Here is a 66,362-nt window from a genome sequence, read left to right on the forward strand (position 1 = left end):
GACCTCAAGAACATTTTTGTTTTTTCACTCTCCAGATCTAGAATACATATCGCAAAATAAGGTATTTAAGGTCTTATCACGTGTCTCCTTGGTTTCATAAATACATGTAAGAGTCCTCGTCTATAGGGATTTGTCGTTACGAGGGAACGAGGGACCCTCATACCAGCGGCAACCTGCCTCTGTCCGCAAAATAACATTATATACAGGCACAGCGTATATTATTTTTTTCATTATTTTTTTTTTTATCATTTTATGTTTTTTCCTTAATAAGTGTTACACTTATACACAATATGTAAGTCAATATCGTCATTCAATATATTAAGTATTCGATTGAGGACTTGATTCGGAGCACTAGGGCTGTTCTTTCCCCATATTTCCTTTTTGAAAAATCTACTTTCTTTTTCTTTAAAAGTTGATTTTTTGGGAAAAGAAGGTATGCCTGGCTCTGTTCACTGTGTCATAGTTTTCCTTTCCTCTTTCGACAAACCCGGACGTGACATTTTATGAGCAACTCGGTGGGTGAAAATTAGAAGACGCTTAACCTACCAGTGCACCTAGTCCATTGCTCCTTGTTTTTTTCCTTCTACGTGTTATTTTGGTAATTGTCTTTGTTGTGTGTGTCTGTTTTCAGTGGCAGATCCATGGACAGTGTGCAGCGGGTTGGCAACTCCTTTTTTTTATTGGAAAATGTGTCATTTTCACGTATAAAATAGCAAATTATGTCTTAACATCCTCTTTTTTCTGAGTAACCCCGGCTAGCACCGCCTCTTTTCAAAAGTGTCTGGATCCGCACCTGTTTTCCATGTCTAGTCGTTATCATTGGAAAATATTCTTTTGATTTCCGCTGGAATCATGGTTACCTTGATAACTCTTAAATCTCTTTGCTTAGCGATTATTTAAACCTGAAGTCGCTTACATCAACCCCAGAATAGACAAATTGGGAAATCCGGAATGGTTTCGGAATTATACAGCCCTACTGGACAAAAACTGGTGAAAAAATAAGCATACTCTTATAACAAAACGTCTAAAACGTTGGTGGTCTTCCAAAAAGATCATTATCGACGCTTATTTATTATTTGTAGAAAGTAAGAGCGTTGTTTGGCTTTTGAAATAGATTTTCCAGTTAAAACTATTCAACAACGATTTCCCGCGTGAATTTCCCCCCTCGCTCCTCATTGAGTGACTTGCCATTTCACACCAAATAATCTTTTAAGAAAGTATAAATTAATGAATTATTTCAAAATTTAGAAGACCGTCTATTATTAATCAATTAAAGAATTCTTCTTATAAAACTGACAGGAAGTAATTCATTGATGCCAAAAACCCTCTAATTTTACTTTTATCATGTTTATTTTTTTTCGGGAAAAAATTACACATCACATAATCTGTCTTAGTTTTTTAATTCGGTTGTTGAACTTTCGAAATGAAAATATATAGATTGTACATGCATTGAAACTTCGTAAGAGTTATCATTTTTTGTTCGATTTGGAGATGAATGCATGTTATTTTTAAGCAGAATTGTAGATATGTATATATAGTTATGATATATGCAAATTAAAAAGACATCGTTGATTCATAACAAAAATCATGGAAACTCCATTGTCGCATTGTTACACACAAAATGTTGGTCATGTGTTTGTAATGTTGGAAAATATGTAATCGGATTGGAGAGGTCGAGGGCATCGCATGACTTCTCGGAATATCGACGGCCTCCCCATTCGACACGTTTTATATAAAAGTCTCTTAGATATTTTTTGTTGCTTTGGAAAAAACGCACACATGGTGGAGCCTTGGCGGAGTGATTGCGCTTTCTTATTATGTCTGGCATTGTTTTTGCTTTGTGTCCATGGCCGTGGGGTGCTTACTACGTTCTTTCGAGGCTGGCCTATTTAGTCTCTTGTCACAGATTACATATTATTCACTATTACAAATATTTCTTTCTTTCGACTTAATTTACAAATAATTCAAGACTTTATCATTTACTAGAGCTAAAATACAATTTCATTTATTTATTTGTTTTTCTTAATTATATATAGAATTTTGCCGCATCACATATTTATCACTTTTTTACAATGGTCGTTATATTAGAATCGATGGGCAATTGTCTAAATATTATATTGGTATTTAAAGCAGAAGGAGAATAATGCTGTGGCCTGAATTGTCCATTCCTTATGTAAACCTTGAATAAAACTCTACATTTACAGGAACAATAATGCTTATCAATGCTGTAACATGGGGAGCAGGTGCTCATTTGATTTTGGACACCACAGGAAAGCCCAACTTCGTTCTGAAATATAAGATACAACAGGATAAAAATGTACCGGTAAGAAATCAGCCTTCGGGTTCATTCAAAATAATCACATAGTCAGTAAACAGTCTACAGGATAAGTTTGCAATTCCGGTGAGTGCAGAAACGGTCTACTCCATTTTAAGCCTCCGCGGAAAACTTTTTTAGAGATGATGCACCAACATACTAGTATAACATTGACCTGAGTTACATTTTTATAATGCTCACTATCTTAGCACAGTAAGCTATAAAAATGGATTTCCTATGTGTCTTAGACAAAAGTAAGTAAACTATTATTCTAGGGCGCTCCATTGAAATGTGCTAACGGACAACGCTTTTACTTGCCCATAATCCAAAGATTCAATCATAATAATTCATTTTCACATGTTAATTTCCCTTATTTTATTTTCTATAATATTTTAGATATACAACGAAAATAGGTTATGCACAGTGATCAATCAATTGTGGGGTGGCCTATATAAATAGTTCGAAGACTCGTGAAGCATCACGTGTAAATCCGATCATCCAATGAGATCAGCGTACTTTAATGATATGCACCGTAAATGCAATTATTTTTCTTCTGATTTTGTGTAAGGTAACTATTGATAATTCTTATCTTAAATATCATGTATCTTGTTCTTCCACACCCTACATGTTTTAAAGTTCACTTGAAAAAAATGTTTCTTTACTGAAAAAATTAGTAACTCTGGTTTGTATTTAAATTTCAGGTTGAAGAAATGTATGAAGAATGTCCTTTTCAATGGTTTTGTAGTATCTTTCTTCGTCAATTTGGTTGGAGATTACGTAATGAGATGACGGGGATGTCCCATCAGCGGCGAGATGCCGACTTTCCAGACGGTTATACTAGAGCTGAACATATTCTGTGTAGTGTTGGAAATAGCATTTTATTATTCTCACATGTAATCATCTTACCACAAAATGACACTTTCTATATTGTTCCATGTGTTATCCCTCGACATTTATGGAGGTTGAAAATACAGATTTCATGCATATTTCTCTTTTTATATTTATATAACCATTTTCTGAAAAATAACTTCTGTTTATCTAATAGAAATTGATTAAGCTTGCACAGTTTGAATCTATTCCTTTTTAGAAAAAAATGTTTTTAGGACAGTCTATCAACGGTGATGGTTGTGGTATTACAAAATAGGGTCTTTAATCACAGCTAATATTTTAACACGACATGAAGTTATTGTTTTAAAATTTATTCCATTTGAAGACCTACAAGTTTGATTTTATCATCGCTTAAGAATTCTGCAGCCCAAAGTTTTGTTGCTTTGTATGCATGATTTTAATTACTTTATGTTCTTTGTCGTGTATGTCTTTTTTTTTTCCATATCTGGTTTTTGTCCCTGGATTACATTTTTTTTATTACCGCTATAACCTTGGTTCCCTTGATTATTCTTTCAGATTGCTGCACCATAACTATTTCTACAAACGATTCCACAAAATACATCATGAATGGACCGCCCCGATCGGGATAATGAGTTTTTATTGCCACCCTGTGGAGCATTGTATGAGTAATTTGCTGCCACCTTTGATGGGACCAGTAAAAATGCGATCTCACCTTGCAACAACATGGTTTTGGTATTCCATAGCCATAGTATCAACAACCATCTCACGCTGCGGTTATCACTTCCCATTTATATCATCACCTAAGGCACATGACTACCATCATCAAAAGTAAGGTCTTTTTTCAGTCTTTGTATAACTCCATACAGTGTTATCTCCATCAATTTGAGGTAAAACAGTTCTTTTTGTTTTACGGGTTGTGATTTCTTTGGTGGGCCCTAAGATGAGAGTTTGAAAAACAAGGATGGATATTCAGGCTTTCAATGTTATTGGTCATTTTTTACCCCAAACAAAATGCACATTATTTTAAGTTTTTCGCAAAACGCTATGAATTTAAGACAGCACTTGGTTACTTGTTTTTCGGTTTATGGTTGGATCAAGAGTGTTGGGGACATTAGTCTATTATTGATTATTTTTGCCAACAAAATACACAATATAAATGTTTTCCACCAAACGGAGGGTTCCAACTCTCTAAGATCCGCCACTGAATTAAGAATTTCAAATTCATATCATATTTGGTTGTATTTTTCTCATGTACATTTGTATTTTATTGTAGATTCAAAAAGATATTAACAGTAACGTTTTATTGATGATATAATTGTTTACTGGTGAAAAAAGAGATTAGGATAACTTGGTAACTAAGGGGGTTATGTTTATTTTTGTAATAATTGTGGTAAAATTTTTAAGTCTTGTTACGACCTTAACAACAACGATGCGGGTGGTATAATGTCTGCAAAGTGTCCTTCCTTCCTTCTGTCAATTTTTGTGTCATCTCTCAAACTGTTAAATAAGTAAAATGTGCATATTACGAAATTTAGATCTTCATTTTGTATTGGAGTTATTATGCCTATTTTAACTTAGTTTCATGAAATTTGCTACTGAAGTATTTAAAAACTACCAATTAGAGTTTTAACTTATGTATGTAGTTACGCCCTTTTTAACTTAGTTTTATGGGTTGTTTTACTAACATCTACTGACGTGACCCCACCCCCACCCCACCGCATTATTCAGTCAAATGTGGCAAGTGTAGGTTTTTTGGATACTCATCATATGACAATCTCTGGATTAAAGCCAGCTCCTTCTCTAACGTAATAGGAACGGGGTATGTGAGCGTTCTCACTAAATTCTTCCATTTACCAAGATTGTAATTTGAAAATGTGTGTAAGTCATGTTCATTTTTTTATCATATCTATTATTACAAGTTATCATAGTGGTAAAAATTATATTGAATCGTATTGCTTCCAAATTTTAAACTATTCTTTTTACCAACTTTACTTTCTTTTGAAGGTTCAATAATTGTTTTGGTATATTTGGAGTCCTGGACCGCCTCCATGGAACTAATGATAATTTTCGAGCCAGTAAAGCTTACCAGCGTCACTTCACGTCTTTCAGTCTCACTCCACTGTCTGAACAATACCCTGATGTCACACGAGAAAATAAAGGAATCTAAAAATTGTGACTAGATTTGCATTCTCTGAGTTTACAACTTTGATCAGTTTTGTCATAATTTGTTGATAAAAGAAAGAAATATTGATGTTAGTTGTTCCAGTGGACAAATCAATTTTTTTAGAATGTATCTTACTACTTTTTTTTCAAATTCTTTCCCATCATTGCAAAAACTGTTGTGATATGGTTATATTGATACAAATTCATTTAGTTGGAAATAAAAATATTTTGGGGAGGGACAACTTATTCTTGGAATATTTCAATGACAATGCACCACATTACCTCCGATACCGCTTATAAACAGACAAATATGAAGGATCTGATGAAAAAAAGATTGCTAAAATAGAACCTCGTTTCGATATATTTATACATGCAAGGAAGATATTTGGTTTACACATGTTCTAATTACATTGAAACTGATTAACAAATACTATCTTTAAAAGATCTTTTAGCCGATGCAGTTTCTCGCTTTGTTAATACCAAAAATAATTAAGATTTTATTTAGTAAACTGTGTGATCACTAAGCTATGTTTCGTATTTTAATTATTTTATCGGTTCAACAATTTAAATATTTTCAATAATACAATATATAAAAGATTGTTCAATGTATAAAAGTGATCGGAAATATTCATATTCCGGACACCAATGCCCTCAATGGAACCTTTAATTTCACGGTTGTTACCACAGTTGTCCAATGTCCAATGAAATGCTAGATTGTAAGCTACATCGGTTAGGTTGCCATGGTTAAGCATCATGGATGACACATGATGTCAAAGCGAACCCAATACCGACTGCGTCGCAAAATGGCATAAACACTCTTCAGTTTTGACAAGTTTCTGGCTAATATTAAGGATTCGGTTTACACATACATATGTTCCTCGATCTGTACGAGGATTTTAAAGACACCGTCTGTTGCTTCTTCAAAACTTTAAATATATCCATCACATGAATGTACAGCGGTTGTAATAATTAAATACCTAAGTACTTCTCTGTCTAAGAATCGGGCAAAATGTGCACTAAATGTGGCATAAGAAGAAAAAAAAACTTAGAGATTCAATTGCATTGTTCATTCATATATAACTCGTAACATTTTTAGATATAACCACCAAAGTGTTTGTAAAGTTTGCCTTTATAAGAATTTGGTTGAAATGCATTATGGAAAAATGGCGGGGAAATTTTCCAGTACTTTTGCCCTATATAAGCAATAAAACAAAATCTACCTTACTGATTCAGGATAAATTTAAGTGGCTTCTTTATTGTTTTTCTAGATGTATTGAATATACTTGAGGCATACAATTCTAAATAGAAAAAAAATGTGTCACCCATTTCCTGATTCTTACACAGAATGGTACTTAAAATAATCTTACCCTGCAGGTCTTAAGGTTTCAAGTGGACAGCAGGCGTATCCTTCCGTGAGTCTGCTATCAGTTTTAATTTTCGCCAGGGTTTATGCCAGCCGAAAGAACTTCTTGGCATTTTTATTTCTTTAATGGTGCGTCATACGATCATCGTTAGTTGCTTCAAAGATAGTCCAGAAAACACGTTCTTTGTCAATTGATCTCTCAGTTTACAATGTAAAAAGCACCCACATCATTTTTGGGGGACAATAAGACAGTTGACGGAAAGGGGTTTCTTCCTCATTAGTTTTTTTCCGAGCCAAGGGAATGAATTATTGTCAGTATGAATAGTTTCATTGTCATATTATACTGAAATGAGATTTTATTGTTTTTCTAAATTATGCGAAATAGATATTTTTTAAAGAAATATGTTTTTCCTTTATCATTTACTACCTAAATGCTACCATATAATGCGACTTTTCTTTTAACAGCTAGCTTAATACAATTCCATGCAAGAATCAGTACATGTAAATCGTTTGTACAAAAAAATATACTTTTTTGTAACGTTTTTGCAAAAGAATCAATATAGATAAATAACCGTTATGATAGGAATAAGTTGTATTTACTAATAATCATTCTAGAATATAATACATAAATTTTAAGTGTCAATCTCTGTAAGAATCGGGCAGTGGGTGAAACATGGTATGAATAAATCAACCATTTTAAAGGTTCAAGTTTACTATTTGCAGCATCAGAAGCAAGAGGAAAAGACAAGATTTTCTATATCGTTTTGGTAAATTGAGTTATTGTTTCATTGAATTAACCTAGACAATACACATCTGTGTGTATTTCATTTTATAGATCGTTCGTCATACGATTTAAGAATTGTTTTAACGTGAATGCATTTCAAGTAAAACGTGGGCATTTACTATGCTTAATAGTTTACTGGCGATTGGCCAAACAATGCCATGTTATATATTACTATTTTCGAGTTGCAGCTTTTGATTGAAAGAACGTTATATAATTTATTCAATATGACGTGTATATCATATGAAACTAAATGCTTCGCTTCTAAAAGCGAAGCAATAAAGCATTGAATATTGATCCATATAAAATTCAGGCATTGCCAATATCGCGGTGCAGAAAGAACCATTACTGATGATTTATGGGATTATATACACCTTATTTTTACGAACATATGCTCATTTTTGCATAAAAGATCTGTACTTTGGAGATCTTCCACATAAACTAACCATATCAAGAACTCTTGCAAAGTGACATTCATGTATTATTTTAGTTACTTTATGTTCTTTGTTGTGTTTGCTTTCCATGTCTGGTGTTTGGTCTTTGTCCCTGGATTACAGTCTTTTGGTTTCCTCTAGAATCTTGGTTCCCTTGATTACTCTTCCATGTCTGGTCTTTGTCCCTGGATTACAGTCTTTTGGTTCCCGCTAGAATGTTGGTTCCCTTGATTACTCTTTTATACACAGTCTACACACACACACACACACATATATATATATTTACTTATCTCAGAAGGAAAACAACAGAATGACAAACTAAGACTGGTTATGTGGTCTGTAACTGTTTCTGAGTTAGAAATACAAGTGAATTTGGCGGATTTTTTACATGCCACGGATTTTAATAAAGAATGCTACTTAAGTACTTAGAAAGACCACGGCAAAAATTATTTGTTGCATTTTAAAAAAAATATATAAATGATCAAAATGGTATACGCCGTCACTGACACTATGGCACAGATGAAGTAGATACATAGAATTAATATTTATCATTAAATATGTTTTTAATGTTTCATTTTCTGATGTTACATTGTTGTTCAATAGCGTAGACGGGTCAAACATTTTAGAGTTGAAGCGCTAACGCTATCTCATTCATTTTGTAAGGTTGATATATTACGTAAAGCATGTACAAGCTATTCTATTTTAAAGTGAACATCTTCAGTAAACAATATCAGACTTGTGTTAAACACTTTATATTGTTAATAAAAATACTTAAAAATTATCTTTATAGAAACATCAATATCTATTGAATAACTTCTAAAACTTGAAAATGAGTTAAATTGGCGTAAATAATAATTTATGTATGCTCATGCTTACATAATTTTCCCCTTTTGACGTTGTTATTTCATCATATATTATGTTTTAAGATGAGCATGCAACGTTGAAAATTGTCATTACCAAGCTCTGACAAATTGGACAGAAAAGACACTACATGTAAGTATAAACTTTGTTTTGTTTCAAGTGTTGTTATCCTGTTATGCACGTCCAGGATGGTCGAGTATTTTGCAGGTGAATATATTGCTACACAAAGGCTTTCCTCTGTCATATTTTTCCTTTTTGGAATTCTCGTTTCCGGGCTGAAATTGTAGTTTTGATAATTTCAATGAGATTTTGGATACGTTCGATCCCTCAAAGTCTGGGATTCAAGAAAAATATAGGTAATGTGTGTGTGTGTGTGTGTGTGTGTGTGTGTGTTAAAAATATAATACTAATACAACAAGACTTTGACTGTGGAATAAATAGCGTTTTAGCGTAACAAATAATCTGAATTGTGAGGAAAATTGCAACATATGTTTTTCATGTTTCTGAAATGATTTTAGAATCACCATACAAATCACATATTTCCAATTCAAATATCAGTATATGATACACTTTGATTAAAATGTATATGCAGTTCACGAGTTTTAATGGACAAAATAGATATATTTCCATATCGGTCGTAAACATGTTGTTTCCATAAGAAAACGTGCTGCAATTTTTCCGATGTTACTATTGTGATAATATATTTTTGCATATTTCATATTTGGAATATTTCATGTTAAACATTTTGTCAATTTTATTAAATCAATTGTAAAAAATATTTTCATTCATAAATTTACATACGATTTGTAAAACTACTTATGACACAACGATGTACTAAGCAATAAGGAGTAAATTGTTTTCCTGAAAAAAAAAAAGAATTTATTGAATAAAATCTAAAGGACAAGGTACAATAAGGGCCGTTTTTGGCCCCCTCTTCAAATAACTTCATATATTCCATTTTAAAAGGCAAGGTATAGTAGCCCTCCAAAATGACAATTTTTTTCTTGTTTATGAAAATCGTTGGTTGCCTAGCAACGGATTTTAATGTATACCATGACACTTGGGGAAAACCCTTCTTAATATCAGATATTGGTCAATATCAATGGATTACGTCCTGCTATGAGAATATATGGCAACTACCTTAATGTGGAGTAATTAATTGGATTTTGTAAACGACATTTAAAACAGAGAATCAACTTTTCCCCCCGAAAACCCATTTGTTTTCCATAGCAACCATTCATTTTCATGGCAACCAACTATCATTTCTTTCATGTTGCCTATATATTTTTATTGCGTGTTAAACAATGTATTTTTATTACACCAGTTATACTAAAATAATATAAACTCCTATTTATACTGTAAAAAACTATTCCTAGAAACAAGGTGTTCCATGGTTACCCAAAAGATTACATAGCAACCATTAATTATCATAGCAACAAACCATTATTGTGATATATTTTCGCATGTTCTAAAATGAATAAAGCTTTATGATGTATTTTTATAAGATCACTATCTAAAGTTTTAATTCTGTTATTTTCAAAACTAAACCAGGCAACAGTGGTTTCCATGGTGCCCAGAAAAAAATCTCCATAGCAACCATAAGTATATGTGAAATCATAAAAATGTCATTTAATAATTTGAAGTTATTACTATGAATAAAATAAAGGAATTAAAAATCGATTTGAATTAAAGTCCATCATATACCTGTAAGTGAGAGAGAAGAGAATCCGATATATATTTTATTGCAAACCAGAAGTAATTAAACTGGCTGCAAAGTTTTTTACATACCGAATTATCTCCATCTCTACATCCCGTTTATAATCTACTAATTGATAATATTATTTATTAATCGATGTCTTCATAAAATCTAAATATGAAGTATCATCCTGTTTCCTTCTTGTTAATTTGTAAACATCCTTAAGTTTGACTCTTTTTTAAAATCTAATCCTTTAGAAAATATAATCTTTAAGCGAAATTTGATTTATTTAATTGACTTAATGAAATTCACCAAATGTTTAAAATAAAATATTCCCAAATACGAAATATGCAAAAATATATCATCACATTATTTACGCAGAATCCTATTACATCACTGATAAAATAGTTTTAAATTGGACTGTCCTGAAATGTCCTTTTTTAGTCGAATTACTGTGGGTGTTTATACTTCTTTTTTTTTTTTTTTTTTTTTTTTTGGGGGGGGGGGGTTAATAAGGCACGAGGAGGAATGCCTTAATAATAATTGTACGTCCTTTAGTACCAACCCACGGTGCCTCTTGCAGATAGAAAAATGAATAGTGTCAACAGGATATATTTCAATATTGATCATTTTATAGGCTCCTCCTATGTTGGAAAACATATTGCAGTTTCTGTGTTTCCCTGGTATCACTGTCTGACAAAGTATACGTACACACACACTCATGAAAATCGAATTACTTACTGTACAATAGAAGATTCAAATAGGTCAGGAGTTGTGGATGTCAGATATCTTTATTTACAAAAATATGTGAGTTGCTACCTTTTGAAATAAATCTACAATAAAACTACAGCTTTTCTAGTCAAGATCAATCTTATTCGAAATACGAAATTACCTGTTAAAAATATACAATTCCCTGATATAATTCGGTCATTGGATATTTTAAAAATATCAGTGTTACTTTTTGATGATCTCTGTAAGTTTTACTATTTTCATAAAAGTTATACGATCTTGCATTTGTTGCGTTTCACCATATCCTGTACCTTTTGTATAAAATATAGCCGGAAGTAACACCACATATTGTCTTGACAGATAACCAGTAAAATAGCTACAATTTTGTAAGTACTTTAGTCCTGCTCATGCAAGATCACTGCAGATTAAAAGGTCATGCTACTGATTTCTATCTAATATTTTTTTCCGTGTATTAATGTAGAACTGAAACTGACTCTTCATTTATAAAGGATATTTTAAATGCACTTTCCTAGGCAGGATCAGGCGCGCTGATTAGCTGAAAGAATGCAGGAAAAGATTCTTAGTCTTTCAAATGTTGGACTGACGAGAAGGTAAGAAAGACAAAAAATACCTGATGATGAGACATCGAAAAAAGAAATAAAATTTCTTCTTAAGACAGATTGATTGATTGTTGGGGTTTAACGTTCGAACAGCAATATTTCAGCTATATTCAGACGATGAACATGAAATGGCTGATAAAATGAACATGAAATGATGATGAAATGAAAAATGGAATTGGACACAAGGATAATAGGGTCGACAAATTTTGATTGCCACAAGAAAAAGGGAGGGATGGGTAAGGTCGGGCAATTTAACCTCCTGTGGCGGAGCGCAGAGGTTCCTACTCCTATCGAATACCACAGCAGGGTTCTTTAGCGTGAGAGGAACGTGGCATCTTTCCCAACACGGTGCACCACTATGGTTTGCGGTTAGGTTTTCCGTATTATAGCCTGTCAACCCCAGCATGTAACATGCAAGGGGTACCCCATTCCACACATCCCAGTTGTTCGGTGGTCAGAGTGCCTAGCCCTCTGCTAGGTTCCTGAGCACTATTTAGTCGCCTTCTACGACAAGCTTAGCGCTGCTGCAGGCCTATTCTTTTGACACCCGGACCTGTACGGGGCTCTTAGGGCAGATAAGTACGGAGAGAAAGACTTAGGGGTATGCAATATTGATTTGGCTAAATATTGGCAAAATTACCGAAATAGTGGGATAGTTCAAATACGTCAAAATACCAAAACATGACCTGAATGTGAACACTGTAAACAAAAAAAAAGTTGGACATACACAATAGTGCGAAGTGAATAAAACACGTTACACATACAAACTGAAGGTAAGGAAAAAAGGCGTCACACAAAAGCTAAAGCACTGGCAACACACACGCAAATTTCTATGGTAAAATTAAGCATTCGCAGATATAAAGGAAGGGATCCCAATTGGTGTGTCACGTGTATAGAAAATACTACAGGTTACACAAAGAAGATACATAATCACAGCTGCACATGTTTGACGTTTATAAAAGGTATTCACAAGTACATTTATAGAATATTACAATGTCGGTTTGGTTTTATTTACGAATCAATCATTTTTTTACGGGGATTGTTTGGGAGTTAGCTAGGATTTGATGTCAGATAAAAAAAGAATTTCGCGCAAACGAAAAGATTTTGATTATATTTCAGAAGCAACCGAACGGATTTTTTTTTTTTTTTTTTTGAAAACCTGTCTTAAGTAATTGGGAAAATATGTAATAATTATTTGTATTTTGTCAATGCCTGGATGAGTTTTTTTTATTAATTTCTTCAAAATTTTGGACGTTTTTGTTTCAAATATCCCAGCTCTCCTTTTGCTAATGAAATGGTTATCCATATATATTGCCATTTAGTTGTTTTTGTTTTCTGACGCTGCCTTTATACCTTTTTGCCTGACGGAGGCATTTTGACCTTACTTTCTTGATATATTTTATGCGTTTTATTTATATTTTCTTCCCTTTTACATTTTAAATGTTGCTATTGTTATATTCTAATTTTGCGCTTAACTGAACCACTTCACAAAATATGTTATGTTTTTAATTGACGTGTACAGGTTTCTCTAATCTTTAACAACCTGGGTCGAATTGACAAAAATCCGATCACTCCCTGGGACGATTTAAACAGTATCTTCACTTCCGTTAAATCACAGGTTGTTTGTAAACACTTACTTTCTACACCTCGAAGGGTAAACAAATTATTGAAGTACAGGCGTTTGGAAAGCAGGTATCGTTTGATAAAAATGTAGATGCAGGTTTTAAAGCAGTACTGGTCGACGCACAAATTACCGAAACTTGTCATTCTAAATATTGCCATTGGGGGGAAAATTATCGAACATGAACTTTGGACCCTTCATTGTGAAGGCTTTATATTGTTCATCTTCAGTTCACAAACTAAAGGTAAAGTGACATACCTTGAAAATTTACTGTGTGTGCATTTAAAGTAATGCCATCATTATCAATGTATCCAAACAAGTAGAGTGTAATTTCAAATTCAAATTCTTTATTGGCACTAACACAATTATAATAATTTGCAAAGGCCCAAGTCTCATAATGATAAACAAGTATAACATAATAATGCATAATATTATGAATGATTATTATGACAAGACAGAACTTCTGATGGAAATACAATCGCTAATATAATTACTTATTATTCTTAATACCACAAAAGTGTTACTATTTAAGCACTTAATGAGAAAATCATCAGTTTTTAGATTGATATTGATATTAAGTACATTACACAATTTTATTTTAAACTGGGATCTAACAGATTTGGATAAAAATGTTGTTGGTCTTCAATTTCCCCAGTGTTACAGGTCAGCAAAGACTTTCATCTATTGGTATTGAAAAATGTCTACCCTTTTTGATTTCAAGGCTTTGAGATTTTACTTAATGCAGATCTCGCTGATTTTTATGTAAAATGTCCAAGTAATTACTACGTTTATTGTTAGAGTAAATACTTTTGAAAAATGTAAGTTTACTGGAATTTGATATCAGTGATACCATGTATAGTGGGTTAACCCATTTCCTGTGGTCAAAATATTAAGCCTCCTTTAAAATTGATGAACATGATTTGTTTTGAATTCTATATATGTAGCCTGGATTTTCTTTTATTAAAGACAAAATAAATTTATCATGATCCTAATTACTGACCTACTATTAACTAAATATGGAATGAGTGAAATACAGATTGTAAATGCTGACCTACTTAAGGAATGAGTGAAATATGGGGTCATCAAACACTTGTGCAGGACGGCCTGCCTGCGTTGTAGTAGGTAGTGGGATTTAAATAGTTAATTGACTTGGCTAAAGGAATTGTTGAATCAGTTTGTCGATGGCTTGTCACCAAGCGGTCTAGGGTTCAATCCTCGGTGGCAGAGTATAATTTTGACGCAAATGGCCATAAAATGTTTAGGGCAGGCTAAAAAATAAATAGGGTAGGGAAGCAGGTAACAGAGATGTATTTTTTTTTTGCCTTTAGTGTTAAGATCACACCTGCATTGTGTAATGTACATGTATATTGCCACAAAAATACTTGTAAAATATATTTATATGTACCTACATGTACATGTATCATACTTTGATAGGTTGGATAGGAGTTGTTTTAATACATATAAAAGAGTCAATAATTAAGTTACTATAAATATTGACAAAAAAGTGTTCAATACAATGTTTGTTTATGGGGGCTTCCAGGTTAAAACCAGGCAGTGGGTGGCACATGACCAATAATGTTTTATAAAAATGTTTACCCATTTCATTTCTAAAATGTATTCTTTATTAAAGTTGAATTAGCTTTGAATTAACTGCTACGATTAAAAGAAAAATAAATTACATAGAAGCATTGAAATTCATTGAAAAAAGGGAGATAACTCTTTAATTTGAGCAAAATTTGGTTGCTTTGTTTGGGGAATTTTAAAATCATTTTCTGAGCCATCCATTGTCAATTAAAAACAAACTTTATACTTTTCGATATACATACATGTATGTTACATATATTACATTGGAACAATAAATTCAGTGTCATAAAATTTACCCTGCACTACTCACACAGACTGTATCTATGATTTGCCTTATTTTTACATGGACAGCCACTTAACACTTTCTATTGTTAGAAATTGAATATATGCAGTGTCATATGATTTTTTGAAAATTCTAGGTATCCTAGACTCTAATTGTAGATTAACTTTCCCACAGTTAGTGTCTACTTTCCAAACTTTACAAATCATTTCAAAAATTCAAAATTTCAACAAACCAAATGGAAAGAGGAGCATAAAAAACAACTTTCCTTCACCAAAATTGCACTTGCTTAAAGTGGTATCCTGGAACACTGACATGTGACCTTTATACTGGTGAAACCTTCTCTGATTTTAGACTACAGCCAAGATGGCAAGTACCTTAAACTCCTTGTCTGACAGTGGACTAAATGCTAATCAGAGTAAGAAGGTTCAACTGCTAGACACCATTAAGAAAGCTCTGTTTGTGATAGGTTCACCACTGCTTATCTTCATTGCTTTCAGGAACTCTGTAGTTTGGTAAGTTGAATTTTAATATTATATACATTATATAAGGGAAAACTTTATTTCTTGGTGGGATTTCGGTGAGTTTTCGGATTTCTTTGCTCACAACTTGGTGAGACTCTGTATGACTATCACTTTACACTCACATAATGATTTTCTCCAGAAACAACTGAGTTGATTTTGGTCACATTTAAGCCCATTGCATCCCCATAACCTTTTTAAAAAAAGGTGTCAATTATGAAGGATTTACTTTTATCTAAACAACTATCAAAGATTAACCAAAACTGCCTAAGGCAACTTCTTAAACGAGTTATTCCTCTTAAAAAGCCAAAAATAATAATCTGTTTTGATTGCCATCTTATGAACTTTAAAGCTGGTAAATAAAAAAAACTTACAAACAACTCATTGAGTTACCAGGGAATTCAGTATAAGTTTTCTAAAAGTTATGACCTAAAATCAATTAATTATTATATTTATATGGTTTATTATTGTAATAAACCTGATGACAATCCCTTCTTGTAGAATAAAGTTGTATGAATTTACATTTTTTTACACTTTGACTAATATTTTTATGTCGTGTTGGGTGTATTTGCAGGTAGAAATGTGTTTTTTAAAAATATTTTTTAATAAATTAATTTGAGATAAATACTGTAATCTGATTGGTTAATATAATTTTGTTATATCTCAGTGGATAAAAAAAATATTGGTAAGCCTATATTCAGTTAAATTCAGAGCTACTTGTCTCATGTTTAAAGATAAAAATATGTTTTAAAATTAATTTATAAGAATTGGCTATGATAAAAATTTTGTTTATTGAAAAATAACATAAATTTTCCAGGTGCATATTTTGTTTATTGCACTTCACGCAATAAACAATATGCACATGGAAAATTTATGTTATTTTTCAATAGACAAAATTTTTATTATTGCCAATTCTTAATTATTTCTATTTACTGGATTCTTAATAAGGTATTGTTCCATACCTGTAGCCAGTGGGGTTAGAGGGGTTTGGATGAACTCCCCTCTTGGAAATCAACAAGTCTTATTAAACTCAGCATTTAGATTGAAGTCTGACGATTAAAGTCGAGATTCGCAAGTCGATGTAACCCCCCCCCCCCTAAAAAAATTCTTGCATTCCTGCCTACGGGGATGTGTTTATGTCAGAATGTTGTTTTCACTATTAAAATTCTCTTTATCTTTAAATTTAAATTATTTTTATCCACCCTATGCTCTTTGTTAGGTAATTGACACAGCCTCTTTATTTCACATGTACATCAAATATTCAGAGTCTTCCTCTGTTTATTAAGCTTCTAAGATATACCTTTGGCTTTGAATTTAACACATGAATTATTCCTGCAAAAACTGTACAGTCTACCTTTTTTTTTCTTTTCTTCTTCTTGAGAATGTTAGATGGAACCTGTCAGTATATTATACAAACATGAAATCATGTTAACTTGTAAAATATTCTTTCATTATTGGCATATTAATATATATGTACTTATTCATTTGACGAATTTCAAGTTGGTACATGTTGGCCCTAAGGAAGATATACATGTAGGTCACATGATATCGATTACAGGCTAGACCAAATTATTTTTTAGGTTTTTAAATGCTCTGTTAAATTGTATGTGTCTGGGTTGTTAGGATGCATTTTTAAAAATGAATCATAAGTGCTGGGTTTTATTGCATTTTTTTGCATTGAACAATATAAAAAAAATATCAGTTTTAATTGCATGTAGTGGTTAGTGGCATCAGAAGAGAAACTAATTGCTTATGACCCCAATACAACCAATACTGGAGCAGCTCTTATCTTATTCATGAAAACTTAATTATACTATGTTTAGTTATTCCTATAAAACCTGTAAAATTCCAGTTTTTTTCAATTATCATGAATAAAGACTATTTTCTTTGCACAACATGTACCATCTTGTATTTTAGATATATTTTTATCTTTTTTCATAATTTGTTTTCTTCTTTAAATAAGATTTATATGAAAGATTTAAAAAATTTGACCTCCAACCAATAAAGAATGATGCAAAATCATGCAATTATTTCTCTCATTCAAAAAGACAAAAAAAAATATTGGTTTTCCTTAGTACTTCATGTTAATATTATGTACTACAGTAACTTCCAGTGTCAAAGGGAATGTCTGAAAATGTCTTATGAAACTTACCATGGCATAAATATTTCAACATGGAGATTTAAACTCATTGCCTTTGTACTACATGATATTTACATAAAACCGTGGTTTTGGAGATATCAGCTGATAGTATTTCATTTAGTGGTCAAGTCTCGTAATGATTTTACTATTTACAGGCATTTACAGCAGTTCTGGGGAGCTTCCGGAAATTTCTGGAAGAATTCTTGGGATAGTGTGTATGACTTGTTTGGGAGAAATGATTTCGCTGTTGGAGTCTTAGGTAAGATATCAGTGCATAATTTAATATGAATTGTGACAAGCTTCCTGTTTGGTTGGTTCTCTTTGGGCAAACCTAACTTGAATAATTCAAGCCCACACTGTCATTGATTCTAGCTCTTCCTTAATTAGTTACCTTCTGTTAATGTAGCGATCAATAGTGAGTGGAATATAACAACTGTATTATTCGGGTAAGGGCAAACAGGTTATTTTTATAATATGGCTTTGTACTATGAGGTTGATTAGTCCGCATTGCAAGATTCATATAATTCTAAACATACAAAATGTAACAATGTTTTGATTACACATGTACTAATATTTGGACTGTCATTTATTAGAAATTAAATAAGAAGGAATGTTTCTGATTTTTTAAGAGGTTATACTCAATAAACTGGTTTGGACCAGTTTACAATAAGTGTAGACTTCTGCGAACCAAATTATTTCTTATATCCTGTTAAAAAATTAGAAACATTTTTTTTAAATATACCAGTATCTGATATCTGTGTCATATATGAATATAAATAGGACTTGTAGATATTTTTAGGGTCCAAAATTTGTTTAAGGCTTATTTTATTGTTTTATATGTTCATTCATGTTCCTACATGTGTCTGTTGTAAGTGTTACATATCTACTACATGTATATTGGGTTACAGTCCCTGAACTGATCCATGCAACGATTTGACGGATCAGTGACCGCTGACTGATTGATCACTGACAGATCGAAAACCAATGACTGGTGGCCAATCTGATCACAGTTTTTTTTATGTAAAATGACACATGATCTGCTAAAAATAAAACAAATTTAAAATAAAAGTATTAATTGATGTTTAAATCTACTGCATTATGTTTATATGTGTAAAAATAACAAATAAAACAACAGAATCTGTAAAATGTATTGACTGCTCTATGATCACGTAATGTGATCACCGGTTTAATGGATCGGTTTGATGGATCAATGACTGATCGGAAACTGGTCAATGATCGATGATCGATCACAATATTTCTTGCATGGACTATTTCAGGTACTGTATCAATCGAAGCAGTGAGGTAATTCATTCCCCCTCTCCATTGGCTGCCTTTGGATGTTTTGTTTTAACAAGCCTGGGACCCTGGGTCCTTGCTTATCATCAGTAGAGCCAGGTGTACAAAACACTGTATTGCAAATTGAAGAACCCTCAGATTGGTCAGTGAAAATGTGATATTGTGGGAAATCATAAATATACACAGACATGGCACTTTCCATTATTGATAAATTTGATTGTATTATATTATTGTATGTTTAGAGGAAATTTTAAATATCATTTATAAATCTTGCAAGAGGTTTTCAGTTCAGAGGAAGCCATATTTAATTATCTTCCACATCACTATCTCATCACACCTGCATTGATTCACTGTGACTCTAAGTAACAAAAGTTAATGAGCAACTTGGACTCCACTAAAACTGGAAGTATGGACCAGGTGCACCGGTTGTGTAAGCATCTTCTGCTTTTCTGAATTGAATAATGCCTGGCCCTTGCCACATGGTACCATGAGCTTGGACAGGTTGCCATGCTATTTTTACATTATTTAGTGGGATTGTTGTCTTTTGATAACATCTTATTTCCCTTCTCTTTTTTATTAAGTAATCTTTGAACTTCTCTATAATCACAGGAACAATACTTTTCACCAATGCTGTGATATGGGGAGCCAATGCAGTTCTGCTGATCTTGGATACCACAGGAAAGCCCAGTTTCCTCCTGAAATATAAAATACAAGAGGATAAAAATGTACCGGTAAGATATAAAAGATGTATTATTGGTATGTTATGTGATAGGGGTGTTTGTCCTTCCTTCTTTCCTTCTTCTCGTTATACAGGGGGGACACATCTTTTATCCATTACTCCTACACAACTGAATGGAATTGAATGAAACTTTCACAGAATCTTTATTACATGTTTCCATGCGGAAGGTATAGTAATGGACTTATAGTCATTGCCCTTTCATCTTTATCTTTGCAGTCTAGAATGATTGCCCATTCATATTTTTTTTTTGGCAGTCTAGAGTTATTACTTGTCCATATTTATTTTTGCAGCCTAATAGGAAATTACATGTATAAGTTTTACTTTTAATCAAAACATTGTTACTGTTTGTTTCTGGAGTATAAATATAGTAATAAACTTTTGTTTCAATTCAAATCTCAGGTAAAATGAATAAAAATGTCAGTTTATCTTTTGAATTTCAGGTTGACAGAGAAAAGTTGAAGAAATGTGTAAAGATTGTCCTATTTAATGGTTTTGTGGTATCTTTCTTTGTCACATTGGTTGGATATTACCTTATGAAATGGAGGGGATGTCCAATCAGCGGTGAGATGCCAACATTCCAGTGGGTTATACTAGAGCTGACTGTATTCAGTCTGGTGGAAGAAATAGGGTTTTATTATTCACATAGGTAATAATCTGATCAAATAAAATCTGTCTTGTATTCTTTTATTGTCCCTGATGTTCATTGAATCTAAAAGTGTAGTGTTTAGCTTAGCATACTTGTACAGTCCCTGAACCAACCGATTCATGCAACGATTTGATGGATCGATGATCGCTGACTGATTGATCGTGACAGATCTATAACTGATGACCAGTGACTGATCTGATCGCAGTTTTGTAATGTTAAATGATGGATGATCTGTTACAAATAAAACAAATGTAAAATAAAAGTATTAATTAATGTTTAAATCTACTGCATTATGTTAATATATGTAATATTGACAAATAAAACAAAGGAACCTGTAAACTATATTAACCACTCTGTGGTCACATGATGCGATCACCGGTTTAATGGATTGGTTTGCAGATCAATTACTGATTGGAAAGTGATCAGTGAATGATGACTGGTTGCAATTTTTGTTGCAAGGACCGGTTCCGGTACTGTAATCTTAATTTTCTTGGTTAGGTTATTTCAGTTAACTGGATGGAATTTAATGAAACTTGCCCAATTTGAATCTATTCTGACAAGAATATGATCTGTCATTATGACAGCAGAACAGTATGTCAAAGGTCATGATCATAGATACCTAGTGCAAGAAATTGAAAATTTTGAAGGGTAGGTAAATAAAAAAAAACATTTGTTTGTTTTTATTTTTCAGATTGATGCATGGTAATAAACTGTACAAACGCTTCCACAAAATGCATCACGAGTGGACTGCGCCAATTGGAATAGTGTGTATATATGCCCATCCTGTGGAGCATTGTATAAGTAACTTGCTGCCAATTATGATGGGACCAATTATAATGGGATCTCACCTCGCAACAGCATGGATGTGGTTCTTCCTAGCCTTGGTATCAACAACCATCTCACACTGCGGTTATCACTTCCCATTTCTACCATCACCTGAGGCGCATGACTATCACCATCAAAAGTAAATTTTTTTAGTCTTTCTGAAACTCCATGCAGCAGCCCTCAAAGTCCCTTTTGAAACTAGGTGGTCTTTAGGCCACCAACCTTGAAATTTTAGTGGCCAACACAAATTTTAGGTCGCCAGCCAAAAAAAGTAGGTCGCCAGAAAAAATGTTATCACAAGTTCAAGTAATACCATGTATTTTCATTTTGTCTGAGTCATTCACTTTTTTAATTTTTAATTTGTTTTTGGTTTTAGTTTTTCATGTTGTCTGGTGTCCTTGTTCGTTAAAAAACTTGTCAAAAGTGTTTGTTTTACTTTCTCCGCCATTACGTGGAATTAGAAACAATTGATGACACGCTTGAAATCGTTTTCAAAATCTCGTTTTTTCAAACATACTGGTGACAATTGAGTAACATATGACAAATACCGGCTCGGACATGATTTTTTTCCAGATTTTTTGGTCGCCAGTCAATATTATTTCAAGTCACCAATTGGCAACTTTAATATTGTTTTCACTCGCAAAAACGTTATTTAAGTCACCAATGCGACCATTTCCCTAGACTAAATTGAGGGCTGTGCAGTGTTCTTTCTATAGATTTGAGGTGAATAGTGCTGTTGACTTTGGTGGACCCAGAGACTAGAGTTTTAAGTACAAGTCCATATAAAATTCAAACACTGCCCATAGTAAAGTAATTCATGGTGTAGAAAAACCCACCAAACAAACCATGCTTTTTCAGACCAATCCAGTTCTCCTTTGTTACCACGGTAATATTGGTCATTCTTATTTGTCCTCAATAATCAAGGCTCCATTTGGCCTGTATTTTTTTTTAAAGTCTTAATCACTTTGTCTTTGTGATTATATTAACATTTTATATACACATTTACCAATGTAGTTATTATTAGTCATGGTAATATTTCAAATACTTCTGCTTCCAAATGTAATTAATGTAATAATTTCTGTATACCAAAAATACTTTCTCTGACAGGTTCAACAACTGTTTTGGTGTACTTGGAGTCCTTGATCGCCTCCATGGAACTGATGACAACTTCCGAGCCAGTAAAGCTTACCAGCGTCACATCATGTCTCTAAGTCTCACTCCCCTGTCTCAGCAATACCCTGATGTTCCACCAGAAACTAAAGGAAAGTAAAAGAATAGTTAGAAATCGGTGATTCCCGGTTGAAGAAGCATTCGTCAGTGTCGTCATAATTGTTTAACTTAAGTCAGATGTTGCTCCAGTGAACAAGTCAATGTTGTTTTAAACATAAATCTTTGTTTCTTTTTTTGTCTCCCGCCATAACGTTGAAGAGGATATAGAAATACCAGTGTCCCTCCATCACACTCCTGTTGATGCAACTCCTTAGAAACTGCTCTACGGATTTAGTTCAAATTTTGTAGGATTGTGAGTCGTTATTTGTAGTTGATCACATTTGATCACCATTTGGATTCAGCAAGTTTTACAGGAGCTATTAGACTTTTTCACTTAAGCTTTTTTTGCTGGAGCGGGGGACATATGCCTACATGTATGTGTAGCAATCTTGTTTTCAAATGCTTTTCGGTGATTGTCAAAAGTGCTTAACTGTGATATGTCGATATTGATAGATATTTATTTTGTTAAGAATCAAACTATTTTTAGAGACCCTTTAATTCAAAGTGCTATGAATTATAATTGCTATGTATTGTCTCTGATTCTGCTGCTTTGCAAAAATAAACCAAGTCACTTATGAAGAACAAGACAGAAACTTGAAATAGAAATCTACTTAAATTGAACCCTTTTTGTATGGTTGAACTTGTTCATTTTGGACATAATGTGTTTATACACATTTTGAATTGATTAAGTACTATTCTGTGTAAGATTCAGGCAATGGGTGGCACATCATATTTCTCAATTTGATCTTTTTTGCCACTAATATATTCAATACATTTAGAAAACAACTGAAAAGCTGTTTATATTTAACCTGAAGCATCTGTGATGTAGAAATTTTTTGACTGCTTATATAAGGAAGAAGTGCAGGAAAATTTTCCAGCTATTTTCCATAGTGCGTTTCAACAAAATTTGCCCTATCAATATCATAAAAAGGCAAATTTTACAAACACTTTGATGGTTATTTCTGGAGGGTATCAGATATAAATACTTGGTTAATGCAATAAAATTTCTGTTTTTTCCTTCATGTGCCACACCTTTTACACATTTTGCCCGATTCTTAGACAGAGAAGTACTTAAAAGACCAGAAAGAATTAATTTTGACAAGTTTTGGCATATTCAGTGTTTAGTTTAGGCAGGTTCCTCTTTACAAGGATTTTCTTTTCTTTTTCTATAATACCTTCTCTCCCTTCAAAACTGAATATTTTATATGCATATAAGTTGCAATGACTAAGTTTAAAAAAAAAAAAAAATTAATTTCCTGAAGGCTTTTAGGCCTGGTCAATTCCCAATTTATTTGCTATATGGGTACCAGTAAATTAAAAGCAGAAATGCATCTCCATTATCATTTTGTCTGGCTGTTAATATAAAAAGCACCCTCATCACTTTCTTTAATAGGCACCAACCATTCTTATACTGAGGGGACCAAATTTTAGGAAAAAAAATTAAAATAAAACCCCAGGCCCCCTGGAGAAGAAAATGGTCTGTGCCTTACAATAAAAAGAAGTACCTCTTCTTCTATGATTTTATGACAAGATGGCCTGAGAATTGAGATGTGAAATTTGAAATGACCTTGTAATTATATATCCTGAAATGAGATTATTATTTTTTTTCTAGAGTTGTGAGAAAGAGAAAAAGAAATGTTTATTTGAGATTTGAATATTATTTTATGAATTATTTTTGTCGTTTTATTATTTGTAACATCAATGCAATCTTTGTGTTTTTTTAATGATAGTATTAATGGGACTTTTCTAGTGAGCAGTTATATATACTGTAATTAAAACTCCACTTAAGAATCATGCAGAAACTAATTATTGGAAATGATTGCATATCTTATGCACGAAACATTTTTATGACAAGAAGCTCTAAAGCAGATTTAGAATAACTACAAATATATTTACATCAGTAAATGAAGTTAAGATTATGTGATCAGATTTAAAATAACTATTTACACCAGAAAAGTTGTAATTAAATTAAGGTTACATTTACAGTTAATATTTACATATAAAATTTAACTAATTTAATACTATGAAAAAGTTTTGGGAAAATATTCAGCAAACATTTTTTTACATATCCAGTAAAACAATAAAAGTCATATTACACATGTATACAGCATTTATGGAGTTGCTATGATAAGACTGGTATGGTTTTTAGGGTCTAAACTATTTACACTGTAAGAAGTGGTATATCATCTTCTGCATGATTTTTAGATGGAACTATACCTAGTAAATACATCTTTTCTGTCACCCATTTTCTTTCATGAAAACATGACAATAATTTCTAAAAATTTGGTATTTATTTTTAGGAGTGAGTTTTCTATTAGGATATTACATATAGATCTGATCTAGTCTGATTTCAGCAATCCTGTAGATTTTTATTAGATTAATATTTTTCATAAAGATTGCTTCAAATGTTTTGTAGATCTGAGTCTTATCAAATAGTCATATATAATTGTTTATTTTTTTAGATGAGGTCACACATAACAATTCAGGTAAATTTTTCCATTTTTTTACTCATTTTTTTCAATAGAACACTGTTCATGATTTTCTACAATTTAAAAAAATATATATTACTATAACTTTTTAAAATATCTAATACAGTACGTGAAATTGAAGCATATAAATACTATGGTTTCAAATCAATCCTACTGCAGTATATTATAGTTTTGTAGTGAGAAGAAAATAAAAATAAAACTATTCCTTATACACTACTAGTTTCCATTGCACAGGAAAAATTGCATCCTATGTTTTAAGTCTTGTTTTGGTTATCAGCTGTCTTCTACAAAATCTACATTGAGGGTTATTTCACATTCAACTTGAGTTAAGGTGGTCAAAAAGAGTAAGTAAACAGCTATTTGTCTATACCTCTTTAAACTGATATTGATTTCATGTTGACTCAATGTAGATTCATCATTGATTCAGTTGATACAATGTTGATTACTCATTGATTCAATGTTAATTACTCATTGATTCAGTTGATACAATGTTGATTACTCATTGATTCAGTTGATACAATGTTAAATTAGCGTTGATCTCAATTTCCATAATCTAATATAAATTTAACGTTGAAATTCAACATTAATTCAACATTGAATCATTTCTTGCTGGGACCAGTTTCTCTTACACAGAAAAATAGCAACATGAGTTTAGAAGCAGTAAGAGAATTTGTGTTTTGTTATATAAAAATGCATGAAGACATATGTTTTTAAAAACTGAATGAATCCGATGGAAAATATAGAATTACCAAATAAATTTTATTAATGTGTTTTTATACCCTACCACAGCAAGTGATACCTTCCCTAAAGTTATTTGGTCCTTCTGTCTGTCTGTCTGTTCTCCGACGGTTTCCAGATGATAACTTTGGAACAGATCAATGATTTCCTTTTTCAAACTTTGTACAGTGCAGTTACTGTTGTTTAGTACTATATTAAATCAGGTTAAGTACAATTTTCAGCATTTTTTTTAACATTTTGCCATTCCCCCTTTTTTCGCTATTACGTGGAGTGGTGTCACTTAATTTTCCATTAAATTAATGCCTTATTTTCATGAATTAGTTTGTAAATCTTTAACATATGTTTTTCATGGTGGTCCTTAACATATGAAAACACAAGTTTTTTTGTGTTTTCAAAATATGTGAAAACGTGTGTTGCAATTTTTCCTGTTAACAAGTGTATGCAGAATCAAATGACAAAATATTAATTCTGAATGTAACAGAGAAATGTCCGGCAAGTGTCAGTTAGAGGACTTCATTTTTTTCAGCCAGCAGTGATTACAACAGTGCCTGTTTTTTTCGTTTTTGTATGCTACATTTTTTTTGGTTTCCTTAGTTTTAAATTGTGCTGAATGTTTTTTGTTATTTTTAAATTGTACCTCATTGAATAAAAAGCAGATGAAAAAAAATGATGTGTTTTTTTTGTCCAAGTTAAACCAGGAAATCTGTCAGTCTGTAATAGTCTGTTTTATAGGCATGACTTGATCCAGAATATATGAAAGGGGATATCAATTCATATACGGAGGGTGTGGATCCCGGCTGGCTTTGATTTAGCTCAAAGTTAACTCAAATTTCTCACAAAATCAACAGTTAACAAGTTTTCAATGAATTTCACATCCCAGAAACTCTCCACTGGATCCGCCATTGTTTCCTGACTTAACTGATATATTGATGTAAACCCATTTCCGACAAAATTTTGTACCATAACATGAAAAGATATTAATAATCTTTTTGTTAAGTGTTAGTCTGATTCGTTTCAAAGCTATAGGAACTTAAAATGTCGGTCAAGGCACCGAAAAATACGGGCTAAGACTTGCAGTTTGTAAAAGAACATGAAAAATGGGCTGAAGACATAAATGGTCGGACTGCTGCAAACAGGAAGTATACACACCTTGCATCGCGTCCCACGATATGGACCCCATACCAAATATATTGTGGCTGTGATTTATAGTTGCCGAGAAAAATGTTACGAAAATATGTTTCCCGCCTGCCCGACCGATATTCACTATTTCATAAGCCGATTTGCACGCGTGCAACCCGACAAAAAATGTCGGCGCTCATCGATAAAATTTGAAGTGCAGGTAAAGTCGGTGAAATTTGTTTTCGTAATATATCTTTTATAAGGTGAATTTATGGACTATAGCTTAAAATACATGTTAGATGTCCCGTGCTCCCTTCTTGCACACGGTTAATAGGATTGTTCGGCGAAATCCACTGCGCTTATAGTATTAATTTGGCATTGAATAAAATTGCACTTGATCAATATCCATTTTTCAAATCCAACTGTATTCAGTGACATGAACTTTCTGAACCGAATATAAAAAAAGAATAGGCAGACACTAAACAAGCGAACAAAAGTGGAAGTCGATATTGTTCATACTTTGCCAAGCCTTAGACCCGTTATTAAATTTATTTGCAGGTCTATGACCAAACGTATGTTGTGTGATTCGCACTGTTTTAATTGACGTGTATATTATACGTCCGTCTGTCTGTGTGTTCTTGGCTGTATACTGGTTTTAAGAATTTGCATAATTAGATAGTCGATATACAGATGTTTTTTTTCACAAGCTTCACATAAGTATTGTCATCCGCCTTTTTATGAATTTAAATGAATACACAAAAAAAATCGTATAGTCCTATTATTCCAATCAGTAAATTGAAATATACACCGAGTTAGATTTCAGGACAATCATGTTTTAAGGCCGTGTGAAATTTCCCGGACCCCCTTTTTATTTTTTCTGATTTTTCATGTATATAATTTATTGTCACACACTCTAAAACCATGATCCCTTACGGTAAAGATCTCATTAAAAACCGCAAAATAAGAGTTTCAGTTTTTGCAATGAAGCCTTCTACACTGAACCTTGAGTAATCATATCTTTACCTGACACTTTATGAAATCCCTTTAAAAGGTTAACCGAATACTTGTCTAAACCGGGCCAAAAGGGTTTTGAACTACCATTCTGTGTAAGAAGCAGGCAATGGGTGGCACATCATTTTTCTCGATTTGAATTTTTTTTGCCTCAAATATATTCGATACATCTAGATTGTCTCAAATATAAGGCTAAAAACCACTAATTCCACTTTCCATAGGCTTCTATGCTAATTTCACAATATTCAATGGCTTCTCTGGACTTTACCTTAACTTTAATCTGCAGAGGACTATATATCAGCATGATTCTACATATGTCAGCTCACAATCCTCAGAATGGCATGTGGGGTTAGCAGACTTGCAGTGCAGTACTGGTCACCGGAAGTGAAGGGTCTATAAATAGCATGGGAAATCCCAGTGTTTTCACAAGATAGGGGTATATTTAAAAATCATTATGGAGATTAGGCTTCACATCACAAGAAGCAAAATGCACCTATAAAATGTACAGAAATGTTTTTCCTTTCAGAAACTGTTTAAATTTTCTAGATAAGATGAGAACTTTTTTCACAGCACTATGAGGAACAGGGGTAATTTCTGTGTAGGACTATTTTTGTGTACGTTCCAAATGCTCATTGGTTGAATTGGTGGTCTGTAACCTAAAGAGTCACTTTTTGTCTTAGAAAAAATAAATAACTATACAGGTATCTTCCTACACACATACTGAATGCATTTGCAAAGTTTCAGTGAAACGTGACAAGCACTTTTTTAAATATTTGATTTTTAAATATAGGGTAACCAAGTTGTGCGAGCAAAAAAGTGACAATATTCTACCATACTTAAATGCATTAAATATTTGCAAAGAACTTTTTCTGACTTTTCAAATAAAAAATATCAATCACAATTTGTTTTTTAACAATATCAATGAAGAAATAGTTTTAAAAGTAATCATTTTCTGAGAAATTGGTCTATTTTTAAAAATTTATTTCTGACATGCCTCCCCCTTTTTCTTGATCACATGTCAAAAATCCTAAATCTTTAAATTTTCACAAAAGGTGATATATTTGGCTTTAAATTTGTAAATACAGTGTTTTAACATTAAAACATGACCAGTAAAGGGCACCTAAAGCAAAAAAAGTACTCAATAATGGATTTTCCATGTTGCCATAGGGGAATGCTGATATGGCCTTAACCGCAGTAATGAAAGTGAGTTTTTCCTCATTTCTAACCTAATTTTTGCTCAAATCTACACAAAACTTGATTTCAGGTGCTTATTACCACCATATTTAGGTAAATATAGCCCTCAAAGTTTAATATTTGATATTTTTACTAAATTTTCTACACTTTTTACAAGATAGGACATAAAAATCAGCCAAAAAGACCAATTTTCCATAATTTGGACCTATAACTTAAAAAATTGCATATTTTGAAGGATTTTTGTAGTGTATTCCTCTCATGGCAAAGTTAACAAGATCTTCAAGTAGTTTAAAGCTATTTCAAGAAACTTTTCATTTTGCCATGGCTTCAGCTTAAGGCTAAAAACCACTAATTCCACTTTCCATAGGCTTCTATGCTAATTTCACAATATTCAATGGCTTCTCTGGACTTTACCTTAACTTTAATCTGCAGAGGACTATATATCAGCATGATTCTACATATGTCAGCTCACAATCCTCAGAATGGCATGTGGGGTTAGCAGACTTGCAGTGCAGTACTGGTCACCGGAAGTGAAGGGTCTATAAATAGCATGGGAAATCCCAGTGTTTTCACAAGATAGGGGTATATTTAAAAATCATTATGGAGATTAGGCTTCACATCACAAGAAGCAAAATGCACCTATAAAATGTACAGAAATGTTTTTCCTTTCAGAAACTGTTTAAATTTTCTAGATAAGATGAGAACTTTTTTCACAGCACTATGAGGAACAGGGGTAATTTCTGTGTAGGACTATTTTTGCGTACGTTCCAAATGCTCATTGGTTGAATTGGTGGTCTGTAACCTATATTCAATATATGTAGAAAACAAACGAACAGCTATTTGAATTTGTCCAGAATTTGTCCAGAAAATTCTGTGACGTAGATATTTTTTGACTGCTCGTATAGGGAAAAAGTGCGGGAATTTTTTCCGCCATTTTTACATAGTGCATTTCAACTTAATTTGACCTATCAATATTTTAAATGGCAAACTTAACAAACACTTTGATGGTTGTTTCTGGAGGTCATGAGATATACATACACGCACTTGGATAATGCCGTTGAATCTCTATTTTTTTCCTTCATTTTCCACACTTTATACACATTTTGCCTGATTCTTAAACTGAGAAGTACTTTTTTTGACATACTGACAGCTTAGAAGTATGTTGTAATGTTTGGGTTCTACCGAGTGACCGCTCAGACTTTTAAAACAGTCGTGATCATTTTCTCATAGTCTAATCCCGATCATGAATGTTTTCTTTAAGCTCTCCCTTTAAACAATTACAGCTTAAAGCTCCAAAACAATTAAACATGAGTTTTACGCAAATTTTAAGATTAAAAGATCAAATAATAATTAAGCATTAGCATTTATAAGGTGACGAAAAATTAGAGTCCTATTTTGACTTGTGAAGAATGGGATATTTTGTTGATTTGGGATAAAATTGGTGCATTCTGGAGATTTCAGTAACGATGGGGAGCAACAGGGCATCGCCGGGCATCAGTCTGGGCACGAATAACCATGGGCGGTTATTTCAGGTAATAGAAATATAGTGAAAACGGGTGGATAGGCTAGCCATGGGAGGATTTTTCAGGTAAGGGAGTTAGTAAAAACGGGTGGATAGGCTAGCCATGGGAGGATTTTTCAGATAAGAGAGTTAGTAAAAACGGGTGGATAGGTTAGCCATGGGAGGATTTTTCAGATAAGAGAGTTAGTAAAAACGGGTGGATAGGTTAGCCATGGGAGGATTTTTCAGATAAGAGAGTTAGTAAAAACGGGTGGATAGGTTAGCCATGGGAGGATTTTTCAGATAAGAGAGTTAGTAAAAACGGGTGGATAGGCTAGCCATGGGAGGATTTTTCAGATAAGAGAGTTAGTAAAAACGGGTGGATAGGCTAGCCATGGGAGGATTTTTCAGATAAGAGAGTTAGTAAAAACGGGTGGATAGGCTAGCCATGGGAGGATATTTCAGATAAGAGAGTTAGTAAAAACGGGTGGATAGGCTAGCCATGGGAGGATTTTTCAGATAAGAGAGTTAGTAAAAACGGGTGGATAGGCTAGCCATGGGAGGATTTTTCAGATAAGAGAGTTAGTAAAAACGGGTGGATAGGCTAGCCATGGGAGGATTTTTCAGATAAGAGAGTTAGTAAAAACGGGTGGATAGGCTAGCCATGGGAGGATTTTTCAGATAAGAGAGTTAGTAAAAACGGGTGGATAGGCTAGCCATGGGAGGATTTTTCAGATAAGGGAGTTAGTAAAAACGGGTGGATAGGCTAGCCATGGGAGGATTTTTCAGATAAGAGAGTTAGTAAAAACGGGTGGATAGGCTAGCCATGGGAGGATTTTTCAGATAAGAGAGTTAGTAAAAACGGGTGGATAGGTTAGCCATGGGAGGATTTTTCAGATAAGAGAGTTAGTAAAAACGGGTGGATAGGCTAGCCATGGGAGGATTTTTCAGATAAGAGAGTTAGTAAAAACGGGTGGATAGGCTAGCCATGGGAGGATTTTTCAGATAAGAGAGTTAGTAAAAACGGGTGGATAGGCTAGCCATGGGAGGATTTTTCAGATAAGAGAGTTAGTAAAAACGGGTGGATAGGCTAGCCATGGGAGGATTTTTCAGATAAGAGAGTTAGTAAAAACGGGTGGATAGGCTAGCCATGGGAGGATATTTCAGGTAAGGGAGTTAGTAAAAACGAGTGGCTAGGTTAGCCATGGACGGTTGTTTCAAGTAAGGGAAGTAGTGAAAACGGGTGGATAGGCTAGCCACGGGAGGATATTTGAGATAAGGGATATTACTTAGTGAAAGGTAACCGTGGGAATCTATTTCTAGTAATTTAGTACAGAAAGTTCATTGAAATAATGCCTGTTTCTAGTTCGCTCTATTTGTTATTCCGGTAGATATAGGTTCACTTAAAATAACACCGACAAAGCGGCTACTCACAGAAATTGGGAAAAACAAAATTTAGCAATATTGACGAAGAACTATAGTTGCATGTTTGTTTTTGTTTTTGTTTTATTGTTCTTCCAGTTAGGAGGTTGATGGAATTGTTAAGAATTTGCCCGTTGTTGTTAAATTTGTTTAACAGAACAAACAAAACTTCTGTTGACACGTGAACTCTTTTCTTCGTTCTTTCTTACTTGACTTACTAGCCGTAGAAGTAACTTACATATCATTCAAATACGATTGTACATGTGTATGTAGTATGTATACGTGTCAATAACCATTTAAGTAGCAGTCTTTATGAAAATCAGACAGAAGATGATTCTTGCATGTCAAAAACCTACCCAATGCACTTTAATTGGTTAATTCAGAGACAGTTACAAGCTACGTAACCAGTCTTCGCTTGTAATTCGGTTGTTGCACGTTCGAGATAAAAATTATATAGATTGTGTATGCAAGAGTTATCGATCTTGATTTTGTTTGATTTGGTTGATTTTAGACAGCTTTCTCAAAAATACAAATTTTAAAACAGAAGCGACAATTGTTACGTAAAAGTATAGCATATGTAGACTATAAAGACGTCATTTGTTCAGTGGTTTTTTATACACCTTGAATCACCTCTACCATAGGCTCTGTCTGAATTTTATATGGACCGATACTTAATGCGATTAAAACATCAAGAAAGATGTTTCCAGTAAAGCAGGAGACTTTACCTGACTATTATATTTTAAAGATGTTCAATTTGTCTTAGACGCGCATCATAATTCTATGTAATCATTATACAAGTATGTGCTCTAATTTTTTCTCCTAATATGGCAATATATACTGTATATTACATATACAAGTCTGTATCGCATGCTGTATCAACCCTCGACCTATATCACCCCGCGGGCCGGGGCCCTTGGGTGATATAGGAGTCTCGCGGTTGATACAGCATGCGATACAGATTTAACATTACAATGTATATCATATATTTGAACCATACTTCAAATGTGGTCTGTAGAGGGATGTGATATAGGGTATGCGATATAGGGTAGACGATATATATATATATATATATATATATATATATATATATATATATATATATATATATATATATATATATATATATATATATATGAGATATAAGATTATTTTATATCTTATAATTCATTATATAAGTACAAAATAAAAATTTAATTAGACATGAAAGATAAGTTTTGCCTCTTACCACCACCAGAAGAGATATCACAACACGTTTTTGTTAGGGCGGCTAAAGAGATTTTGGAAAGGTTTTTTTTTTGTTTAAACCTTGCACGAGCTAAATACAATCCTTCAAAAAAACAAGAATAATATTCCAACCCCTGGATCCGCTAATATCTTAATTGTGTATATTTCAATAGAAGAATGTCAGAGAACGGACGAAAAAGACAGCCAAGGCCTCTACCCTAGCAGCACAGTATAGACTCAACGTCCAGGCGACGAGAACGTCACCGTCACCAAAGGTCTTGAGACCAAGCAAACATGATATGGTACAGTTAGTTAGAGATGAAATGGAGGCACAGGGGCTTGTAGATCCAGCCGAAAAAGAGGGAAAGCTAACTCACGAACACAAGGAGGTGAAACTCTTAGACCTGGACTATTCTGATTTTTCTGATGACGAAGAAGAAGAAGGTATGCAGTATTGTAACAAAGCGAATTGGAAATGTTTTATCCTGCCGATTATTCTATAATGAATTTATTAAGGGGACAGCTATTTTAGTGGTCATTTAGCACATCTACAAGGTAATTATAACTTCTACTTCCGATCGTGGTATTCGGTGTCCGTGTATATCAAAGAAATTCTTGTAAACAGACTTAAACCAAACTGGATACATGCCATTACTTTCAATCAAGAAAAACTCCCAAAATTTAGATGGATTGAATAAGTAACAGACTTGAGAAACACATGTCACTCTAATCGAAAGTAAGTAAGATTGATTTGGCTTTAAACCAGTCTATGCAGGTGTTACTCCAGCAATGCTAGACGTTGCCTGGCAAGCTTTATCTAAAACAACCAACTGGAATGATTTGGCTTTTAACCTGTCTTCGACGATGTTACTCCGGATATGCTAGAAGTTGTTTAACGAGCTATTTTCTGCCTTGGGGCCTTGTTTGAGTATAGAGGAACGGAATTTCAACCTTTGAACATATTGTGTCAAAATGATACTTCTGAATCATTATATTTAGCATTCAATTTATTGTAGACGATCTTGACGCATACTTTGGAAACTGTAGAAAAGAAAAGGCTTGCCAACGTTTATATAGGGAAGCCTGTGCAAAAATGAAAATAATGCAGCTTTCAAATTTCCACAAAGCGGTTGGAACGGAGGAAGCGACGGTAATCGGTGTCACCATGAGGTCAAAAGATACTAAAGCATGTGCAATAGCCCTTAGTGTATGTATTTTATTTATTATGTTTACCAATAAGGGACTATTATTTTATTAAAAAATAACGGGCCTCTTTTTATTTAATGTCGGTTTGCTTCGTTTTCTTACGTTATTTCTATCATTAAAAAGTTTTACTTTTCATTTAAAGTCTTTTTGTTGAACTGTTCATTGTGTTTATAACTGATTTTTTTACTTTAATTTCTGGTTCTGCCATTTTATAAAAACTTATTCTAATACCCATAAATATCGGGAAAAAATCCCCTCAGTAATGAATGATTCAAATAAGTAAAAAATCTCAAAACTTGGCCTAAAGTAATCAAGGAAACCAAGATTCTTGCGGAAATCAAAAGAATGTAATCCAGGGACAAAGACCAGACATGGAAAATAGGCAAACACTACAAAGAACATAAAGTCAGGCGCGGATCCAAGGACTGGCGTACCGGGTGTACGCTCCCCGCCTAAATCGGTAGAAAATTTTTTTTTTACCACAAGTTTCGTGCCATAATATTTTTTGCCTTGATTTGCACTGCATTTAATTCAATTAACGCCCCCCCCCCCGCAAACTCAAATCCTGGATCCGCCCATGAAAGTAACTACAATAATACATACAAAGTAACAAAAGTAAATGAGCAACGTAAAAAGAGACGATCTACATACACAAAGTAGAGAAACGAATAAAAAATGAAGTTAAGGAAAACAAGGTGTCATACATGTATGCAATTCCTAATTCCGACCGCAAGAATCTGACGATTGATAATAGTGCTATATAAAAATTTGAATTAGAAATTCAAATGTTATCATAACTAGATAGTTATGATAACATTTAAATATTTAAATTCAAATTTTTATATAACAATAGCTTTAAAAGTTTTTTTTTCAAATTCGAGTTCAATGTAGAAGTATTAACATCAATATCTATCTTTCTGTAGCGTGATTGTGAGGTTGAGAAGATACGATTCCACGGAAATAACCTTTGTGGTATTGGTGCTGTATACCTTGCTGACGTCATTGCGCAGAACGAATACCTTGTCGACGTGGTAGGCATAGTAGACTTTATTAATTTTTTTTGGTTAACTGCAATCAAGTACAAAATGACTGATTCAATGGCATACGTGGAATTATACATGTAAGCGATAAAGACGCATTAGGTGAAATCAGTGGCGGGTCAGGGGACCACCTTTCCCACCTCGCAGATGTGGTTTTTCGGCAAGGGGTCTGAAAGTACGCTGAGTTTTTATTTTACAAAATGATGGGGACCCCTGGATCAGCCTACCGTAAGAGGAGAAGAATATTACGTATACTTGACGTTGTGCTAAAATATGTACGTCTGCGATGAAAATTGGTCTTTCTTTCATGCTATAACGTAATGATCGACATGTACCACATTTAGTCCATGGGCTGGGAGGGCCTACCGTGCACCCCCCACTCATCAACTTAATGGTGATTTTTAGGTACCTTTATACCCCCCATTACCGAATCAATTTGTCGCCAAAGAATATTCTCAGATTCTTTTTCAGTATAAGCCTATATTTGTACCCCACTGGGTCAGAAAGCCAAAATTTTTGTGACTCAATTGTTTGAGCGTCTTAGCCTTTCTGGGATAGCATGTGTGAACAAACTAAACAAATTTAGGTATCATTGTATAGCCCATATATCATTATATAGTCCAATGTATAAGCTTTACAATGGTACCAAGAAAGTTGCGGTAACACTTGGGTTTTGGGGTAAAATGGAAAAAAATGTACCTCTACCCCGCCGAAAAATCGCTTAAATTGACATATTTTTCAATGTCAAAACCCTTAGAATATTTATGCTTCGGTGAAAAATGGTTTATTTGGTATTTTCTGTTTAGTATTATCACAACTGATACTTCTGGGGTTCTTTTGATGATTTTTGACAATTTTGGTAGTCAGAATGTATCAAAAAAGCGAAAAATAGGATTTTCGATTTTTCGGTCAAAAGTCACATAAATTCAACTTTACAAGTTATTGCTCCACTAAAACGTCTCAAATTTGGCATCATTCGATAGATAATTTAATTTTCGACATAAATAAACTACGACAAACTAATTTTCGGAGAAGGATTTCCAACAAATGTTAAGAATATTACCCCTACCCGTAGAAAACTGGTCTGAGTATAAAACAGAATTCTCATTGACAGCATACTGACATGGTAGAACTCATATTTTAGGCTTAAGATAATGATCTACCTTACATATCTGATCAAGTCAGGCGCTTAGACTTTTCTTTTTTGGGTGACATTACTATAAGATCGGAAAAAGGTGAATTTTCAGAATTTTAGAATTTTCTACTATATCATCCGATATTGTCTTTTTTCAGAATACCGCAGTTTAAACAAGCTTTTGTGTAATATAGTTTATAAACTTTAAAATACCGTACTTCAAACAAGTTTTTGTATATTCCAAAAAACAATTATATAGTGCCTTAGCTTTGTAACGAGCCCAAGTAGTAAATACATGTATTTGAACTTTTCCAAGCCCAAACTGTCACCCCTACCCTTGATAAAAAATGCCTCAACATGAACCAAAATGTTAATTTTGGCATATAATCGGTGTACAATAGACATGTTGCGTTCTTGTACTTTCATTATCGATGTATTCAATATACCTACTCATTTCAGGCTCGTACTTTTCAGTTTTGATGTGACAATAATGAATTTTTCATAAAAAGTGTAATTTTCGGATTTCATATTTTCTTCCATTTCAACGGTAATTGGCATTTTTTTTTCAAGTACCCTACTTCAAATAAACTTTTGCATATACAAACATATCTTTGAAGCATCTAAGCTTTCTAATGAGCCGAGGTATCACATACATTAACGTATTCCGAAAGGCGAAAGAATGGTACTCCATACCTACTAAAATTTCCGTGGTGATAAACCCAGAATTCGTATGTGGTAGATTAGCATTTTTTAAATGATTATGGATATATGTATGCCTATCATTCATCGAAGTTGCTTCTTTGAAACCTTATATGTATAAAAATAATGATAGCAAACAAAATCAAATCATGTAAAAACTGTGATTTTTTAAACAAATATATAATTATACAATTTATGTGCTAAAATGCGTGATAATCTGTTTTATTCTTAAATTTCTCTTTTTTGTAATATTTTGTCGTCTTCGGGACAATAAAAACATAATTTTGCTTGATTTTGTGATTCATACAAGAAGATCTCCATATTAAATGCCAGACAGACAATGCATACAGTTCGTGTATGCTATAAACGATCATTTTCTTTCACATTGGGGCAGATTTTAGTGGTTAGGGGGTACCATTCTTTCGCCCGAAAGGCCTGGAATACGTCTAATTGTGCATTGTCTTGGCTCATTAGAAAGGTAAGATCCTACATAAATGTGTTTGAATATACAAAAGCTTGTTCGAATTAGGGTACTTGAAAAACATTACAGGCGAAATGGAAGAAAATATTAAAATCCGAAAATTCCCAATTTTATGAAAAACTCATTATTGTCAGCTTAAAACTGAAAATAACTCGGCGCCTGAAATGAAAAGATATGTTGAATTCATCGATAATCAAAACAAAAGTAAACAACATGTTTTTTTACATCGATTATGTGCTAAAATTAACAATTTGGTTCATATATAGGTATTATTTTCATGGGTGGGGTGGCAATTTTTCACCTAATTGGACTTGGAAAAGTTCAAATATTTATTACTAGGGCTAATTACAAAGCTAAGACATTATATAGTTGTATTTAAATAAACAAAAGCTTGTTTGAAGTACGGTTTTTGAAAGAAATGGCCAACTATAGGTGAAATTGAAGAAAATATGAAATGCTTAAAAATCCCCTTTTTTATGAAAAACTCATCATTGCCACATTAAAACCGAAAATACGCACATGAAATGAGAAAATATGTTGAATACATTGACATTTAATACAAGAGTACCCTTAATTCATCAGATATATTGGGAACATCATTATCTTAATTACGAATACCTAAAATATGAGTTTTACGGTGTCGGTATGCTCTGAATGCGAATTCTGTTTGATACTGAGACCAGTTTTCTAGGGTTAGGGGTAATATTTTTAACATTTGTTGGAAATCCTTTTCCGAAAATTAGTTTGTCGTAGTTTATTTATGTAGAAAATTAAATTATCTAAACCTAAGTGTTACCGCAAATATTTTGGTACTACTGTAAAGCTGAGACATTTGGCTACATGATGATACATACATATGTCAGTTTACTTCGTTCTGTAGAAAGTAGAAGTTCGTAGAAGCAAATAACTTTAAAAAATAGATTTTTGCCTCAACAAGGTATAAAAAGTAGCCAAAAAATACAAAAATGCTTCAGTATATTTTTTGGCGACAAAAAGATTCGTAAATGGGAGGTATAAGGGTACATAAAAATCATATTTTTTTTATTTTTTTATTTATTTTTTTTTGGGGGGAGGGGGCTGCTACTTTTTTTTTTTAAATTTTTACATATTTGCCGCCACTGTTGTCTTTTCGTTAAAAACAAACCACACACTCACAGACAAACGCACTTCGATGGCTAGAAAAAGAATAAAAGCATGCGCTTAGTTGGTCAACACAGGATACGCTATCTTTTTTCAGAGCATAACAGAAAATAACATCGGTGCACAAGGAGCCGAGGCCATCTGTAGAGCTCTGAAAAACAATAACTACATTCGCAAACTTGATTTATCAGGTAATAAAACGTTTTGTATCATGGTAATTTATATCGCACACAACTGATAAATACAAGAATATCAATCACATAAATTAAGTAGCACTCCAGCTAAGAATCACGCAAAATGTGATTCATGGATAAAAAGCCTACATATTTTTATTTTTTTATATTTTGTTTGTATTGCCATTGTAAGCAGAAATTAACAGTCGGTTTTTGTATATGACCCTTGTCTATAGGAGATAAAAATTCTATAGAATGCACTGAAAATTTCAAAATTAAAGGAGATAACTTTGTAAATGACACTCAAATACAATAGAATCTATTGGATTTTCAATGTTGATTATCTCCTAAAACGAGGCAGATTTGAATGAATAATTTCACATTTCGTAATAAAGACCCATAAAACAACTTAATTACAAAAATCAAGATATGTAGCCTTATTGGGGGTGTATCACATTTTTCAGATTTTGCATGATTCTTACAAAGGCAGCTTCTTAATATAGCAAAGTTCGGAATGCTAAAATACCGTATAGCGGGTAAATTTCTCGTGTGCCAAATTTTGAGATTTGCTTTATGGATAGGGGTATCAAGTTTTCGTGGCCCATTTTCGCGGTTTCATATTTACTTGAAAGACAATTAAATATCAGGACTACAATTGGTGCTTAGGTTTTATTTTAGCGAAAATTAGATCCATGCGAAAGTATCCAGCTGTGCGGTAATTAATTAAGTAAAATAATTCCTTTAAGTTCTGATGTTCGTTTGCTAGAAGAATATAGTTTGTTCGGGGTCAAGCTTTCTGTCATTTCGATTACATTTTAGGTAATAGCCTAACAGAAGACGATGCCATATTTTTTAAAGAAATGCTTGATGTAAGTATAATGATATTTTACGGGTATGCTGGTAACAAATGTGCGATATATCATAATTACAAAATACGTTTATCTACATACGAAAAGCATTTATAAACTGGAATTAGATTGAATGATCGTAGTTTGAGTAACGTTGATTGGTAGATTTTAAATATTTCATGAATTTCAAGATTTGAGTCCAGTTTCATATAAGAACTCTCATATTGAGATTTTCTTCAAATACTTCCTCAACTCATATCTTAGCCAATCAAATCTAAGAATACAGGAAAATACTAGTGTATTTGAGGAATGTTAAACCTTTCTTCTTGTCGTTCGCATTCTGAAACTCTCAATTTGAGAATTTGTATGAAATCCTTGCCAGAGTATTTGATCAATCGAACAGACAATGTTATGTGCATGTACTAGTCCGCTACCATGGTTGTATTCAATATCTTTTTCATGACGTAACCGACCTCTCGCACTCAAGACTATCACACGACTGCCGCCATGAGATCAACAAAGGGTTTACGAATCACGTGTAACACATGTTGTTTCTTATGTTCCTGTAGATATATTGCTACTTGGGCTTTAAACACCAATCAACCGATCAATCAATCCTTATGTTCCTATACAGTGAAACCTGTCTAAACCAAATCCATTTTGGACTTACAGACTTTAACGGTTAAAGCAACAGGTTTAAAAGAAACTCGGAAAATGTTTGGCCTACATAGTTTCCGGTTTTGAAGGGTTTGGTTTATACAGGTTTCAGTGTATTTAATTAAACGATCAAATTATCGTTATACCATATATGGTCCGTCACTGCCTGTCAAAATAGTGTTTCAGGGCCGATTTGATATTTGCTGGTGGTAGGGTAAGAAATTGAAATCAGTGATATGTTTGTATCATATTCAATTTCACCATAGCCTATCAAGCTTCCGTTTGAAACATTATGAAATCAGTTCAAGTTACTTTGATGCTTACATGAGATTGATGTAAAATGCTGAATATAAACGTTCCAATGATTTGTAAGAGTTGTGTCCCTTATCCTACGTCTACCTCCTTAAATGCATCAATAAAGAATAAAAGTATAACATTTATTAGTGGTTACTGTTGGTCTAATGTTTCACATAATTGTAGGAAAATCATGCATTGCGAGAACTCCATCTACGTCACAACAAATTCCAAGAAAAAGGAGGCGAAATATTCGCAGAAGGTTTAGGTATGCCATGTGTCTGTGTTTCAGTTTTGTTTTGTAGATCATAGTTGATAAAATGGTTAATAATTGCTTTCGTACTCGAAAAATGTAGCTTTATTGGAGCTTGTTGAAGCTTCGACTTACAAAGAGATGAACTTTGAGTTCTGACTAGTTCTTAAGTGCTAAATACAGACAAACAAACATTTTGTTTTACATTTTTCTATCCTAAATGCTATTATGATTCTTGGCTAACGCAAATTAATCATATTTTTCCAGCTGTGAACGATTTTCTGAAAGTACTGGATTTAAGCTGGAATCATCTTCGACTGAAAGGAGCAACTGCTATTGGAAGGGCACTACAGGTAAATACACTAAACTTAAAAAAACAAAATAAATACCAGTTTACTGGGTGCAGTGTATATTATTTTACTTTTCTCGCATCATTTCTTGATAAAAAAGCCTTACTTTTTATGAGCAACTCGGCGGGTGTTTCTAGAAAAGCAGAGGACGCTTACCCTACCGGTGCACCTGGTCCATGCTCCCAGTTTTTAGTGGAGTCCGAGTTGCTCATTTGCTTTTGTTACTTTGTATGTATGATTTTAGTTACTTTATATTCTTTGTTATGTATGTCTGTTTTCCATATCGGGTCTTCGTCCCTGGATTACATTCTTTTGATTACCGCTATAACCTTGGTTTCCTTGATTACTCTTTGACTACAAGAGGGCAGGTAGGCACTCTAGTCCACGTCTTTGTTGAAAAGTTTGTAGTATGTCGTCGAAGCATATTGTAAGGGATATCTAAACCAACTGAAATTACACACCGGTTAACCGTTACAATTTTCGATTAACCGGTTAACGGGTAGATTTTGTTAACAAGGCAATATCCCATGGCGTTTTCTATTTGGTTTGATGTATAAAATACGCATATAGGTTGATTAAACTTAATATTTATATCTGACTAACATACGTTCAAAGTAAACAGTGAATGCTAGTGAATGCCGGAGTCTTACTCATCGGTTTTTGTATCCGAAGTTTAATTTCAGTTCAAGAAAATTTTATATGATCAAATAAAGATGATGACAAACGACTAGTTAGTTTTGTAACTACTTGTCCATCACGAAAAAATACGTTATGACGGGACGGATTTGTTATGTCGTATGTGAATATTCCGTCTGAACAGCAATTTAACTTAGAAAAAACGTACTTGCTTGTATTGTGCTAAGGAATATGTAATTTTTATAAAATAATTATTTTTATTTTCAATGTAGCAAAATCGACATCTTGAGACGTTGAATATTTCCTGGAATGGATTTCATCTGACTGGAGCGGCAACGATAAGTGTTGCTCTTATGAAAAATTCTAGTCTTCTTGAGCTTGACTTGAGTTGTAACAGACTGACGGACACGTGTGCACATTGTCTGATCCAAGGATTGGAGCAAAATTCAACGCTTAAAATTATTCGGGTAATTGCATTAATTAATAGCTTCTTCTACAAATCGCTTGCATAAATTTTATTAACGAATATAGCATGTAAAAAGTAAAAACGCTCGACAGAGCTCGTGTTTTAAAAGTTAACAAATAAAGCGACGATATATAAAATCACTTGTAACTCAGGTAAACAAAGTTATTAAGTTTAGCTCTGCCTTAAATCAATGAAGAAGCTTACGACTATAGGAATCACGCATGTCTTAATCTAAAAAATCTCTTGATCCTTCAGTAGATCTCATAGAAACTGTATTTGACAATTGAAGTGCAAATGAAAGTTGTTCGCTGAAGTTATTAACACTTAATTTTTTGTTCATTCTACTATAGAAAAGTACAGGAAAATTTCCAAGAACATTTACACTTTAACCAGACAAATATATTTCAAGATATATAGCAGATTCTAGGAAAATTGTTTTTAGTATGTTACAAATGAGTTTGAACAGTTTCATTGACTATCTTCAGATATGATAAATCACCCCGCTTGATATTTAGACAGACCTGTAATGCCTAATTCTTTACACAAAGCATTTTTAATCTGGCCTATCTTACACGAAAAATATTGAAAATTAGCAATAGTGATAAAACTCGCTGCAGTAACAGAAGTAATGACAAAAAAAAACAAAAACAAAAACAACAACAACAAAAAAGAAACAAACAAACAAACAAACAAACAAACAAAAAATAAAAAAACAAAAAGCAAAAAACAAAAAATTAAAAAAAAAACAGACAAATATATTGTATTTTTTCAGTTAGGAAAAAATCAGATGTATCCATCAAGTGCACAGAAGCTGATAGAGTGTATAAATAATTCATCATCAGCAGTTCAACTCCTTGACCTTGGGGTACGTAATGTATTAGCGAAATATCATAATCACTTAATCTCCTTATTCTTGGAGTACCTGAATGTAGTTCATAAAAATATGCCATCCTCAGTTTATCAGGACATGCTTCGCACTAGACTGATTCGTTTAGTCGAATTTTTACCGAAGTAACAGCTTGCAAGAATGCATACATGTCATTTACCTCTCCTAAGACATATTATTTTAACTCCGGGCCAACCATTGAGCCATTACCTAAACACCAATTGCTTAGTAAAGAATAGGTACTCACTAATTTCATTTAGTCTATGGTATGACTTGCTCTGGAATCGAACTGAAGACCTGCCGCAATCGAAGCGAACATGCAACCAAGAAACGACGATAAGTGACAATAAGAAGCTATTTTACATTTACAATTTAAAAGGAACACCGGTATAATAGTATAATACATGATTTTATATACTTCACAGGACCAGTGTGTTTACGATACTTTTGTCACCTTGTACAAAGAAATGCAAAAGACACGAAATCCATTTAAAGCCATTTACGGATATGTATGGGATACGAAACGTCAAGGAATTTCACATAGTGATATAACAGAGGAAGACAAGGATCTCCTTGAAGAAGACCCATTGCTTGTTCTATTTGAATATGCTAGGCTTCAAAATTTCCGATTGTTAGACATGTTCACGATCTTGGATGCTGACAAAAGTGGTTCACTTGATAAACAAGAGTTTAAAGATGGTCTTGAGGTAAAATATATAAGGTTACATACAAAATGGCTTGGAAATGAACACAAAGAAAGATTAAAATAGGATTAAACACTGTTTTGCCAGAGTTTATCGATTTTTACAATCGGACAATTCACTCACAAAACAAATAAAAATTGTTGTTTTTAATATATTATGCCGAAGAATGAATATAAAGCAGATAATACCGTTTTAAGCCTCCAAACGGCTCTATATCTTGTCGAAGCGACGGTAGCCATGTTGTTTCTGATTTGTACATGGAATTTACACTGTTATAAAACCAGGCATCACAGAGGTCGTAAAAGGTGAACAGCCAATCATAATTCACGAAAAAGGCATATGCTAATTAGATTGGAATTATTATTGTTTACGTTTTGTTATTGGGGAATATCGAGCATGATACAATATTTATTATACACTTTCACTTTACAGCTATCCAGACACTTTGAAAGGGAGGGGCACCAGCCGGGGTTCCTCAGAAAAAATGGATGCTAGCTAGGACTTTATTTACCATTTTTATCAATTTTACACATGAAAATGACAAGTTTTCCAATAAAAAGGGGAATGCCAACCTCTGCACCCTCTGGATCCGCCACTGCTTTATAACGCTATATTTTCAGAAATATTACCACAATGTACAACACTTAATTAAATTTCCTGGCCCTCAACTCCACTCTGATACTTTGAATCTAAGTAAGTTCATCACTGTATCTTTCAAAAAAATGAATGAAAAAGAACCGATAGTTTAGTGATCGATTTTTACCTTTAAAGGCAAACTGTTTCATGTCAAAATTGAATTTTAACTTTCATTAATACCTCTTTGTTTCTGACAGCAAGTGAAAATTCCGATGGCTGATAGATCTCTGGATTATCTGATCAAAAAGATGGACAAAGATGGGGATGGAGAAATAGACTTTGGGTATGTGTTTCTCACGTGAAGGCATTGTGAATGTGCGTGCGGCAAACACTTCAGTATACATACAATTTTACAATATAGCTTAAGATGAGGGGTAGAGGTGCATATTGTGAAAAAACTATTATTGCAAATTCTGGATGTTTAAAAAGAGACAAGAGGTGTGCACAAAAAAAACATATTAAAAATACCTTGATGTTACAATAACTCATATGTGGTGTTTTAGTTCTTTAAAGTTGGACTGGATCTCTTTTTTTAAATTGTTGGATTGTCTTAAAATTTATCAAATGGAAATAGGTTGTTATTGATTTTTGTGTAAACGATACAAATTTATGGTGATACCATATAATTATTCAGTATTGATTGTTACATCAATTCTGATTGGTTGACTGTTTTCGTTCATCGTTGTGAATAAGTCGATGACGTGGTAGAGTAGTCTCTTAATTCAAATGACATACAGATAAAAATTCACAAAGATTGGAATTATAAGATATAAAAGTGGTTTTAAAGGAGTTTGTTGGTTATTGATTGTTTTGCACTTACTCGTTCACGAAACACCATACACCAATTAACCCTTCCGAATCATGTATATACTTGTAAAAGATATACCAGCATGGAACCCTCCAAGACGGGTAGATTTGAAAAACTTTGGGTCTTGGACTAAGCCAGAGCGCCAACAGAACAGCACAGACGCCAGTAGGACATAAAATAAACTTAATTTACAAAAAAAAATTCCATAGGTCAAAACGGCTGGACAGCGCTACTAACACCCGAGTTCATTAAAGCACTGACCCTGCGAGTCCCAAAAGGTTAGTCAAAGTCGTTACCAACCCCCAATTATCGTCAATCATTTGTTTACGTGAACTTGGACCACAGTTACACCGTACTTAAAACGTTGTATAGAACTAAATTTAATTCATGATTTTTCTAACTTCACGTTTTGTATTTATCTTTAGTGAATTGATGTTAGCACAAAAACTGCACAGAGAAAAATTACGTGAGTTCATGAAAGACGATGTTGCATTGGAAGATACCGAAATTGGACGCATTGACCGGAAGTTGCGCATGGTGATGAGTAAACGACATTTAATGAAGAAAACGCCAACACAGACAAAAGGAAGTAACTTATTAAAAATTTTGTCCAAGGCAGCATTGGGTAAAAAAAAGGAAGATGGTGGAGATGCAGAAAATGACGAACCTCCAAAATCGTTGGCAGAAAAAATTAAGGAAAGCATGTCTAATCCTACAGGTGGCGCTCCTAAACTAGCCAATCTAATGGGATTTTTACCTGATATAAAGAAGACGCCACTTGTTGCCATGGCGACACAATTAAACAAAACAGACATTGAGACAGATACAGCAACTGAAAAGTTATAACTCTTTTTTTCTTGTCTTTCACAAGATGGATACTTATACAGACCCTATTTTTTTTTCATTTCCGTTCAAACTCTTACATAGTACTTCTTTTAACAATCACGATTCTCAAAGTGGAAAATCGATTTCCTATAACGAGGTGAACAATTCCATACAAGAATATTGAAGGAGGTAGACCTAAGGTAAGGGACACAACCCTTACAAATCATTGGAACCTTTGAACTCTTTTAATTAATCTCATGTCAGCATCAAAGTAACTTGGATTCATTTCATTCTCTTTCAAATGAAAGCTTGAAAAGCTTTGGTGAAATTGTATGTAATACAAACATATCACTAATTTCATGAGTTATTTCCCTTACCCTAAGTCAATCTTCTTACGTACATATCTAAGAATAAGGCAATAGTATGGCACAAGGAGAAAAAACGCTGAGATATTGATGCATTATTAAAGTATTTATACCGTATTGCATCTAACTGTATGTAAAGTTTGCCCTTTTCAGATCAAATATTGTTGAAATGCACTATGGGAAAATGACCATAAAATATATCTACGTCACAGATACTTCAGAATAATTTTGAGTAGTTTGGGTTGTTTTTGTTTTAGTCATCTTTACCAAGTTGTAAGGTCGTTTATGTATTTTTTTAACTATATGTTGTGCCTTCAAAAGCTTATGACATGTCGTAACTCAAGTGTAACGATATGATATTATTGCCGACATTAGTTTCATGTACTTAATAAACAATTGAAAATCAGACTTTCATTAGGCATTTAGTTATAGAGAAATCATTAAAGTAATTATAGGGAGTCAAAATCCAACGTGCTATTAACAGTAGTAATCTCTGGGTATAACACAGTAGACACGGTTTTCTTGTATAACCAGTTTTTGTTCTGTTTTTGTCCGATGATTCTTATTTTTTTCGCCGATGATATTTTTGCATTTTGTCATAACTATCACATTATCATTCGCGTAAACAATTGACTTGAATAATTTATTCGTCTATGCATCTGTACTAACAGTGGGAATATAAAGATTATTAAATTATCAGCTTAAAGTACGATTATTTTTGCCTCTTTTAATTCATATAACATGGCACACATTCGATAAAACGAGGTTCATTATTAACGGATCGTTCTTGAAAAAGAAGATACTTATAAGAAATGAAAACAATTTCATTAATATTACACGTTTGAAGTGAAAATGGTTCATACGAATTGCTAAATCAACAACAAATTATAAGTTTATGGAGAAAATTTATATGATAAACAGGATTATGTCAATTTTTAATTTTCAAATTAAACTAAAACAAGAACCAATCGAATAAAAACAGGACATTTGAATTTGTTTTTTTTTCTAAAATACACAATCATAAAAGAACTAAATGGGTAAATCCAGATAGCACATCGTTTATATAATAATATTGGTTATCTTCAAACAAAACATCAGTTTTAAATGGTTACGTGTGTTTTGTCAGTACACGATTTTGTGAACTTGTGGTATGTTAGTCATATAACCATATGGCAAATTATAATTTAAGCTCATATTTCTGTTCATGCTTAAATAAATCTTTAAACCTACGTATACATTTTCATATTTCCATGTACCTTATAATTAAATCAGGATAACAAAAACATTCATCTTCTGCAAATTACCTTTGTAAATAAATCATAGACGAAAATACCAGACACGGAAAACGGACAGACACAACAAAGAACATAAAATAACCAAAATGAAACGTACAAAGCGAAAAAGTTAACGAGCAACTCGGACTCCACTAAAACCTGGGAGCGTTGACCAATTGCATAGGTAGGGTAAGCATCCTTTGCTTTTATAGAAAGACCCACCGAGCTGCTCATAAAAAGTAAAGATCGGGAAAAACGAAAGAGGAAAAAAAAACTATGACGCGTTGAACAAATCAGTTTTCATAGTGCAGGTCGGAACACCGTAAAGTTCCACGAGTTTCATGATGACGACAATAGAACTTCTGTAGTGATGACTTCGATCTTGTAGCAACATTAACATGTTCCAGAAGCCTAGTTGTTAGAAGTCTGACGCGGTGCAAAACGTACTTACGGCAGGCTCTGGTATAACGTATGAGGTGTGATATGAAGTCATATGAAAAATCTGCATTCCACTGATAACATACATGTTACGGGGGAGAGAAAAAAATATAAAAAAAAAATCATTAATATCTCTACACTGTAATCACATAATAATTTATTTTTCTGTTAAATAGTAAGAAAAAAAATATATATCAATAAAAAAACATCAGTATTTCAGAATTAATTTATTTGCAAAATACATGTATAACTAAATCCTTATCTAACCTGCCATCATTTAGCTTAAAAATACTGGACTGTGTTTTAACATCATGCCGTTTTGAATTTTCTTTTACATGGCATTCTGTTCGTGGTACAACATGTATTATAAATGTTGTTTTTATAAGTAGTTACATTTAAAAAAAATGTAAGAATGATATATAAGGATCTGTTATACAATTGTTGCCAAAATAATCTACAAGATGGAGTAAAAGGAATTTATTTTTGCAACTTTGCTAATGAGCATGCCCTGTGCCTGTGAAAGTAGTGGAAGTTTACTAAGGCCGTTTTGTCATTAATGAATTTCCGTGATATTCCGCTATCCTAAAGGAACATTTAATGTCATTTGCAGGTCAAGAAATGTATAATAGAGAGGGGATTCTAGAAAAAGGGGTTCTGCACTGCATATATTGCTTTCCTCATAATAATATTCAAGTTATATCTTTTTTTTTTGGTCATTAGTTTTAAATTGTTGACAATTTTTGAACATAAATTTGAAATTTATATATTTAAAGATGATGTCATTGAATGCTCAACTCAATCAGAAATTTCTTCAATATAGGAATCCAATTATTTCACCTGTGGTAAGATCACTTTAGCGCCAGCGTATTGAGTTTAAACATAACAAATCATACATTATGCTATTACAGCTTGCAGAAACTACGCTCACTTTTTGTATCATGCTAGACTTCTTACAATTGGTCTTCTGGAGTAAGGTTATGTTGCTGCAAGATTGAAGCAATCACCACAGATTTTTTTTCATGAGAATCTCGTTGGTCGTTACGATGTATCCATCTGCACAATGGGAAGCGATATGTTCAACATATCATAATTCTTCTACTCTGGACATAACATTTTCAGTACCTCGACGGGTGTTTCTAGAAAGGCAGAGGACGCTTTTCCTATCAGTGCATCTGTTCAATCCCTGTTTTTTAAAGGAGTTCCGGTGGCTCATTTAATTTTGTTTGTTTGCACATGATTTCCTTTTGTTATTTCATGTTCTTTATTGTGTATGTATATTTTCCCTGTATTATGTATCCTTGGAATTTATTCTTTTGGTTACCGATCGAATCTTGGTTCCTTCTTCGATTACTGCCCTGTAAAATGAGAGTCAAACAGAGTGACGTCTTTTTAAAAATTTCACACCGTCTAAACCTAAAAGTAATTGGTTATATGCCCTTTAAGTATGTTTTTTTTAGTTTAAACATATTTTATTTGTTCAAAACAAAATGGATAGGACACAAGTACATTGTAAATCATACCTATGAAGTCCTTTCCGCAATACAATATTAACAATGAAACATTGGTACATATGAGCATGCGAGTAATTGTTCATACCATTAAACATATAACAAAGTTCTTCTGAGAAGTTATCTACAAAGGAGAAGAAATGATTTGTACAGATTTGACGGTGTTGATGAGCATAACCCATTTAAGACATGTTCGCTAGTAGTACATTAGACTATTATGAATCTTTTAGACCGCTTTATGAAAGCGAAAACGTGACTAAACACATTCATTTTTTTTCAGCTAAAAAAACTCTTGATTCCCAGAAACTAATAAATTAATATCAAACGGGATGTTGTTAGGTAGCCAATTGAGATCATTGATAAGTAATTTCCTGTATTCCCTATACAAAGGACATTCAAAAAAATAGTGTTGGGCATTTTCAATTGAATATCCACAGCGACAGGCCGGATCTGAGATAATGTTAGCTTTACATAAATCATTGTTTAAAAATGAGGCAGAACATCTTAGTTGTGTAAGTATAATATTAAGTTTTCTTGGACCAAATGAGAAGTATTCTGGAATTTCAGTTTTGACAGTTCTTCTTTTTAATGTCATTTTAAAGTGTCCAACTAATTTTGAGTGGCGTATTGCGAGGTCAAGAATATTCCATTCTTTAATTGTTGCAGGTATGAATGAATCCATAGTTGAAGACAATCTACAAAAACGTACAATGATATCTTTCCCATTTCCTAGGTGGTACGTTTTTGTACTTTGTATATTAGGAGGTAAAAGATTACAAAGATAGTTAGGAGTGTTATTATTTGTCATATTAAAAAGCATTTGTAGTCTTCTTTTCTTTCTTCTTTCTGCTAATGTTTCCCACCCAACTTCTTTATAGATTAATTCTTTTTTTTGTAAAAATTGGCAAACCAGTTACTAATCTTGCACATTCTAATTGTAATTGTTCCAATTTATTAGAATTACCAACACCACAGTTATCCCAAACTTCAGTTGCATATTCAAAAATAGGTCTAATAAAAACCAGATACAACTTTTCCAAGGTTTTCCTACCTAACTGATATTTTAATTTACGTAGCACATTTAAGTGTGTGGATATGCTTACTATTGAATTGTCAATGTGCTTCTGCCATTTTGCATCATTAGAAAAAGTAATACTCAAGTGCTTATGGGTGTTTGTAATTGGAATATTTTTTCCATTTAATCCAAAATTGAGAGTAGGTAATGCATTATTGGAAAATGTCATAATTTCTATTTTACCAGGATTGAAGGACATTTTCCACTTCTTTGACCATTCATCCAGCTTTGCCAGATCTTGATTAACTACAGGTTTAATTTGTTCATGATTTTGACTGGAAAAATTGAATGAAGTGTCATCGGCAAATAATCTACACAATGAAGTAAGTGTATCTGCTATATCGTTGATATATATTACAAAGAGCAAAGGGCCAAGTACAGATCCTTGGAGAACACCCGCCTGAATATTACAGGTGCAAGACGAAGATTGGTTTATTAATACCTTTTGGTTTATTTCAGAGAGGTAACTTTTGAACCAGTTGAATAATTAGCCTTTATCCCATATGCTTTCAGTTGAAGTAGTAATCCTTCATGCCATACTTTGTCAAACGCTTTTGAAAAATCACAGAAAACAAAACAATTTATTTCTCTATTTCCAAATGAATTAAATATGCAATTGTACATTTCTAATAACAGGTGAACTGTGGGATATTGTGGAAGGAAGCCTGACTTGTATTTATGAATTAAGTTATTATTGTATAAATGATTATATACATGTTTGAAAATAATTCTTTCCATAACCTTTCCTACACAGCTTATCTACAAAATCGGCCTATAGTTTGAGGGCAATGACTGGTCCCCCTTCTTGAATACAGCATAACATTTCCCATCTTTCCACTAGGAAGGAAATTTACATTGTTGCAATGACTTATTAAAGATCATTTTTAGAGGAATAGCTATTTTGTCGGGGGATATTTTAAACATTTTATGACTAATGATATCTGGACCTTTATTTGGTTCAATTACCTTGATAATATCGATGATCTCATTTGTGTCAATATAAATTTCCGATAAAAAGTTTTCTGTCCTATCACAAAATTCTGGAAGAGAAATATTTGTGTCATCTACGCGTGATATATTTAAAAAATATTCATTAAGATGATTTGATTGTCATCGTCGCCAAAGGCACAATCTCCAAACCGTGGATCATTTATAATGTTTTGTAGTGGGGGCATTTGACTTTTCCCTTTGGAAAATTTAATTAACATCTTCATTAGTTTCCAATAAGTTTTTGATATTATCTAAGTTTTGCTCGAATTTTTCTTTTGCGCTTTTCTTCATGTTATTGACTTTGTTTCTCTGCTGTTTGTACTTTGTAATATCATTGTCTTTGTTTGTAAGGAGGGGGCGTTTCCATAATCGGTCTCTTTTCTTTATTTCTCGCCTTAGCTCACTATCAAACCAGGGTTTATCGTTTTTTCTAATAATTACATATTTAGTGGATATGGAGTCTCGGGCAATTTGTAAAAAAATATCGGTAAAAATGTCACATGCGCCATCGACATCTATGCTGTCAGGAAGTAGTGTTGCCCAGTCAACTTTGTCTAGTTTAGCATTAAATTTCACTGTCAACTCTGTCATAGACCCATATTTCACGTTTATACGATTTTGATTCCGTTTTAGTACATTCAAGAAAAGCGACAGGTGCATCATGATCACTTATTACTCGGGGGATTTCTAGTACATCTGAGTATATACATTTGAGAGAGTCGTTTAAAATTATCGGATCTAGGAGAGTCCTACTATAATCAGTTATCCTTGTTGGCTTTCTTATTACATTATTTAAATTGAAAAGATTGATAATGTCAAGCAGTTTATTTTTATTCATTTTGAGTAAGTCTGAGTTTAGGTCTCCGACAACCACAATATTATCACATATTTGACTTGTAATACCTAATGGGTGATTTAACCGTGTCCAGTAGAGATCGTCCGTCCATTCTGGTCGATATGTATTACAAATAAGTAATGTCTGGCCTTTTGTCCTGATTTTTATCCACAGCGTTTCATCAGTCTGATTTTCTAATTCGGCTACACGATCGATGCCCACGTGATCTTAAACATAAACGAGAAGACCTCCCCCAAACGTGTTCCTATCTTTACGTACTATATTTGAACTAAATGAATCGAGTTGAATATCAGTGTCTTTTATTGCTGCATTCAAATGTGTTTCAGTAATTGTTAATACGTCGAACTCCTCAAAGAAGTCATTTAGGAATTCAAGTTTATTTCTGATACTACGGATATTTATATTACATATAGAAATACATTTATCGTCAGAACTACCTGCTTCAGTTGACGGACCTGGATTTTGTTCAACATTACCAATAATTAAAATGAAGTGGAGTACAAACAGCAGGAAAACGATGTCAATTTTTGGGAACCCTGACTGGAGTAAAGTCAAAGCTATAATAAAAATTGTACAATGTAAGTTAATTTTAATTAGTTCTAAAAAACTGAATTGACGACGGTATCCGCGGTCTTCTTTTACTCTACAATAAAACAGACCCATGGCAATCCTGTAGGTCACAAGGTCACTACCCATCCCCTTTCCGTTCAAAGGTAGTGACATTGATCAGGGATCGCCATATTTCTGAATTGTAAACGAACAATGAATAGGCTATTTCATCAACACCATACAGGTCAGATAAGGAGGAGAGAGAAAGAAGTAAAAGTATTGAAAAGAAATATGTTACAGTCAAAGGCATGTTTTTCTGTTAAGAAAAGTGATCATTCTACTTTTGGGTTTGATAAATATTTTTGTTGAAAAAATTTTTTTTTGCTTTTAAGTAGTAAGTTACTGTAAAATATTACTGTTACTTCCAAACTGTTGTTACTATGGGCATGGACTATGTTTCGAAAAGTAATATATATAGCATGACATATGATATTGTGACATTGAAGTGCTCTAGTTTTTTAATCTCAAATAAGACATACAACGATGGTTTGTCTTACTAATCATATTAGATGTCTTTGTTGCCGAAAATAGATTTATAGCAGAAAGTTTACTCTACATGTACGTGTATTTCTCCCAGTTCTATACAAACAATTTGTTTCAGGTAATTGTATTGTAACTGTCACGTGTATCAATCAATACAGTACTGAAGAATACCTGGCTAGCTAAATATAGACTGACAACGGTTAATTCACCTGTCTATTGGACAGCTAGTAGAGCGGACCTTTAATTTACATATATTTATAAACAGATACACATCCCGTCGATGGTAAACAAACAGAAATAATCTAATCCATAGACATTAAAAATAAGAAATATCATAAGCATAAATTACAATTGACAACACAAGAAAAAATAAGTCTTTGTGATTTGAGCATTTTTGTAGTGAGACACGAAGTCTAAATAATAAGTTGATGTATCTGATTGTTGCTCTTTAAGCTTTTTGTCCATCTGTGAAATATCATCATGGGTATTGATGATCTTTTTTGGTTCATCATCAGCAGTTTTGACAAAAATCCGATCGTCTGCCGTTCGTAAGCACTGATCAGTTTCTTTGACTTAAAATCAGCCAGTCTTTGTACTAATTCATTTCTAAATTGACTAAGATTTTCAGTGATGAAAGTGCCATTGGTGTCACCCTTCAGAGCTTTTTTGTTTGTATACACTAAGTTTCTGGTTCTATACGATATAAACCTCACTATTATTTGTGATTTACCATTGCGTGCTTTTCCGATCCCATGGGAACGACTAATATCATTTACTGTAATATCAATGTTCAATTTTTTTTTTACATATATCTATAACAAGTTGGTCAGTGTTTACTGGATGTTGAATTTCACCATGATGGGTGACAGGAACAGGTACATTATGAAACTGAGGCTTGTTCGGCGTGAATATTGCAGCTGTATTTCAAGTTGGCTTTCAAAGACAGCTACTTTTTGGTACAGAAAGTCAATATCATTTGCATGTTCTTTGCCAGACTGAGACTCGTCAGATGATGCTAATTCAAGCTTGTTGATTTTAAAAGCCTGTATACAGAGTTTTTGTTCTTGTTCATCTATAATTTTTTGTTGATCATTGATTTTGTTATACAATTGTTTTGTTTGGTCCTGAACACAGTTGTCTACCTCAGATTTAATATCTTCAGTGCAGGAATTATTGCATTTAATACGTCAGTACTAGTTAAAGCTTCAACAACTTTTTCAGTCATACTTTTTCTGGAAGCTGGTGTTTTTTGGGGGTTTGTAAGTTCTTTAAAGGCGGTACTGATCTCACTCATATCACCTGTCGAGTTTCGTCTACGAGTTAGCCTAGACTCTTGTTGCACGATGGCCGGCAGATTATCGGGACTATCAGGACTAGAACGTTTATTATTAGTAGTAGAAGTGGAGGTGGTTGTAGATGAATTGGACTGGGTGAGGGATGGACCAGGGTCATCACTTTGGCTATAGTAATTGTCCATGCGGCGTCCATATTGTTATCACCCATTGTTTACATTTGTGAAACTTTCCGTCAATATAGTAATATAAGATTTAAATGCATCTAAAAAAGTTCACACACACAAGTTAATCTATCATCAGTTTGACAAATAATATGTGAATTTCCAGTATAAACCCAAAATAAGCAGAGACTGGTTTTATCCTTACCATATCTGGTGACGCATGCTCAGATGATCTTAAAGTATGTACAATTGTAAGCGCTCTACCAAACCATATTTTCAAAAGGGCCAAAATGCTACTGCTGTCAGTACATGCAAACCATCCATAAAATGATTTTATAAAATGTATCTCTTAATCCTTGTTGTTTTGTCTGCTTTTTTTTGAATTTCATACCGAGCATCGCATGCGAGGCTACCGATAGACTTTCAGTCAAACCGTAATAGATATCAGACAGGCCCACAGAAACAGGCCAGAGAAGTGAATTTAAAAAAAAATGTAAAAGAGTAATCATGGGAATCAAGATTCTAGCGGAACCAAAAACAACATAACCCAGAGACAAGACCAAACATGGAAAACAGATAGACAAAACAGAATACATATAATAACAAAAAAATACATACAAAGCAACAAAGTAAAAGAATCAATTGAACTCCACTAAAAACTGGGAACATGGACCAAGTGCACTGGTAGGGTAAGCGTCCTTGGTTTTTCTTGAAACACCCGCCGCGTTGCCCAGAAAAAGTCAAGTCCGGGGTAGATAAAAGGGGAAAGGAAAACAATGACACGTTGAACAAATCAGTTTTCACGGTGCAGATGGATACAAAAATATTTCCTTGAATGGATTTTGTATGATTGGAGCTGCCACAATAAGTGTTGCCCTTATGAACAATTATAGTCTTCTTGAACTTGACTTGAGTTTAAACTGAAAGACACATGTGCACATTGTCTGATCCAAGGATTGGAGCAAATTTCAACGCTTAAGTATTCGGGTAACTACTTTAATGTAAACTTTCGTCAACATATCACCTAAAAACACTCGGTAGAACTTATATTTTGAAAGTTCAAATAGCAAAGCAACGTATAGAAAATTATTCGTATCTTTGGTGAACAAAATGGCTAAATACAGCCCTGCTTTAAAACCATGCAGGAGCTTTTTCATGATTATTGATCATAGCATATCTTAGTCTAAAAAACCGCTTGATTAGAAATCCTTCAGTAGACCTCATAGGAACTGTATTCGACAATAAAATTGCAAATAAAAATTGGTCACTGGAGATATTAACACTTGTAGTAAAGTTACGTCATACTACAGAAATACAGAACATTTTCCCCGCCAGATTTTTACACTATCAACAGTCAAAACTATTTCAGGATACATAGCAGATCCAAGGAAATTAACACCGGAAGAGTTGATTTTAGGATGTAACAAATGTGTCTGAACACTTGATTATCTTGAGTTATGATGAATTACCCCCAGGCTGATATTAAGACTGACCCACACCTAATTCTTTTTAATCTGGCCTACTTTACAAGGAGAAAACAATAATGATGATAAAAATTGCCGCGGTAATGTTAGATACGACAAAAAGAAAACAATGGGGATAAGTTATAACCCAGACCACAGTTGAATTTGACATGTAACGATTTGGCAAGATTTATATCACCTGTACTTTAATTGTATGCTAATCCATTGAAGTATGAATGTACACAAGCAAGAAGAGGAAAGCAATGAAAAAATTGGATACTTGAATTATGTGAGATTTACTACTCTAGACTTTAATGATCTGTTACGTCTTGATTATTAATAACTGTGTTACAATAAATAAGCTTTGATTTAATATGACAGTAACTGTTTTATTCTATTGTATCTGTATTATTCCAAATTTTTACCTTCAACAAATGGAAAAGAAACATATTTCTCACACATTTTTTTGGATTTCGACGTCGGTTCTCCATTCTATAATGCGTTTTAAGCCTTTCCAAAATAATTTGGTGCACATTGCAGATAATATGGATTTGAAACTGGTGATTATGAACTTTTTTAAAGCAATTTTCTGCTTTGAAATCTGTTAACCAATGAAGAAATCCTAGTTTGAGGAAATGTTTGAAAATGAAAATCAGACTTTGCACATTTGAGGAGGAATTCCATAAAAAAAAACCCATAAAAATGACCTGGTGGCCTACGTTTAGATCTTGGTTTCCATGAGAACGCTGCACGTATATTTTGGCAAACATGCGTATTTACATACCTAATGTAAATATCTTTTAACCTATACAGGTCTTTAAAATCCCTCGGGGGTGGGGGATGGTTCCGTTATCTAGCACATGGCCTATAAACAATACATAATTGAACTAATGTATTAATTGTATTAATTCTAATGGAAAAATCATTTTGCTGTTTTACACCTTCAAAATATATTTTTGTTAAAGAAACAACACAAAATTGGAAATTTGAAACACTAAAGGTGTGATATAGTCTACCTTTTTTATTTCACTGTCGGGACGGGGTTATATTGGAATGTTTTTGATTTCCTTGCGATTAGGCCAACATCATATTGAAAATATTATTTGATAATAAAGTTTGATTGTCCATAAAATCAAATACCTAAGTTGTCCAGCGACCTGCTGCTTTTTTTTAAACAGAATTTAAAAAGATTTTGTCATACAGGCACCATATTTTGGGTAAAGGTGCATCTAATACTACTCATTTATTTCAGATAAGGAGAAACAAATCACCTATTTCCGGTAAATTCAAGATGGCCTAATTTTATATGAATGTCAAACAGTATGCATTTAAACCCATACCTTTTATTATATTCGTATCACATCATAAAAAAATGTAACTTCCAATATTTTTCAAGTTGACGGAAAGTAAATTTATTTTTAATTGAAAGCCTATTTCGGAATAAACTGTTTGGAACCTGTCATTATAAATCGGTAAATAACTTACGACGAGCTTGGCCCGCTTGTTATGAAGAACTAAGCCGAAACAGAGCTTAGAATCACTTAAAATGCAACTGTGAGTCATTAGAGTTATAGCTAATAGTAAGATGCCCAGTTCACAAAGATAATTGTAACAGCTCTTGCTACAAATTGGTCAGACTTTAAGAGGACACCTTTCTGCGGACAACATTGGGCCAAGGTTTGTGGAAAGCTCCAAGTTTCATGAATGTATAAGATTCCATCGGTAGGTTTCACTCAGAACTACATGGAGCTGCATCAGATGACAATTTCCCACTTCGCAATGGTATTCTTAATTAAGATTTGATTGATTTAAATCAACCTTTTTTGCTTTCTGTTTCAAAGTGATTAGTGTTTCGATTAATTCTCATCCGAATTATGCATTAAAACTTGTGATTTTTCAAGCAAAACTCAATCATTCATATCATATCAGTGAAGGTATCACTCATCGTTATAAGTATTGCTGTTGATAACATCTGTCTGGAAAACCCAATAGATCCGTGACATGGGATCAGACCCTTTCTTTAATAATGCTTAATTCGTGTTTTCGTAATTCTTAAAATTCTTAACCTTTGTAAGAGAGCAATTCAAAAGAAAACTAAACAAACGAAAAAAAATTAATAGAAATGCCTGTCGTCTTGCATTCTAATTAATTGACCCAACACAATCTACGATCAATAAATAAGTAAAAGGAAACAAGACATTCTTAAAAGAAAATTGTAGACTTATAACCCCTACAGCTTCATGTGGACAATTTAAAATTCATACAAAAGTGAAGCAGTTGATACACACCCAAAACTGTCCCACATGGGAATCATATGGACAGCATCATATAACAATCATATGAAACTAGTGCGATATGATAATCATAAGTTTCAGTAATCACATGACTATCGCAATTTCATCATATGATCATCGTACGTTTTTTTCACAATAATCTAATCATCATAAGATTTCAAGGAAAAAATGTGAGAAATGTATGACTACAGTATCATACGTAAATTGTCATAAGATTACCATATGAATATTGTATGTAACACATTTGGCGGTGTACAGCAGTGTGATATCAGAAATGTATTGAATAAAATTGCATGTGATATGCACTCACACTGATGTGACAGTTCAAATTAGAGATGTTTGGCAAAGTCTTAGGATAGTAATTTCATCCCCGCAGGTCTAACTTGCAAAATAGTAGATTGCCTTCCCTTAACAAATATAAGGAACACAAGCGGATAGCGTTGATGTAGGGAAAAAGTTAACCACGCGTCCCCCATTTTGAAAGTGATAAGATTTGAATGTATTAAAATATTTTAAGATCTATATCTTTCTTTATGTGATTACGCTTAGTTATTAGCATAGAAGGAAAATTTTAAACCCAATTTGATTGCGTTTGATTTTGGTTGCTTTTAGATGTTTGTATTGTTTTTTAAAAATATATATAGAAAAAGCTATAATGAAATAAAGAAATAAAAGCATATGTAGACTGAAAAAAATACCGATTGTTTAAAAAAATGGTTGGAAAAATAAGGTATATCATTTGTTAAAATTTCAGAAAAAATTGTTGATCCTTTTTAGAGAAATAGCTCATAAAAGTGTCATTTTGCTGATTATTTCGGAAATAATAGCAGATTAATTGAATGTAAATAATCTTAGCAATACACATATTTCATTTATTATGGTTTAAACCATTTAAAACGGATAAAATTCGACCAAAACAAATGTCTAGGGATTTGTCGAACTTTCAATTTTTGAACGTTTGGAACGTTTTCCGTCGATCGGGTAATGTAGAAATAAAACGAAATCATGAATTTCCGTTTAAGATAACAAGAACTAGACACTTATACGCATCTCTGCAATTACAACATGCAACTGAAAGAGACAAAAAATCGAAATCAAAGGGATATTAAAAGACCAAGAGTATCTGTATTTTGTGTTAATAACAAACGTAAGAATAAACCAAAAAAAGAATAAAACAAAGGGTATTTTTAACGTCCTTGACTACCCTGTCGGGTCTCGCACGGACGGCCAAATTTGGTGGGCTTTAAATAATTTTGCTATTCATTTAAATTGTATTTTTAACCAAAAAAAAGTTGTTTAAAAAGTATAGGAAAAAGGTAATATAAATTATGAATAGCTGAAATGTTAGATATTAAATAGTAAATAGTAAAAATAAAATTTGAAAATTGACCATGTAAAGGAGCAAAATGCCAAGTTGGATGGAGAAAAGCCAAGGATAACCAGTCGGACCCAGAAGGCAGGGGAGACCTGTGTGATTAGATTGCCAAAATGTGTATGCGTTTTAGAGTCAAATGGGTGTGGTTTAGTGAATATCCAGAGGTGAAATGCAAATTTAATAATTGATAATGTTGGAGTTTCAGTTACCAAAGGTGTATGCTTTTTTAGAATGCCGAACAATTTATGCCGAGCCAAAAAGTGTATGTAAATTTAGACTGTCTTGTCTAGCCGGGCGTATTTCCCAAATTTTACCGTGCTAGCACACGACGTTAGTACGCAGTTTTACTAACGCCACACAAGACCGTTCAAGCTCATGCTTCTGGTGAATGGGTTGACCAATTTTTTTTTATAAGTTTGAAAACTGGATTGATTGTTATTGGTTAGATTGGTCAACTTTTAGAATTTAACAAGTGTAAAATGTAAATCAAAAATTTACACGTGGACCTAAGAATGGCCAAAAGTTTAGCCGTAGAAGCAAATAAAGAATGTATTTATAAGCCAAAGTAGTAAAATAAGGAATATATAAAAAAAAAATTATTTGGTAGTTTAAGCATGTGCACATGATTCACAGAGTGTGCATATGTGTGGCGGTTGCATTCCATGCTGTAGTGCACATGCATGTGCAAATTTAATTTATCAGTAGTTCTGTTAATCAAATTAATTAATCTTTTCGATTTTTTAAGAAATGTTCAAGATGTTGTCTACCTCCCGTGCACAATATAACGTCTCCTTCATAGTTTATTTAACACATAATAGACCATTTTGTGGTAAGTTGATGAGAATGCTCAATATACACTTCCACGAGGTAGGACTTGGGTAGAACAAAAAAATTTTCCTGGCAGAAGTGTATATTGAGCATGCTCTACGCATGCTCATCGACTAACCCATTGTTAGCAAAAAAGGGTCTATTCGTGGAAAGGTAAATTTCTGGGGATTTTACTATGGGTAGTCAATTTATGTCTAAAATTTTACCATGAGCGTTAGCGATAAATTATACGAAACACGTTTCAACTCTTACGTGACAAAATAATGATTTTTTTCTTCGCTTCGTTTCGCATTTTACAGTTTCGTTTCGCAATTTATAGATTTCGTTTCGATTCGTTTCGAATTCGTTTCGCATTTTATAGCTACCCCCAGCGGATTAGGAAATTAGTAATCTGATTATTGATAATATTTGCTTATTTTTTCTAGAAAGATATAAAAGCTTTTGTATCGGATTGGAATTAGCACAAAAATAAGGCACAACTCATCAACAGCCGCATCTTCAGGGAGGCCATACCTATTACACAGAATGCCAGCGTTGCTTGATGCTGAAGATTATATCCATAAAGTAAATGAAGACGAAGTCGACGTTTGTTTGAATGAATGTTCTTTTAACAATGATCGTGTATGCGGCGTTGACATATATGATTTTTGTAACAATATATTAGAGGAGATAGGATGGATAAGAAACGATGGTCCTTATTCCAATGTTGATTTATATATCGCCTTACGAAATTATATATCTCATGTATTACATTGATTATATAAAGGATGCATTTTTTGAAGCGAGAGAAAATAAAATTGGTATGAATGCCCTTGTTAATAAGAATTTCAACCAAAAAATCACTTCTAATTGGCGTTATTTGTCTTATTTTATTTTATTTTATTGGTTGGTTCGTTTGTTTATTTATCTCCCCAAGCTTTGTTGTAGGATATTTATATTTTTCGGTATGTTTGTTCGACCGTCACACCTATGTTAAGCTTTGCATTTCAGTTGATTTCTCTGGAGCTTAAGTCTGATCTTGATGAAAATGTGTACACTTATTCATCATGACAATAACAAATGAACTACATAAAGGTTAGGGGGTTTCCACAAATAAGTGCCAAGCGGAACATCCGTGTCTTAGAGACTCATTATGTAAAACATCCAAAAAATCTCTTTACTTACATCAAAGGTATGAAAAACGACAACAACGGCATAGCAGCACTACGAAATAATGGCACACTCACTGTAAATCCATCTGAAAAAGCAAACATCTTCAACTGCCAATTCGAAAAAGCATTCCAAACTGAAACTACTGATAAACCACTACCATATAAAGGCAAATCATCTCATCCACTAATGGAAAAATCAACATCACAAAATTAAGTGCAATTAAACTCTTAAAACAAATAAGTCCACACAAAGCCACATGCCTGATCTGATATGTGGACAGGGACTAAAAGAACTAAGTACAGATGTGGCAACAAACATGCATCATTACATGCAAAAAAAAAAAACAAAAACAAAAACAAAAACAAAAAACAAAAAACAAAAAAAACCACTGACACCGGTAGAATACCAATAGATTGTGGTAACGTGCAAATGTTCGCCTAGTCTTCGAAAGAGGAGAAAAACACAACGTAATAAACTATAGACCAATATCACTCGAATGCATTCTCTGCAAAGTCAAGGAGCATATCATTGCAAGTAGCGTAATGAAAAACCTTGAGTGTAACAACATCGTACACGGCCTTTTGCATGAATTTCACCATTCAAGATCCTGCAAAACCCAGTTAGTTTCATTTATTCAAGTACTTGCTCAAAATAACTATAGCAACATTCAGACGGATGCAATTGTGGTGGACTTTGCCAAAGCCTTTGACAAGGTCCCGCACAAAAGACTCCTTTATAACCTCAGTCACTATGGCATAGATTATTACAGCTTAAAGTGGATTGACGATTTCCTTTCACTAAGAACACAGACAGTCTTTGTTGATGAGAGTTCAGAAACAATTCATGCCACATCCGGTGTATCACATGGAAAGTACCGGGTCCTATACTATTCCTTGTATACATCAATGATGACAGCATCATATCTAAAACTATCAAAAATACACAGATGCTGAACAGCTCCAAGAAGATCTATCAGCTGCAGCTGAATGGGAGGAGGACTGGCTCATGTCCTTCCATCCTGAAAAGTGATCAGTTCTCCATGCAACAACGAAGACAAATCCAATACAGTATAACTACATGTACACACTCTTCAACATGTACTACAAGAAGAAATCGCTATACAATATCTTGGACAACATCAAATGGAACAAACACATAGATAACATAACACCACCAGCAAATACCACAACACTAGCTCCGTCACTGACATGCTGGAACAACTAAATTAGCTAACTTAACAAATACGACGAACAAGAATACGTCTCATCTTCTTTTACAAAGTAATTCATCACTTAGTAGATATTTATCCTACAAACCTGCTCACTCCATTAGACGTCAATATCAGACAACATACACACAATTTCTCTCTCAGACATATCCAAACACAGAAAGACGCGTACAAATACTCCTTTTATCCAATAACAATAACACAGTGGAACATCTTACCGGCAACTATTGACACTGCACAACCTCAGAGATCTTCAAACAGCAGACCGCAAGATCTACTCTTGAAAGCCTCTTCCAACAGTATAATAAAACATTGTACATTGTTTAACCCTATTTGACTTTTTAGTCCCCAAATACAGAATGAGAGTTGTCTGTACGGAATTATAATTATGTTGTGGGGACGAGATATTTATCTTGTGGGAACGACATATTTACATTGTGGGAACGACATATATCATCTTGTGGGTATGATATAGTTATCTTGTGGGAACCACATATTATCTTGTGGGAACCACATATTATCTTGAGGGAACGATATATGTATCTTGTGGGAACGAAGTAGTATCTTGAGGGGACAACATATTTTCTTGAGGGAACGAGAAACTTATCTTGTTCGAACTACATACTTTCTTGTGGGAACAACGTAATATTTTTTTCATAGCCGCATTCTGCCACCGTATGTTTGGTATTCAAGGTCAAGATTAAGAAAAAACAAGCATTTCTTCCACTACCGTTTGTCAACAAGGGCATAGATGCAATTAATTTGGCTGACATCCTTCATCACAAAAACGTCAAGAACAAAATTTTCCAGTATTTCAAAGACAAATCAATACCGATTATTTCATATTCCTATACCTCATTTCCATCCAAAATTTCCAAAAGGCGATTACAGGACCTCAAGATTGCGGACTTCAAGGCTAAACCACCTGACTATTTTTGCAAAAACTCTCCATTCAAAGATGGTCAATCCGGTCACGTCATCACCGGAGATTTGAACATAATTAAAAACGAATCTCTCCGTAAATTCTGGCATTTTGTGTCGACAATATATGTGACCAGTATGGCGGACGCGTTTAATAGAAACACAAACAAAAAAAAAACGGTCGGCATTCCAATGAGAACAAATTGTGCATCTCCACTTGCTGAGCTATTCCTTCATTCTTATGAGGCTGACTTTATAGCTGATCTAATCCAACAGAAGGAATATCGTTTAGCTAAATCTTTTAATCTCAGTTTCCTCTCTAAAGATAACGAACTTTGGTTAAACAATCCTAGTTTCGAGGATTTGATACATCGCATCTACCCCAAAGAACTTAAGAAAAGGATATACAAACACTGTAAAGTCAGCCTCATATCTTGACCTACACTTAGAGATCGATGGTAAATGAAAGATATTGACCAAACTATACGACAACCGCTATTACTTTTCATTCCGTATTGTCTACTGGCCTTCCATCTGTGGCAACATCCCTTCAGCACCTGTGTATTAAGTTTTCATATCTCAACTCATACGTTATGCCAGAGCATGCCGTTACTGCACATACTTCTTATTAAGCTAAAAAAATTTACATTTAGGCTTCTGGAACACGGTTATGCTGCTACAAGATTGAAGTCATCGCTACAGTCTTTATTACGGTGTATGCATTTGCACCATGAAATCTGGTTTGTTGAACGTGTCATAGCTTTGCCTACCTTGGACTACACTTTGTATGAGCAACTCGGCATGTGTTTCTAGAAAAGCGGATGACGCTTACCCTACCGGTGCACATGGCCCATGCTCCCAGTTCTTAGTGGAATCTGAGTTGCTCATTTACTTTTGTAAATATGTATATATTAGTTTGGTTATTTTATGTTTTATTGTATACACAACAGTTCATGTACAAGCCTGAGACTTGCACTGACCCAATGAGATCAGGATAGCTCGTGAAGAAGAAAAATACGTTTAACTTTAATTTTACCGAACATACAATAACATAGTATATTCGCCTTTTAATGTATCTTACGATCATTGATTTGTGCAGCTCTTTCATATTCAAATAGTAAATGTATAGCAATATGTCAATAAGTTAAAATGACTCTACATGTGTCCAGTGAATCGCTCGGGGAATTGTATAGGTTCACACATACAGGAGTATTGACGAGACTGATATCCGGTCAATTGTAATTCATTGATTTTGTTCAGATATTGTAAATGTTCAAGATTTTTTTAACATTAAACAGGTGTCACACTAAAAGCGGAATGAGGTTAGATGAAGGACTGGATCATGTAAATATAAATTAGGACTTCTATGTTAGCCCACACA

At 33.4% G+C, this 66,362-nt stretch overlaps 3 protein-coding genes across 5 annotated transcripts; all 3 read left to right on the forward strand.

Moving 5' to 3' along the window:
• The first annotated feature begins 2,209 nt into the window (after positions 1 to 2,209).
• On the forward strand, positions 2,210 to 5,330 carry LOC148605809 (fatty acid hydroxylase domain-containing protein 2-like). The gene is made up of 4 exons (XM_088547616.1): positions 2,210 to 2,334; positions 3,016 to 3,207; positions 3,719 to 3,991; positions 5,168 to 5,330. The coding sequence occupies exons 2-4, from the start codon at positions 3,128 to 3,130 to the stop codon at positions 5,328 to 5,330; spliced, it is 516 nt and encodes a 171-aa protein (XP_088403742.1). The 5' UTR covers positions 2,210 to 2,334; positions 3,016 to 3,127.
• Positions 5,331 to 11,735: 6,405 nt separating this feature from the next.
• LOC148605810 (fatty acid hydroxylase domain-containing protein 2-like) lies at positions 11,736 to 26,366 on the forward strand. Of its 3 annotated transcripts, none has more exons than XM_088548164.1 (7): positions 11,736 to 11,801; positions 15,650 to 15,810; positions 18,112 to 18,215; positions 19,862 to 19,983; positions 20,432 to 20,637; positions 21,329 to 21,601; positions 22,570 to 26,366. In XM_088548164.1, the coding sequence occupies exons 2-7, from the start codon at positions 15,662 to 15,664 to the stop codon at positions 22,730 to 22,732; spliced, it is 1,017 nt and encodes a 338-aa protein (XP_088404290.1). In that variant the 5' UTR covers positions 11,736 to 11,801; positions 15,650 to 15,661; the 3' UTR covers positions 22,733 to 26,366. The 3 variants fall into 3 exon arrangements, with proteins under 3 accessions (XP_088404290.1, XP_088404291.1, XP_088404289.1); XM_088548165.1 differs by having other exon boundaries at positions 11,740 to 11,801; positions 15,796 to 15,810; XM_088548163.1 differs by lacking the exon at positions 11,736 to 11,801 and adding an exon at positions 13,381 to 13,502.
• On the forward strand, positions 25,080 to 48,244 carry LOC148605811 (uncharacterized). The gene is made up of 13 exons (XM_088548162.1): positions 25,080 to 25,217; positions 33,603 to 33,873; positions 34,446 to 34,636; positions 35,559 to 35,666; positions 39,228 to 39,321; positions 40,123 to 40,172; positions 41,289 to 41,370; positions 41,623 to 41,708; positions 42,614 to 42,808; positions 43,580 to 43,672; positions 44,119 to 44,400; positions 45,231 to 45,316; positions 46,267 to 48,244. The coding sequence occupies exons 1-13, from the start codon at positions 25,194 to 25,196 to the stop codon at positions 46,685 to 46,687; spliced, it is 1,983 nt and encodes a 660-aa protein (XP_088404288.1). The 5' UTR covers positions 25,080 to 25,193; the 3' UTR covers positions 46,688 to 48,244.
• The last annotated feature ends 18,118 nt before the right edge of the window (positions 48,245 to 66,362 follow it).

The sequence above is a fragment of the Perna viridis genome, chromosome 10 (assembly GCF_037379345.1).
Source record: "Perna viridis isolate PV_CMFRI_1.1 ecotype Kerala chromosome 10, ASM3737934v1, whole genome shotgun sequence".
Lineage (NCBI taxonomy): Eukaryota > Metazoa > Mollusca > Bivalvia > Mytilida > Mytilidae > Perna > Perna viridis.

Excerpts from the sequence above, each read along its gene's own strand:
- LOC148605810 (XM_088548164.1), top strand. The coding sequence starts at position 15,662 with ATGGCAAGTACCTTAAACTCCTTGTCTGACAGTGGACTAAATGCTAAT. Across the intron at positions 18,216-19,861 it reads TTTCGCTGTTGGAGTCTTAG|GAACAATACTTTTCACCAAT; the intron begins GTAAGATATCAG and ends CTATAATCACAG. Across the intron at positions 20,638-21,328 it reads GGGTTTTATTATTCACATAG|ATTGATGCATGGTAATAAAC; the intron begins GTAATAATCTGA and ends TTTATTTTTCAG.
- LOC148605809 (XM_088547616.1), top strand. The coding sequence starts at position 3,128 with ATGCCGACTTTCCAGACGGTTATACTAGAGCTGAACATATTCTGTGTA. Across the intron at positions 3,208-3,718 it reads GCATTTTATTATTCTCACAT|ATTGCTGCACCATAACTATT; the intron begins GTAATCATCTTA and ends TTATTCTTTCAG. Across the intron at positions 3,992-5,167 it reads CATGACTACCATCATCAAAA|GTTCAATAATTGTTTTGGTA; the intron begins GTAAGGTCTTTT and ends TTTCTTTTGAAG.
- LOC148605811 (XM_088548162.1), top strand. The coding sequence starts at position 25,194 with ATGAGGTCACACATAACAATTCAG. Across the intron at positions 42,809-43,579 it reads CAACGCTTAAAATTATTCGG|TTAGGAAAAAATCAGATGTA; the intron begins GTAATTGCATTA and ends GTATTTTTTCAG. Across the intron at positions 45,317-46,266 it reads GATGGAGAAATAGACTTTGG|TGAATTGATGTTAGCACAAA; the intron begins GTATGTGTTTCT and ends ATTTATCTTTAG.